Below are 59,876 nucleotides of genomic sequence, written 5' to 3'. Positions count from 1 at the left end.
GTATACTGTATTAACACAGGAATGCTTCCTACATGTGTGCATAAAGGGGTTGTACCACAAACAAAAGTATATTTTAATTTTTAGTTATTATATGGCAGCTCAACACTATTGGTTATATATGTATATGGCTCTCAAGCTAAGCACAGTTTGGAGACCTCTGGCATAGCATTAAAGGGATCCTGTCACCAGGTTTGGCCGATAAGAGATACAGCCATCACCTTTCAGGGCTGATAGACAGCATTCTATAATGCTGTATATCTGCCCCTAACCCAAACTGCAAGAGAAGAAAAATAACTTTTATTATACTCACCTGTGGGGCGGTCCTGTCCAATGAGTGTCGCTCTTCTTTATCTGTTGCCTCCGTCCCTTTGTCTTCCACACAGTCTCCTCAGCACAGTGCTCCTGCGCAGGCATACTTATCTGCCCTGTCGAGGGCAGGGCAAAGTACTGCAGTGCGCATGCACCGGGACTCTTTGACCTTTCCCGTCACCTCCGCACTGCAGTACTTTGCGCTGCCCTCACAGGGCAGAGCAGTACACCTGTGCAGAAGTGTGGTGCCGAGCAGACGTGTCATCCACACGAAGCAAGCAGGAGGGCGGCATTGCAAGAAGATGGGAGGCGCCGGACCAAAAAGAGCAACACCCCTTGGACCGGCCCGGCCCGCAGGTGAGTATAATAAAAGTTATTTTTCTTCTCTTGCAGGTCGGGTTGGGGGCAGATATACATTATAGAATGCTGTATATCAGCCCTGAAAGGTGATGGTCGTAACTCGTATCAGCCAAACCTGGTGATAGGTTCACTTTAAAGAGGTTTGTGACTTAAGTGCAAAAATACTAAATTAGTTTATAAAGGTGGTACATGCATTGATCTTTCATTATCTTACGGGGTTGTTTCACATTTAATTTTCACCCAAAAATGGCAATGAATTATTTTAGGGCTCATTCACATGAAGATACTTTTGGTCAATGTGTGTATGACATCCTGGGCATAGACCTATTATAGGTAATGTGCTAGTGCACACATGCTCTTTTCCACAAGGACCAAAGGTTCATTTTACAGACCAGAGCAGTGCTATAAAAGGCAGCTTCTACACCCATATGCATTTCGCACAAGCACATAGAGCCAATTTTTTGTTATAGACAATGTAGGTGCTACTTTCAGCATTACCCTAGTTAGTGACTTCATTGACTATCGCGTTGTTACAATACTATTCTCTTGTACACAAACGTACATTTTTTCCCTTGGAATAATGCTCTTTGCGCTATTGTAATTTTGCAGCGTTTGGCGTTAACATATAGATCATGAAAATCAATAAGTTGATCTTCGACAGAAGCATATGTCTGATTTAAAAAGTCTGGTTTTAAGTGTGTGCCTGAGGTTTCGGCTTTGCATTCTCATGTAGATCAATGTACGAATGCAGGAATGTATTGACACACCTTGGACGACACTTAAAAAGAATATATTTTTGTCATTTTGCAGTCTGACCCATTCGCAGGATGTGCAATGGAAAACAGAAGCTGGGCAGACAAATTCCTGCTCCTTGGATTGACAAAAGAAAGGGACATGAGCATCATACTCTTTATATTTTTTCTGATGATCTATCTGGTAACCCTTTCAGGAAACGTAATTTTAATTTCGCTCACTAGAATTGACACCAACCTAAGAACACCCATGTATTTTTTCCTAACCAGCTTCTCTTTCCTTGAGATAGGTTACACCACAGTCACTGTACCTAGAATGCTGTTTGATCTTTTATCTGGAAACATGACAATATCCTTTAAGAGTTGTCTCACTCAGATGTATTTCTTTTTTCTCTTTGGCACCACAGAATTCTTTATTCTGGCCCTAATGGGATTTGACCGTTACCTCGCCATTTGCCATCCGCTTCATTATACCAACATCATGAACAAAAGATTATGCTACCAGCTAGTTTTTGGCTCTTGGGTAAGTGGATGTATGGTCCCAACCATACCCACTATTGTACTTTCTGGAAAGCCATTTTGTGGCTCAAAAGTCATTAACCACTTCTTCTGTGATGTTGGGCCTCTGGTGAAGCTCTCATCTCCCGACACACTCTTCTTAGATATTTTTGTCTTTATGATCTCTGCTGTTGTGGTCCTTGGTTCTTTACTACTTGTGACAGTCTCCTATGTCTTCATCATATCTGCTATTTTCCGAATATCTTCAACTTCTGGACGACACAAAGCTTTCTCAACGTGTGCTTCACATTTTTCAGTTGTGACTATTTTCTTTGGCACTGTGATATTTATGTACATCCGACCATCGTCTGGAGAAAATTTTGAGATGGACAAGGCTATATCCATCTTTTACTCTGTTGTTACACCTGCGATGAATCCTCTTATTTACAGCTTAAGAAATAATGAGGTAAAAAAGGCTTTATTAAAAGCTTTAAAAAAAAATAGAACATCAGAAGATTTAGGAGTTGTATATTCCATAAGGTTGAAAAAACATCCTAGACCACAGTAAACACACCTTTAGCCCTAAGGGATGCTTCAGGAGTCGGTGCAAATCGGTGCCAGCACGGACTGGCTGCAGATCTCCCGGCCAGAGCGTGATGGCTTCATATATGTCTACGAGACTGTGGCAATTGGGGCAGGAAAGACACGGCCAGTCCGTGCATTGCGGTCCGTGCTCGAACTGATTTGCATGGAGGCTTCAAGCAGCCTTAATTCTTGTGGTATAGACATGGTGAAATTGTCATAGCAAAAATGATGACAAATCCAACATGGTTGAAATCAATAAAGACATTTAATTGAATATAGGAAGAACTTCAAAATGGTTTAATAAGTTTAATAAGAAATAAATTGTAGTACAAATAAAATTAGAAGTAAGCTGCAATATAAGATGTTTCCAGGGAATCTATCAGTAAGATCAACCCTCCCAAGTTGTATGTTGTATATGGGCATGCAAGTCATAGGAAGCTGAAAGAAATGATGCCTTCCTACCTGTGATCTGATGTCTTATTCCAGAGAAATCCATGTTATTATACGGAAATGAGCTGTTCAGGACTATGGGCCGGACACTGATCCGCCTGAGACTCTGCTGATAGAGATTATTTTAAATGATAGTTGTCTCGCACTGGTAACGCCCCTAACTAGCTCAGAACAGAACTAAACTTTATGTCCTTACAAACATATTTTCTGCAGCTGTCGAAGCTCTGCTGTATTACAATAATCTTGCAACCATGTCTGCCTGTGAGACTGAAGCTGAGATGAACCTGCAGATGTCAGGTATAATCACACAGCTCTGCAGTGAGATCACAAGAGTAGAGAGCGGCCATCACACATCACACTGGTAACTCCACCTTCATGTTAAATAATCCCTGGAGGCAGATTCTCATGTAGATCAGGGTCCGACTCATATTCCTGAACAGCTTGTTTCCATATATGAAAACATGGATATCTCTGGAATATGACTTTGGATTACAGATATTAAGGCATAATGTCAGCTTCCTATGACCTGTGTGCACATATAGATGGCTTAGAAGGGTTGATACTACTGACAAATTCCCTTTAAAGTTAAAGAAACACACCAGTATATATTTCTTTTCAACTATACAATGCAACATTGGCTAACATTGAAGAATAATGTAGAGGTTCTTTTGTATGCCTTATGTACACCCGTGTTAGATAATATGCCATGTCTGGGTTATTGTGGGTTATTTTTCCAATATGCCATAGTCTCATCAAATTGCTCATCCTCCAATCTAATGGTTGCCAGTGATTGATCAATAACATAGAACTACTAAAACCCTTCAATCAGTTGCTCACAATGCTGACAGGATGTAACCAGGGGTACACAATCTTTGTCCCGAAGGGACATGTGGCCTGCAGTGCAGCTCTTTGTGGTTCCTCAACCATCTGGTCATAGGCATACTTGCTTGTGTCAGCCCTTTTGTTCTTTTCCAGCATTGCTCCTGTCCATTTCCGGCGAAAAGTGTCTGCTGGAGTGCGCCGGAGATCACTTTTCAATTAAAAGTCTAAGAAAGCCTCGTTCTGGCTCTCATAGACTTGTACTGAGTACTTGTGACTAGAGAAGGGCGAACCTGAACAGTAAAGTTCGAGTTCCATACAGAACACCTACTGGAAGTCCATTTTACTGTTCACCTCCGGTCACTGGCATCGGCTGATGGGACTACTACTCCCATGAGCCTATGCCTGCTGCCGCTAATAACAGCGAGAGAAGGCGGCGGCTGATTGGAGTATTCATCAGCTGGCGCTTGCACTTAAATAAATAATAGTAATAAAAAAACAGTCTGGGTTCCCTTGTATTTTTATGAGCTCACAGCAGCTCATTCCTCAGTGGTTCCCAGCCTGGGCAGTCGCAACTCGGCACCGACCAGGTTGAAAACTGTTTATCTGAGACATGGATTACGGCGTGGGACAGAATGATAGACAGAGGGATATGGTTGATTTTTCATTTTTACAAATACTGATATTGTGACTGCAGCCTTAATGCGCCACTGCAGCGCTGGGAAAAAAAAAATCATGGAGTGGTGCCTTCAAATGTAGTTTTATGGGAGTAGTGAAACACATTTTAGCAATTCCTATCAATGGGAATCTGTCACCAGGCTTGTCCCATATGAGAAAAGACAGCCCCTTTCATCCCTGATATACAGCATTCTAATATGCTGTATGTATGCCTTGCTCTCAATCCAGGCTGCAAGACAAGAAAAAGACCTTTTAGGCCGGTGTCACACTAGCGAGTTTTACGGACGTATGAGTGCAGAAAATACGTCCAGAAAATACGCATTGCACACGGCCCAATGATTCTCTATGGGGCTGCTCCTATCTGCCATATATTACGCATCCGTAATATACGGTATGTTACGGCCGTAGAAAATCACAGCATGCTGCGTTTATCAGCGTATTGCGCAAAAAATCCGCCAATGAAAGTCTAGGGGGGCGAGAAAAATACGGATTACACACGGACCTTGCGTGTGACTTGCGAGAAATACGCACCGGTGTTATAGAGAAAAGCCGGCAATTGTGGTGTACAGTAAAATCACACTGACAGAATAGAATAGGTAGAATAAATGTCAACACATAGAATAGGTATATATATATATATATATATATATATATATATATATATATATATACTAGACTGTGGCCCGATTCTAATGCATCGGGTATTCTAGAATATGCATGTCCCCGTAGTATATGGACAATGATGATTCCAGAATTCGCGGCAGACTGTGCCCGTCGCTGATTGGTCGAGGCAACCTTTATGACATCATCGTTGCCATGGCAACCATTATGACATCTACGTCGATACTGTGCCCGTCGCTGATTGGTCGAGGCCCAGGCGGCCTCGACCAATCAGAGACACGGGATTTCCAGGACAGACAGACAGACAGAAAAACCCTTAGACAATTATATATAGATATATATATATATATATATATATACGTCAGTGAGACATACTGTATATATATATATATATATATATATATATATATATATATATATATATATATATATATATATATATATTTATATTTAATTCAGCGCTAGATAGCAGAAAAGCCGGTAATTCAATTGCCGGCTTTTCCTATTTCCTTCACAAACCCGACAGGATATGAGACATGGTTTACATACAGTAAACCATCTCATATCCCTTCTTTTTTTGCATATTCCTCTTTACTAGTGTAACAAGTGTCTCTGTGTAAAATTTGGGGTCTCTAGCTATTAAATGAAAGGGTTAAATCCTGGAAAAAATTGGCGTGGGCTCCCGTGCAATTTTCTCCCCCAGAGTGGGAAAGCCAGTGACTGAGGGCAGATATTAATAGCCTAGAGAGGGACCGTGGTTATAGGACCCCGCCTGGCTAAAAACATCTGCCCCCAGCCACCCCAGAAAAGGCGCCTATTCTGGGACTTACCTCTCTCTTCCCACTCCCGTGTAGCAGTGGGATATGGGGTAATGAAGGGTTAATGTCACCTTGCTATTGTAAGGTGACATTAAGCCAGGTTAATAATGGAGAGGCGTCAATTATGACACCTATCCATTATTAATCCAATAGTACGAAATGGTAAATAAAACACACACACATTATTAAAAAGTATTTTAATGAAATAAAGACACATGGTGTTGTAATATTTTATTATACTCTTAATCCACCTGAAGACTCTTGTCACCTGAAATAAAGTAAAAAAACAAAACCAAACAACAATATTCCATACCTTCCGTCGTTCAGTCTTGTCCCATGCTGTAAATCCATCTGAAGGGGTTAAATAATTTTACAAGCAGGAGCTCTGCTAATGCAGCTGTGCTCCTGCCTGTAAAACTTGGTGAATGAATGGAATGCAGGGGAATGTACTGTAGTTACCTCCAGTCGTGGTGATGCGCCCTCTGCTGGATGAATTCATATGAACTCGAGCCTGGGGACTTTTCTGAACTTTTCGGGTTTGTGAAGGAGATAGGAAAAGCCGGCAATTGAATTACTGGCTTTTCTGCTATCTAGCGCTATATTAAACATAAATATATATACAGTGCCTACAAGTAGTATTCAACCCCCTGCAGATTTAGCAGGTTTAATAAGATGCAAATAAGTTAGAGCCTTCAAACTTCAAACAAGAGCAGGATTTATTAACAGATGCATAAATCTTACAAACCAAAAAGTTTTGTTGCTCAGTTAAATTTTTATAAATTTTAAACATAAAAGTGTGGGTCAATTATTATTCAACCCTTAGGTTTAATATTTTGTGGAATAACCTTTGTTTGCAATTACAGCTAATAATCGTCTTTTATAAGACCTGATCAGGCCCTCACAGGTCTCTGGAGTTATCTTGGCCCACTCCTCCATGCAGATCTTCTCCAAGTTATCTAGGTTCTTTGGGTGTCTCATGTGGACTTTAATCTTGAGCTCCTTCCACAAGTTTTCAATTGGGTTAAGGTCAGGAGACTGACTAGGCCACTGCAACACCTTGATTTTTTGCCTCTTAAACCAGGCCTTGGTTTTCTTGGCTGTGTGCTTTGGGTCGTTGTCTTGTTGGAAGATGAAATGACGACCCATCTTAAGATCCTTGATGGAGGAGCGGAGGTTCTTAGCCAAAATCTCCACGTAGGCCGTGCTATCCATCTTCCCATAGATGCGGACCAGATGGCCAGGCCCCTTGGCTAAGAAACAGCCCCACAGCATGATGCTGCCACCACCATGCTTGACTGTAGGGATGGTATTCTTGGGGTCGTATGCAGTGCCATCCAGTCTCCAAACGTCACGTGTGTGGTTGACACCAAAGATCTCGATCTTGGTCTCATCAGACCAGAGAACCTTGAACCAGTCAGTCTCAGAGTCCTCCAAGTGATCATGAGCAAACTGTACACGAGCCTTGACATGACGCTTTGAAAGTAAAGGTACCTTACGGGCTCGTCTGGAACGGAGACCATTGTGGTGGAGTACGTTACTTATGGTATTGACTGAAACCAATGTCCCCACTGCCATGAGATCTTCCCGGAGCTCCTTCCTTGTTGTCCTTGGGTTAGCCTTGACTCTTTGGACAAGCCTGGCCTCGGCACGGGAGGAAACTTTCAAAGGCTGTCCAGGCCGTGGAAGGCTAACAGTAGTTCCATAAGCCTTCCACTTCCGGATGATGCTCCCAACAGTGGAGACAGGTAGGCCCAACTCCTTGGAAAGGGTTTTGTACCCCTTGCCAGCCTTGTGATCCTCCACGATCTTGTCTCTGGTGGCTTTGGAATGCTCCTTTGTCTTTCCCATGTTGACCATGTTTGAGTGCTGTTCACAAGTTTGGGGAGGGTCTTAAATAGTCAGAAAAGGCTGGAAAAAGAGATAATTAATCCAAACATGTGAAGCTCATTGTTCTTTGTGCCTGAACTACTTCTTAATACTTTAGGGGAACCAAACAGAATTCTGGTGGGTTGAGGGGTTGAATAATAAATGACCCTCTGAAAAAACTTTTCCCAATTTAAAAAAAAAATAAACAAAGAAATAACATTCTTTTTTGCTGCAGTGCATTTTACACTTCCAGGCTGATCTACAGTCCAAATGTCACAATGCCAAGTTAATTCCAAATGTGTAAACCTGCTAAATCTGCAGGGGGTTGAATACTACTTGTAGGCACTGTATATATATATATATATATATATATATATATATATATATATATATATATATGTGTCTCACTGATATATATATAGATTGTATATATGTTTTTAAGAATATTTGAGCCGATGGATCCATGATATGTCCATTTTGCAAGCCTGCGCAAAAAAAAATCGCTGTACGGAAGCCATACGGATGACACACGGATAAATTTGTGCGTAAAAATCGCATCCTCGCATTGAATACGGAACAGTGTTTTGGGACAATTACTGCGTATTACGGCCGTAAAAAATGGACCGTATTTTCATGCGCCTAGTGTAACGCCGGCCTAATAATACTAACCTATGGTGCAGTCCGGTCTGATGGGTGTCACTGTCTTGGTGCAGTACCTCCTTTCTTCTTGCAATGCCGTCCTCTTTCTGTGCTTCGTGTGGATGATGCGTCCTATGTCATCCACGCAGTGTCCTCCCGTCATTGTGCTCTTGTGAATGCAGAGCAAAGTACTGCAGTCAAAGCGCCCCATTACTAGTTTAATGATAGGTGGACTTCCATATATATGACATTTTTGTCACTTAATTACAATATTTTATAAATGGCACAGATCGCAGCTTTTGAAATTTGTTCAGTCTGACAATGAGGCTTTTGGGTCAGAAAAAGTGGTGCATCCCTGAAGTAAGAAGAGGTCCTTCAACTGTCTAGTGGCTGCAGCAGAGTACTATCGATCAACTTCTACATCGGGATCTATGTCTATGCCAAGTAGTCTATGATACCACTTTCGTTCTCACTCTTTGCACCTTTCTCCATTACGTAACCTTGTACTTTTTTGCATGCTGTTGAAGAAGCCTTCTCTTACCATTGCTACATAATTTTTTATCATATTTTTCTGAGATATTTATTGCTACTTCTAATCACCGTCAGGCAATTTTGTAAGGTGATTTGCATCTTACAGTTGAAGATTGTCTCCTGCTTAACCACTGGTCCAATCCCATGTGTCTGTAGTATTTTGTTTTATATGTTGCTTTTTTTATTTTTTTTTATTTTACATACGTACAAATAAAACGGGATTGATGTACATAGGTCCTGCCCATGGAGCATTTTTTTGATAAGAATCACTGCAATAAATGAAATCCATAGCAAAAATCCACCAAACTTCTGAAACTGAGAGCAGGTTGTCGATTTGTATTTTCATAGCCATCTGGAATCCACCCCCGATTTTTATGTTTTGTGTAAATGGGAATTGTTTAAAAGCCACTTGCCAATGTCATCCTGTAAATTGTAACAAGTTCCACAATGTCGGAGTCTAGCCTAAGGGTAGGTTAACGCAGGGCTCATGTCTATGTGACCTCACAGTAAAGTCACCAAAAAATGGATATAGCTTTGCTGTAGATTTGCATTACGAAGACCAAAAACTGTAATTAAGCCACCACTTTTCAAAAACATATAATAGATGTATTTATTGTTACCAAATTCGTGATGGCAAAATTGGACATTTGTGAATCTATGCTAAGACTTTAAATGCTAATTATGCGAATTGTCTCTTCAGAGAGGAAGAGAACTAGAACTCTAGTGCCACCTATTGGTAGTAGGAAAGACTTTAAATGGCATCACATTTTATCTGACAAACATGGGTCTATAAAGACAAATTAACATCATAGATGCCCATGCTGCTGTTAAACAGATGAAGAGAAGCTTTATTTGCCTGGAACCTGCAGACATGATATAGCGGCTGCAATAGTGTCATATGAATGAGGGGAAACAAATGCTTAGGCACAGCAGAAAGTACAGCTGAAACCAACGGACTGAAACGTTAGGACAAGGCAAGCACCTGGAAAATGGAGAAATAGGAAATGTGTCAGTGTGCCCATGATGTGAAATAGAAATATTTTTACATACTTCTCTCAAAAACCCAATTTTGTGCCACTCTGCCTTTCAGAAGCAATAACTCGTTTTATGCAGGACAAAGGTTTTTTGTTTTTTTTAACCCCTTCATGACCTTGGGATTTTTCGTTTTTCCGTGTTCGTTTTTCACTCCCCTCCTTCCCAGAGCCATAACTTTTTATTTTTCCGTCAATTTAGCCATGTGAGGGCTTATTTTTTTGCAGGACAAGTTGTACTTTTGAACGACATCATTGGTTTTACCATGTTGTGTACTAGAAAACGGGAAAAAAATTCCAAGTGCAGTGAAATTGCAAAAAAAGTGCAGTCCCACACTGGTTTTTTGTTTGGCTTTTTTGCTAGGTTCATTAAATGCTAAAACTGACCGGCCATTATGATTCTCCAGGTCACTACGAGTTCATAGACACCTAACATGACTAGGTTATTTTTTACCTAAGTGGTGAAAAAAAATTCCAAAATTTGGTAAAAAAAAATAAATAAAAAATTGCGCCATTTTCCGATACTCGTAGCGTCTCCATTTTTCATGATCTGGGGTCGGTTGAGGGCTTATTTTTTGCGTGCCGAGCTGGCGTTTTTAATGATAGCATTTTGGTGCAGATACGTTCTTTTGATCGCCCGTTATTGCATTTTAATGCAATGTCGCGGCGACCAAAAAAAACGTAATTCTGGCGTTTCGAATTTTTTCTCGCTACGCTGTTTGGCGATCAGGTTAATGCTTTCTTTTTATTGATAGATCGGGCGATTCTGAACGCGGCGATACCAAATATGTGTAGGTTTGATTTTTTTTTTTTTTTATTGATTTATTTTGATTGGGGCGAAAGGGGGTGATTTAAATTTTTATATATTTTTTATTTTTTTCACATTTTTTAAACTTTTTTTTACTTTTGCCATGCTTCAATAGCCTCCATGGGAGGCTATAAGCAGGCACAGCACGATCGCCTCTGCTACATAGCAGAAAATCGCCTGCCCAAGGCAGGAGAAAAGAGCACAGGCGCTGGCTCATTTCAAAACAGCGGTGAGGAGGCGGCGCCCGGCGCCAAGAAGACTTGAGTGACGGCTGTGTGGTGTCTGCAGCAGGGGGGAAAGGCCTGCCTCCAGGACTGAAGAAAGGTATTTTCTGACAAACTACAAAACGGATTATTTCTGCAGTTACAGCACCCAGAACTAAAAGAGCCACCTTGTCAGAATGCAGCATTACTGCTGCACAAGGTGGCTCTTTTAATTTCAAACGCCTGCCACCTCGTTTTTTCAGTATGAGATAAAAATACTGTTAAATAGGGCCTGAGCTGTGCATTACAACAGTGTATTTTGTGGACCCCGATTCCCCACCTATGCTGCCAAAATACGTTACCAAAGTAGCCGTTTTCGCCTGTCAATCAGGCTGATCTGGTCAAAAGGGCGTGGTGTCTTCCCCCAGATCTTGCTTAGTTTTCCGTTGGTGGCGTAGTGGTTTGCGCACGCCCAAGGTCCCGAATCCACTGCACAGGGGAGTTAAAAGAGCGCGATGTGCACTATTTCATTGGTGATCGGTGGGGGCGGCCATCTTCCTTTGGCCGCGCGTGCGCAGAAGCGGCGCTCTGCTGGCCGCGGCTTCAGGAAAATGGCCGCGGGATGCCGCGCAATGCGCAGATGGAGATCGCGGCGGCCATTTTCCTGAAGCAGAGATGCGAACTCTTCTTCAGGAAAATGCCCGCCGCGATCTCCATCTGCACACGCGCGGCATCCCGCGGCCATTTTACTGAAGCCGCGGCCAGCAGAGCGCCGCTTCTGCGCACGCGCGGCCAAAGGAAGATGGCCGCCCCCCACCGATCACAAATGAAATAGTGCACATCGCGCTCTTTTAACTCCCCTGTGCAGTGGATTCGGGACCTTGGGCATGCGCAAACCACTACGCCACCAACGGAAAACTAAGCAAGATCTGGGGGAAGACACAACGCCCATCTGACCAGACTGATTGACAGGCGAAAACGGCTACTTTGGTAACGTATTTTGGCAGCATAGGTGGGGAATCGGGGTCCACAAAATACACTGTTGTAATGCACAGCTCAGGCCCTATTTAACAGTATTTTTATCTCATACTGAAAAAACGAGGTGACAGGTGCCCTTTAACAAGAAAGTGTGAAACAACTAAAATTATGTCATATTCCAGGTTCTTTAAAGTAGCCACGTTTTGCTTTGATGACTGCTTTGCACACTCTTGGCAATCTCTTGATGAGCTTCAAGAGGTAGTCACCGGGTTGGGACCGTCAGTTGTGTTGAGCAGAAGTCTGGGGGATATACAGCTGATAGTCCTACTGAATAGACTGTTAGAATTTGTTATATAGCAAGAAAAAAGCAGCCAAGTAAAGAAAAACGAGTGGCCATCATTACTTTAAGAAATGAAGGTCAGTCAGTCCGAAAAATTGGGAAAACTTTGAAAGTGTTCCCAAGTGCAGTTGCAAAAACCATCAAGCGCTACAAAGAAACTGGCTCACATGAGGACAGCCCCAGGAAAGGAAGACCAAGAGTCACCTCTGCTTCTGAGGATAAGTTTATCCGAGCCACCAGCCTCAGAAATCGCAGGTTAACAGCAGCTCAGATTAGCGACCAGGTCAATGCGACACAGAGTTCTAGCAGCAGACACATCTCTACAGCAACTGTTAAGAGGAGACTTTGTGCAGCAGGCCTTCATGGTAAAAATAGCTGCGAGCAAACCACTGCTAAGGACAGGCAACAAGCAGAAGACTTGTTTGGGTTAAGAACACAAGGAATGGACATTAGACCAGTGGAAATCTGTGCTTTGGTCTGATGAGTCCAAATTTGAGATCTTTGGTTCAAAACACGGTGTCATTGTGCGATGCAGAAAAGGTGAACGGATGGACTCTACACCGTGAAGCATGGAGGAGGAGGTGTGATGGTGTGGGGGTGCTTTGCTGGTGATACTATTGGGGATTTATTCAAATATATATATATATATATATATATATATATATATATATATATATATATATATATATATATATATATATATATACCATTTAAGCATATTACCAATTCCAATAAGTGTCTCTGATGGCTGAGATCTTAAAAGTTAATACTGACTCTCAGGCTATGTTCACATGTCCATCCGTTAAGGCAGATACAGCAGAAATAAGTTGGCAAAAAAGTTTTTTTTTTTTTTGCCAGTTGTCAAAAAACTGATTTCAGCTTGATCTGTTTTTTTTTTTTTATTGAAGTTCATGCACAACAGATTTGTTAAATAGCTATCCGTTTTATGCTTTCATGATACGTTTCAAACAGTAGAAAACAGAATGCTAATTAATAGATCCGTTATCCTTAGACTTCAATGTTAAAATACTGATCCAGCCAATTTCTCTCTTCTCTGAAATGTTAGATCATATCAGATGAGAGAGAAATTAATTTTAAAGTGAGTGTGTATGATCGCCATTATTTGGTGAATAGCATCGATTACATGAGGGGACTGTAAAAACCGGCCCTGATCATGTTCTCAAGGGTATCCGGAGATTTTCCGTCGCTGGGGAGCGCTATACCCTTATTTCTCAGCACTGTTTAAAAACAGCGGTGAGGAATAAGTACCCTTAACTGCTGTCGTTAAAAGATGTATCGGTGGTCGTTAGGAGGTTATAGAAGTTGTCCACAAGTCTCGTTTGGCCCCCATAAAATAAAGCTTATACTCATCTCCCATTTTGGCACCATTCATGCGGTGTCGGCACTCGTTCTCTCTGGAGCTCTAGTCCGGTTTTGTGACACAAGAGCCCAGTGCCCAATCAGTCCCCGCCTCCTGTCAGATGAAGAGGAAGTCAGGGATCATCTGCAACCCAGACTTTCTTTTCATGTTCAATTTGTCCAAAGGCTGGGAATGGTGACGCCAACGGTAATTGGGTGCTGGGGTCACATGTCACAACAGCACGGGAGAGCGAGTTCTGACACAGAGGCAGCGACGCCGGCATGGAAGGTGAGTATAGGTTTTTTTATTTTAATGAGGTCCAAGAATCAAAATTTTCAGGATTACCAAGATTCAGGTGGAACTCTTCTCTCTGAAGATGCAATTTTCATATTTAAAATTAAAAGTGGAGCATTGCATGGCCTAGGAGTCACCACTGGTGGACACAGACAGAAGAGGGTCCCTGTGTATATTGGTCCTTTGCAGTCCAATAGCTCATCAAAATGCACAATTCCACCTGGTTTGGATGTAGAAATGTCCCCCTCGCTTTACGTCTGCACAGGTTGCACCAATGATATGGACTGCCTCTGTACGATGCCCTATGCAACTTGCCACTCTCCATCAGGAGAAACTTTACCTGTTAGTAAGGATGAGTGAACCTGAAACTGAAAGTTCGGGGTTCGGTCTGGTTTGACTTTTCACTGTATGTCTGGTTTCCTGTTCGAGTTGGCCAGTTCAATAAAGCCAAGTATTGGCATGGCATAAAGGCCAGATCAAGACTGCCACCACCATTATGTGCTTGTTAATGTAGGGATAGGATGCATCTGGAGTGAGGAACAGATTCTGACTAGTAATGAGCGAGTGTACTCCTTGCTCGAGTTTTCCTGAGCATGCTCGGGTGATCTCCGAGTATTTGTTTGTGCTCGGAGATTTAGTTTTCCTCGCCTCAGCTGCATGATTTATGACTGCTGGACAGCCTGAATACATGTGGGAATTCCCTAACAAACAGGCATTCCTCACATGTAGTCAGCCTGTCTAGCAGCTGTAAATCATGGCAGCTGTGGCAACGAAAACTAAATCTCTGAGCACTAACAAATACTCGGAGACCATCAAAGCGTGCTCGGGAAAGCCAGAGCAACAAATATACTCGCTCATCACTAATTCTGACTCATTTCTGGCGTCCCAGATGCCCTTAATTATGCTATGATTAAGGACATCTGGGATACCAGAAATTCCTTATTTTTTTTTATCTTTGTGTGTCAAGTTTTACAGTTTAAAGAAATAAAATAGCGCTTTTATTTCACCTGTGGGAGTGCAGCTTTCTTCACTTTTCCCACTGTTGATGAGCCACGCTAGGTATAGCTATGGCACCCACCGGTTTTCCTCCCATGAACTGTCAATTCACAAAGCGTGGTAAGCTCTGATATTTTTTTTCTGCATTAAAAGCCATTGTGAGTACTCTGCATCCCCACCTGTGGGAGTACTGTCCTTTAAGCTGCTGTGTGGACTCTGCACCCCAAACCAGTGGGAGTACTGTCCTTTAAGCTGCTGTGTGGACTCTGCACCCCAAACCTGTGGGAGTAGTCCTTTAAGCTGCTGTGTGGACTCAGCACTCCCCTCCACTTGTGAGAGTATAATTCTTGAAGCCACTGCATGTATTCTGCACCCCCACCTGTGTGAGTACTGTCCTTGAACCTGCTGTGTGTACTCTGCATCTCCTCGCCTGTAGGAGTAGCGTCCTTGTGTTTTGTATTAGTCTGAGAAATAATAATTGTCATCAATTGTCTCATTCCTATTAGTAGGTACCAAAAATATTTTTTCAGGCCTGGTGTGTACATTCTACTAGCTTTGCAAATCAATATCTCGTTGGCCTTTGTAGACCACAAAAATACTTTTACAGCCCTCATCTGTTTTCTAGTAGTTTTGCACATCAGTATATCGTATCAGCTGTCTCGTCGCCATTTCTAGGCCCTAAAACTATTATTTCAGGGCTAGTATGTGATTTTTAGGAGTATGGCAAATAAATAATGGGCATCAGCCCTCTACTTGCCATGTTTAGGCCAAAGACATATGTTTTCAGGACCGCTGTATTTTTTCTAGTACCGTTGCAAATAAATCTACTCTTCCATCATCTCTTTGCGAGTAGGGTTTACAAAATCAACTTCCAAAAATAAGGAGAGCATTAAAAAAAAAAAGTATGTGGTGGTGCTGGCATAGCTACTGATGGTGTAGCTGATGCAGGGACAGGATATGTTTGTTAGGTACCTGCTACATGCACAATTCCAAAACCTTCCTCTGGTGCACGTAGTCCCAAATAATGCTGCACGAATGGTGAGGATACAACATACATAAAGTGTTAGATTGGACGGCTGAGTGGCTCCAGTTCTTCCACCCATTCCAGGGCAGAGAGTACACAGTTGGCACCTGAGGACCATGGTCAGCTGGCTTCCACCTGAACCCCTTGCAAATCAGCCAAGCAGTCTGAGCCCTAAGTCATGCAGCAGTACCTTCTGATTTTTGATGACTGTGTTGGGGTTTTGTGGCCCATCCACCTGCCTCTGCTCCAGAAGTGGAAGAGAATGAGTGCACTAATGCCCAAGCACTTGTTAGATTGCATGAGGAGTACATGGGAGGGCTAGTGCACACGGTCAGTGGACCACCGCAGAACATGTCAGATAATGAAACTCAGTTGCCAACTGCAGCATCTTTATGCAATGTGCAGACTGGTGAGGGGGGCAGGGTTAAGGAGTCGGTGGAAGATGGTGCAGGGTATGATGAGGTCCTAGACCCCCACATGGAGCGGAGGCCATCTTAGTAACGTGCACAGTTCGGAGGAAGAGGAGGTGGCCACGCTGCCACAACACAGCAAAGGAGGGAGCAGGGTGCAACGGCACAGTGGGCAGTCTCTAACCAGTACGTCGGCTGCTACTAACTGCTGAAATAAGCACACCAAAGACAGCTCAAAATAGTTAACTGGTGTGGCATTTCTTCAGGGAATGTACTGCCGACAAGCAACAGGTGGTTTGCACTGTGCGAGGAATAGATGTTCTCAATCTGAGCATCACCTGTATGACAAAGCGTCTGAATTCCAAGCACAAGGTGCAGTGGAGTACGCACCTTAAAAGCCATGACAGATCTAAGCCTCCTCTCACTCCCTCATCAACTGCTGTCTCAGCCTCTTCCTCCAGCCCAAGACCAACAGGGTCACATGCCTCCCTGCATTTAGAGGATGTAACAGCACCATCATTGTCACCGACCATCTTCACACCATCCCATAGAAGTGTTCAGCTTTCCATCCCTCGAGAGAAAAAAACGGAGATGCCAACCTAGCCACCCATGAGCTGTGGTCCTGATTGACAGCATTCCTAAATGACTGGCCTTTGAAATGCTGCCATTCTGGCTGGTGGAATCGTACTGTTAAAAAAAAGTTGGTGGCTGTCCCACAGTTTGTCATTCCCAGCCACCACCACTTTTCCTGGTGGGCCTTCCCTGCCTTGCACAAACATGTTGTGGACCAAATAAAGTGTGAACTGCGTAACACCATCAGTGGTGTTTATTCATCCAAACACATAGAACCCATATGTATAATTCAGTTGTGCTCAGATAGTCATATATAAGTATTAAGAGTATCTGAGCACAACTGAATTATACATATTGGGTCTATGTGTTGGGATGAATAAGCTTCCCCCTGCTTTTTCTAATAAATAGCCCTTTTAAAACTCTGCACTACCAGCTCTATGATTATATAAAAAATGTTGTCTATTATAAAAATTTTATTATAGTCCATGGGTAAAGATTTGAGTTTCTATATGTATGATTTAATCTGAAGACCTAGTATATGACCTCTAAAGAAGACTTACCTTCTATGTAACAAAATTCTTTACGGTGTGAATTCATGCCACTTCTGTACTAGAGTGTACCATGTGCTGTCTTATGTACTACCTTACAACTTTTTTTTTTTTTAAAAAGGACATAAGAAAAAAAAAAAATAGTCATTATATGTAAAAGATTTTTGTATTGTCATTTTAAACATAGCTCTCCAATTTTTGATACTTAGAGGATCAAACATCCACTGGGGATTCTCAAAAAAGGTCATCAAAATGAAGTAGGTAGTAGGAAAAAAGAAAAAAAAAATAGTACAGATTAGAGAGGGAACAACAGTGACTTTTTAAAGTCAATTGATGATTAGATTACTACAACAGACTTAGGATTGAAACCAGGGCCAGACTGGCCATCTGGCAAATGCCAGAAGGGCCTGTCTGGTTGTGGGCTGCCTTGTCTGCTACGTTGTTAGAGGAATCAGTGTTCCCAAGGCAACCATACTGTTAAGAGTTGTAACGGAGCACAAAGTCGCACATTCCATCACTTACCCCAGCAGGCCACAGGTATTGTAAGAAATATTGTTCTGGTGCTTGACAACATGGGCCTGTGTGATTTCAAATGCCAGGGCTGAATTTCAGCCCCCACTCCTACAATAGTTTATCCCGCAGAAGCCACTAGTGGAAGCCAGAGTGGAATCCCAGACTACAGAACTCCTCATGTCCAAACTGCCCAATTCTTACACACCTTTGTCAACTCCGAGTCAAAGGATGTGATAACAGTAGCCCTTTAAAACCTTGGTCTGTATGAAAGTTTAATTGGTTACAATGAACAGTATCGGCATCTAACCCCTTTTAAAGCACATCCTGGTACAATGTAAATATGGTTTGTTAGGATTGTATAATTCTTTGTCTAGAGCTGTATAGACATGTATTTTATGTATTATTTTGCTACTGTACATTTACTTCTATGTTTGTTATAGGGAAAGCGTAGTGCTAAGTTTAGCCACTAGATGGGGCCATTTTAGTGTACATAGATAGGATAGGACACAGTCTATTATATAGTTAACTGTAGGAGGGGTTAGCTGGGGAGAAACATTTCCTGGGTCCTCAGAGCCAGAAGGGGCTAGGGAGCCTGAAGTGCTCGGGTGGGCTTAATGCCAGAGCTACTCAGCACCCTGCAACGTTGACAAGAACAAGGCCCAGTCTTCTAGTATTGGTGGCCAGGACAGAATCAGAAGAAGCAGCAGCAACAACCGTGCTATCAGTGCAGCTTTAGTGAGAGCTGCAGTTGCTAGGGAAGACTAAGCAGTACGGGCAGGTCACTCATGTGGCAGCTTATTGCATGGGCTGATGCCCTCAGGACTGGAGCAAAATGGTCGAGGAAGTCCCCAAATGGAGAAAGCCTGCACAGGGAGGACGCTGAAGAACCGAAAGGTACGGTCTGTCCCGGAAGCAAACTTAGTGACACGGAGAGAAGGACAGAGGAAGGCCTTGCATGATGTGAAAACTGATGATGTTGGAAAGAATATGTATGTGCTGTGTACGAAGACCAGTAAAGTTGCCAATTTAAAAGTGGATTTGGACTGTGGCTCATTTTGTGAAACAGGACAGAGGAAGCCTCCAGAAACGTACAGAGGGCCCTGACGGTGCAGGTGATAGAGCCACAGGTATGCAGAGCTTTGGAGTGTGAGTGTGTGAGTGAGTGAGTGAGTGAGTGTGTGTTGGGGGGGGGGGGGGGGGTCAGGGCGTGCTAATGCACGTGCTCAGCCACGATTACCACCCTGTACCTCCATCTCAAAAAGACCAATACTAAATGAAAATAAAACGGATTACTATTAATATATCAAGTATTTAATAAAAGATTTTTTTTTTTTTTACTTTAATATATATGGCTTTCAATAGTAATACAAGTCCTCTTCAGTGTGGAAGGTCATAATGCACAACCTTGTAGTGAGAGCCACACTGTGGGCAGCGATTTACCTGCCCCTCATGGGCCCAGAACCAGATTACTTGAGAATTATCTTCTTCACCTGGAAGAAAGATAGATAAAAGATGTTTCAGTTTTTAGTTTTACGATAAATTCAAACTGAGTATTTAAAATCCACACAGCTGCCAGGCTCCATCATGCTACTGCAATAGCCACCATGTACAAAATAATGACATTTACTCTGAGAATGTTCAACAACGACATACACAACTATCTGAACCTGAACTGACATTTTAAAGTAGGCTGGAATACATAGACTTTGAAAAAAAAAAAAAAAAGTGATTGCGGGGCCATTGTAATTATATTTTATACCAGTTTTCTAGTTTGTCCCTTTGAACATATTTTGTATGTTTATGGTCTTGTGCTTCATTCTAGATTGGTGTGTATGACCATGACCATTTTAAATCTACAAGTGGCGGTACCCCATATGTGGTTGTACACTACTGTTTGAGCACACGGCAGGGATCAGATGGAAAGAAGCGCTACCTGGCTCTTAGAACGTATATTCTGTTTGAATAAATTGTGGGCTCCATTAGCTGAACGCCTGAGGTGCCAGAGCAGCAGAAAACTATCAGCAGAGTCTTAAAAACGGAGTATTCTCCCTCTTAACCACTTAGACGCCGCTGTTGTGAACGACTGCAGTATCTGATGGGTTAATTGGCCCTGATCACTTCCAAAATCAGTCATGCAATAGTGTGTCAGCAGTCAAAGCAGACACTTGTAGGATTTTCCCACACTGGCTGAAAAGACATTGGTGGTTAATCAATTCAGGACTCTGAAAAACCATGTATTCTTTCCTCCTGTAGCGGCAACATTCCAGTGATGTCATGTGCTGACCAGTCAGCAAGCAGCCGCTGCGCAGTAGTGCATTAATATTCTGTCAAAGTGGACGTCCAATCTGACGGACTAGTAATTCCTGCAGATGGCAAGCTGGTTTATATTTTAATTAGGGTCCTGAATGGATTAAGCTGGGGTTATCCAGTAGTTGGCAACTGCTAAAATGTCAAAGAGCTGCATCAGGTTTGATAACTTTAGTGCATCTTGTAACATCTGTAGACATGATAGAACGGAGGGTTAAATTACTTTACATCCATCCACCTACATAAAAATTGCAACTATGTTACAAAATAAGTTGCCCTTTACAAAGTCTGGTTTACAGCTCATTTGCTTAGCTATCCATTCACTTTTGTGAATTGCAAGATGAATTTAAAATAATTACTTTATCAACTATCAAGTGCCAAAGTGACAAGAGCCAATTTTAATAACAGAAAATTGATGAACAGATCCAAAGACCGTCATTTAAAGGGAACCTGTCAGCAGGATTGTGCACAGTAACCTACACAGTGTCAGGTTGGCACCGTTATACTGATTAAAATGATACCTTGGTTGATTAAATCCATCTTTATTTTCAGTTTTCTGTCAATGAAATTCTCGTGCCCTGAAAGCGGGGCTGGTGTATGTCATGCTCTGCTTAGATATTCATAATGCAGACTGCTGACAAGTCACTGCTCCCTCAGTCACCTGCCCCCTACTTTGCATAATGAATCTGTATATACAAAACAAACAAAAAAAAAAGCTTCTGCAGGCAGGTGCCAATACACATTTTTTCCAGGTTATTCAGCTAGATTGGGGGAAAAAAAAATTTGAAAGTGGCGCCACCCAAGCCTGCACAGTAACTGCTGCTGTGATCTGATACTGTGCTTGCGCCGGCAGCTAAATCTTACTGGAGAAGTAGAAAAAAAAATCCCCCTCCAAGATGGCGATGCTGCTCAAGAGATAGCCGAGGGTGAGGAGAGCAAAAAACACCTGCCTCGGCACAAAAAAAAAAATATAGCAAGAAGTCAGGAAAGGCTAAACGATGTGCTATCTGACATCAAACTGCCGAACACCTGGCAGAAGCACCTATGTGGACCCTGCACTTCAAAAAGGCGACTTCTTTGCTGTCAGACATGAGGTCCATAATCAGAGAAGAGGTCCAGGCACATAACTCACAGCCTGAATCCCACAGTGGTTCCCTTAAAAGACTGAGGGAAATAGAAGTGTCCTCTGAAGATGTGGTATTTACTGACCAGCCAGAGAGAGGGAAAATATATTTTTTCCTGCGAGGACACAGACGAACTCCTCCATGCAGTAATGAATACCATGCAGGTGGAGGAAGCCCCAAAACACCTCTCCGTAAAGGAAGAGATGTTTGGAGGGTTATGGTCCCAGAGAAATAGAGTCTTCCCTGTCAGCCACATTCGCTCAATAATCATGGAGGAATGGGAGGATGCGGAAAAGAGATTGGTTATTCCTAGAGACTTCAAACTTCGCCTTCCCTCTGAGCCGGAGTACATAAAAGCCTAGGAAGACATCCCCAGGGACACCATCCTGAAATCCCTTCCCCTCCTGAAGCTAGAGACCAGATTCATGGCTGACGCATCAGCAGAACCTGTATGATTCTCAGTCATTAATGGGTCCTTATCCAATACCGCCCGGAGAGCTATCTGGCTAAAGACGCGGTCAGGGGACACAGTCCCAAAACAAACTATATTTCATTCCCTTCTCAAGCAATAGTGTTTCGGCTTGTTCTAGACGATATTCAAGAAAAGGCAGACAAAAAGAAAGGGTTCCCCAAGGAAAAACCAAAAGAAATCAGCCTTTTCGTAGGTCCCAACCTAGTCAGGCTATAAAAAGGGCAAACAGACAGATGGAGCTCCCCCAAGGGTAGGGGTAAGGACTCAGTTTTTGGTTCAAGCTCAGGTAGAAAGTGAAGCTGTGAGTGGGGGGGACAGCAAGGGTGGTTACTGGGGGGCTGGCAGTAGATTTCAGGAAATTTGTGGATTTTGGGGATAGTTGCCTGTGGTTACAAAATAGAGTTTACCAACTCGCCCCAGCAAGGATCATCATAAACTTCCACCTTAAGTCACCAGTTTCCTCCATGTGAACAGATGTCCAGGATCTCCTAAAGATTGGAGCAGTAGTCCCAATGCCCAAGCAGGAAAAGTGCAGAGGCCATTTCTCTAGTCTCTTCTCTGTTTAAAAAAAAAAAAAAAAAACCCTCAGGAGAGAGGACAATTCTGAATTTACAGCCCCTGAACCGCTGGATAAAATACAAAAAATTCAAGATAGTCCATCAAATCTACAATTCCCTTTATAGACAGGAATGCTGTAATGTGTACCCTAGACTTAAACGCATACTATCATGTTCCTGTGCATGATTCGTTTCAGAGATGCCCACGATTTGCTCTGAGGGTCTAGTCCGTCACTACCTGTTCTGTGGTCTCTTTTGACCTAGCTTCAGCACCCAGAGTGTTCACCAAGCTTGTGGCAGAGATAGTCGCCTATCTAAGGTAACGGGACATTATCATATTCACCTACCTGGACGACTTTCTGGTCATAGCCAGGTCCAAGGAAAAACTCATGGAGTACTGCCAGACCTAGATTTCCACACTTCAGAGGCTAGGATGGGTCATAAATTGGGAAAAAACAGATCTTATTCCAGAATCTAGAAAAAGATCCCTAGGGATTCTTCTAGGCTCCCAACTAGGGCTACGTTCACATTTGCGGTCGGCGCCGCAGCGTCGGGCGCCGCAGCGTCACCGCATGCGTCATGCGCCCCTATATTTAACATGGGGGTGCATGGACATGCGTCGCACTTGCGTTTTGCGCCGCATGCGTCCCTGCGGCGCCCGCGTCCGGGCGCATTGGACGCAGCAAGTTGCATTTTTGCTGTGTCCAAAATCAATCAAAAAAAGGACGCATGCGGCGCAAAGCGCAGCGTTGTGCATGCGTTTTTGTTTGCGTTGTGCGTTGCGGCGCCGACGCTGCGGCGCACAACACAAATGTGAACGTAGCCTAAGAACATCTTTCTTACCAGAAGAGAAGTAGATCACTGAGGTAAAGAATCTACCAGTTTAAAGGAAGCCGCTGCTCCATCAGAGAAGCAATGAAGATCCTGGAACTGATGACCTCTTGTATCCCCTGCGTACGATGGAGTCAATTCCACTCACGAGAACTCCAGGGCGCGATTCTATCTGCCTAGGACAAATGTCAACACTTGCTGGACACCGATGTCCCTATGTCTCTGAGGGATCTCTACGATGGTGGACCACTACAGAAAACCTCCAGGTGAGAGTTCCCTGGATTCTCTCCCCTTGCACAGTGATCACCATTGACGCAAGTCAGCTGGGTTGGGGTGGCAATTCAGAGGAAGATATTTCCAGGGAGAGTAGAGTCCAGAAATGGGAAACAGATCCTCGAACTTCAGGGAACTGTACACAGTATGGAAGGTACTAGTCCAGGTCCAGTCGACTCTCAGGGGCAGGGATATAAAGATTCTGTCTGACAACATGGCGATGGTAGCATTCTTACGCCATCAAGGGGGGCCAAAACAACCTGCCCTGCAACACCTAGCAAGGAAGATCTTCAAACGGGCAGGAAGGACGGTGCTATCTGTCTCTGCAGACATCTGGAAGGATCCAGGAACTGGGTGGCAGACTTCCTGAGCAGGCAGAAGATATCCCCGATGGAGTGGGAACTGAATGGGGATGTGTTCAGCATGCTGCATCAACACGGGGGGTTGTATGGTTCCACGAGTGGCTCTGTTCTCATCCAGAGAAAACGTGAAGGTCAGAATTTTTTCCCTAGACGGCTCAGTAGAGTCTATGCACTGTCCCAACCTTGGGGAGAGAAGCTGTCCTATGCATTTTCCACTCTTCTTCTGGTTCCAAGAGTGCTGAGGAAAGTACAGGAAAAAAGGGCGAAGATCATCATGGTGGTGCCCTTCTGGCCGAAGATTTGGTTCTCTTTGCTGAGAAAGATGGCAGTAGAAGACCCCATCCTCCTTCCAAAGAGAAAAGACCTCTAGCAGGGCCCAGTTTACTGCAATCCAGACAGTCTTCAGCTATCAGCATGGATTCTGAGAGGCTGGTCCTGGAATCAAGAGGATTGTCCGACGAAGTGATATCTACCCTTCAAGCAAGCAGAAGACCTGTGACCTCAGAGAGAGAGAGAGATAATAAGATTTCGAAGCACTTCTGCATTTACTGCGAGGAGTCATCAGTAGATACATCTCACCTGCACATTCCCAAGATTCTTGATTCCCTGCAGACAGGTTTCAACAAGGGTCTTTGACCAAGTACTTTGAGGGTACAAATTTCATCCCTTAGCATATTTTGACTCTCCCCTACCTACCCACCCCTGGATAGCTAGGTTCTCCAGAGCTATACAGAGGCTGAGGCCTTCTGTAAGGCTTCTTTCACACTTCTGTCGTTCTGGGTGCATCATAATGTGATATTTTTTCCCCTGACGTGAAAAATCCTTCCGGGCATGCTTAGAATGAAAAAACGGGATACGTCGCTGGATTCCTGTGTTTGACGGTCAGCGACTGATCCTGCACCCATAGGCTTCCATTATAGCCGACGACGGACAGCGCAGGGCCGGTCACTGAGCTATTTTCCGACGGATCCAGTGCACGACGGATGAAACGGATGGCCATCCATCACAATCCATCGCTAATACAAATCTATGGGGAAAAAAACAGGATCCTGCAGAAAAGTTTGCAGGATCCTGTTTTTCAAAAATCGACGGATTTTGACGGGAGGAAAAAGACGGAAGTGTGAAAGAGGCCTAAGGAAATCTGTCCCATCTTGGGATCTAAACCTGGTGCTAAACGCACTTTGTAAACATCCATATGAACCAGCAAATGATATGGACATTAGTAGGCCCTCATTTAAAACGGTTTTCCTTGTAGCGATTACCAGTGCTGTGGAGTCGGTAAGCCAAACCTCCACCTCCTCAATTTCCATGACACCGACTCCACCACTCCGACTCCACAGTCCTGGTAATTCGACCAATAGAATAGGGGAATTGCAGGCCCCATTTATCAGGGACCCATATTTACAGATAATTGAGGATTGACTGGTCTTGAGACTCGACCCAGCATTCCTCCCTAAAGTAGTATCAACCCCGAACATGAACCAGGAAGTCGTTCTTCCCTCCTTCTGCCAGCACCCTAGAAATCTGAAGGAACAATCCTTTCATTGCCTAGATGTTAGGGAGACAGTTCTCCAATACCTAGAGGCAACTAGGGACCAGAGACAGGACACAAACTTGTTCGTGCAATTTGGGGGATCAAATAGGGGAAAGACAGTGGCAAAATCCACAATAGCTAAGTGGATCAGATCCACAATTGGTCTGGCCTATGAGGCTGAGGGAAGCTCTTCCCCAGAAACTCTTAGGGCCCATTCAACTTGGGCCACAGCTACCTCATGGCCAGAGTGGAGGAGGGCATCAGTGGATCAAATATGTAGGGCCGCAACATGGTCGAATCTGAATACCTTCTTGAGACATTACAAGCTAAACGTAGTCTCATGATAAGTGGCATTTGATAGGAAGGTTCTTCATGCGGCGATCCCACCCTAGATCATCGTACTTTGGTATTGTCCATGGTGCAGTCAGGATTGATGCCCTGGAAAACGGTAATCAGACCTACCTGTAATTGTATTTCCAGGAATCCATCCTGACAGCATGGCTAGTTCCCCACCTTCTGAGAAATTCTATACTAATGTGACGTAACATTTGTATAAAATAATAATGAATAAATTTTATGTTGCATCCACCTAGGTGTGGTACTTAGAAAAAACATTGAGGGGTGTAGATGAGAGGGTCCTTTTAACCTCTTGTTTCTGTTCCCAGTGAGGATAAGAAAGACATCCTCCATGGTGCAGTCAGGATTGATGACCTAGAAAATGATGTTTTGAATTTTATCAGTCAGGCTTCTATAGCTGAATGCACCAGCACAGAAGCTGCTCCGTGTGATCAGCCTGGTGTACATATCTGGTACAGAGCCCAAAGTGACATGTTCTCATGACAGATCTGTACATACAGCTTTAAAGGGAAGGTGCCACCAGTTTTCTTGTAGTTTGTTTTTTTGTGAAATTAAGCTTAAAATAGTAAATAAAATGTATTAATGCAATGTTTGCACTGTTTGCAAACATTTCTATATGAAAAATATTATATATTTTCTTACAAATATATATATTGACCACTAGGGGGAGCATTTTCCGTTTTAGACCTCAAGCAGCTATAGTAAGACTTACCAGCTTTACTGTTAGCTGGAAAATCTGGGCAGTAACTGCTGACATCAGCATTTCCCTCCCCTTTTGGGTGGTCTAATATCCCTGGGGCAGAATGAAGAGCAGCATCACAGGGCAGAGCCATTTTGTGTGTGACTGCCCTGTGATCTGCTATCACCAGCAGTTAGTGCATCAGAAGCACAGTTAGTTTATGTGGTGTTTATGTATGGAGCAGCATTGTCTGTGCAGAGCTGTCTGTGACTCATCCCTCAGTAAGATAAGAAGGAGCTCCAGGTCTGCAGTGAATGGCCAGGCATTGTGGAGGGAGGAGAGATACATTGTATGGCAGAGAGAGGTGTCAGGTGTCACCTCTCTCTGCAGGCTGTGAATGCAGCTTAATGGAGTGAATGGAGCTCCTGTGATAGAGAGTAAGTGGAGCTCGGCAGAGAGCACTGGGCTATAGTAAAATGGCAGCCAGTCACACCTACAGCAGTGAGTTGTGCAGCCCACAGAGGCGTGCCCAGCTCACTGCTAACACCTCTCCAATGTTATAGATAGGGTCAGCGCCGGTCTATTAGCTCCTATGTCCATGGGGTGCTGTAAAATGACACTGTTAGTGCCCTGCTACTGCTGCAAAACCAAGATGTCAGCCCCCAGTTCCTTCTTTAAACACATAACACACGAAATCTGTTTCACATGCATTTAAAACTTGGTTATAGCAGCATGTTATGCTACATTACAGTGATTTATTAATAATCTACAAACGCGGTACCTTACCTTTAAGGAGTTAATCACCCTTTCTACATGTTTATTACACTGAAATGAAGTATGCAGCAAAGAAACTTACATATGCAGCCCACAATTCTCTGCTTGTTGATGGATGGCACGATGTGTGGACTCTCTTTGGTTCCTGCATAGGATTTTGGCTTCTGGACGTTAAAAGGATCCTTAGAAAGAGAAAACATGTCATAAGTAGTCCTTTAACATTTAGCTGTAAAGAATACAGAAAAGTTCATTTAAAGTTGCCGAAAAAATTAAATTTACACTGAAGTTCCTGCAAAGGTCTCGTTATGGACTTTGACCTTTATCCACATTGGTATAAGATCAGCCATTTGCTTCACTTCTCCTGGAAGCAAAGGAATAACTGGAACAAGGCCTGAACCTCATGACAGGCACTGCTGTAGGTACATGATCGATCTACTGAAGTCAGCACAGCATATCCCATAGATAGCTATGTATAGTCTAATCTCAGACCTTCAACATTTACTGTGTGTTGAGGAAGCAAGAGCACAACCTTATAGTAAAGATCTGCAAAGTGGTTGAACTAGGACAAACTTATTAAAATACACCTGCAAGCAGTGATCATTTTAATGAAGGCCAAGTCGGGCAATAGCAGGAGAACCGCTTCCTCCCCACTGTCTAAAATGATGGGTACATGGTAAGCACTCCATTCTGATTTATGACATCCATGTGCACTCAGGACCCGTGGAGAGGGTCTTTAATATAGTGGCATCACCCCTCGAGTTGTTTCCACATGAGTCGTTTACAGTCCTTCATAATGAGAAGCCAGGTAGAACAACTTAGTTATACGATACTACCAAAGTATCATTAAATGGGTTATCCAGGACTATTTTATTTTTAACATTGAGCCTGAAAACTAACAGGCAGGTCGTTGCAAACAAAGGCAACTGTCTGCTTTACCCGGCTGCTCCATGACAGAGCAGCTATTCTGGGCTGCTCAGTTGATGGGGCAAGACTGCAGTTATGCTGGTTTATAACTTGCTCCCCTCAGTAAGGCAGCAGGGAGCCAGCTGTCAGAGCAAAGCTGAAGAGAAGCTGCTGTTCTGTGGACAGGACTTCAGTGGAAGACGCTGACTGGCTGCACAGACAGTTAGCAACTACCTGCTTGCTGGGTCTTAAAGGGAACCTGTCACCACGTTTTTGGAAGATGGGATAAAAATAGCGTTAAATAGGGGCAGAGGTGGGCGTTACATTAGTGTGTGTGTTATGCGTTTATTACCCACCTAAGTTGCCGAAATAACTTTGCAAAGTCTCCGTTTTCGCCTGTCAATCAGGCTGGTCAGGTCACATGGGCGTGGTGTCTTCACCCAGATTTGGCGTAGTTTTCCGTTGGTGGCGTAGTGGTGTGCGCATGCCCAAAGTCCGGAATCCTCTTCCAGGGGATTTAAAATAGCGCGGTGTTCGTTATTGCATTGGTGATCGGTGGGCGCGGCCATCTTCCTTTGGCCGCGCGTGCGCAGAAGCGGCGCTCTGCTGGCCGCGGCTTCAGGAAAATGGCCGCGGGATGCCGCGCGTGCGCAGATGGATATCGCGGCGGCCATTTTCCTGAAGCCGCGGCCAGCAGAGCGCCGCTTCTGCGCACGCGCGGCCAAAGGAAGATGGCCGCGCCCACCGATCACCAATGCAATAACGAACACCGCGCTATTTTAAATCCCCTGGAAGAGGATTCCGGACTTTGGGCATGCGCACACCACTACGCCACCAACGGAAAACTACGCCAAATCTGGGGGAAGACAACGCCCATGCGACCTGACCAGCCTGATTGACAGGCGAAAACGGAGACTTTGCAAAGTTATTTCGGCAACTTAGGTGGGTAATAAACGCATAACACACACACTAATGTAACGCCCACCTCTGCCCCTATTTAACGCTATTTTTATCCCATCTTCCAAAAACGTGGTGACAGGTTCCCTTTAAGTAGTGATGAGCAAATGTGCTCGGACAAGGTGTTATCCGAGCATGTGGGAGTGCTGGAATATCATGTTCAAGTCCCTGTGGTTGCATGATTTACGGCTGTTAGACAGCTTCAACACATGCCAGGATCCCCCAACAGCCCATGCTTTTGATCCCTTGCTAATTTTGTAAGTATGCCCACTGACAAAGACAAGAACAGTCTATAATTTTAAGGGTAGGTTAATTTTAACATTGAGAGATAGAATATAAAAAATAAAATCCAGAAAATCATATTGTATAAATTTATTTGCATTTTGAGAAGAAAGGTATTTGATCCCTCTGGCAAACAAGACGTAATACTTCGAGGCAAAACCCTTGTTAGCAAGCACAGCAGTCAGACGGTTTTTGCAGTTTATGATGTTTGCACACATGTCAGGAGGAATTTTGGTCCACTCCGCTTTGCAGATTATCTCTAAATCATTAAGATTGAGGCTGTCGCTTGGCAACTCGGAGCTTCAACTCTCTCCATAAGCTTCTTTTTGAGCCTCTCCTTTGTAGCCTTGACCATGTTTTGGGTCAGTGTCTTGCTGGAAGACCGAGCCACGACTAATTTTTAATGTCCAGGCAGAGGGAAGGAGGTTGTCACTCAGGATTTTACGGTATATGGCTGCATCCATTCTCCCATTGATGCGGTGAAGTAGTCCTGTACCCTTAGCAGAGAAACACCCCCAAAACATAGTATTTCCACCTCCATGCTTGAAAACACAGTAAGTTGACTCAATACCAAAGACCTTAATTTTTGTCTCATCTGACCACAGCACCTTCTCCCAATCACTCACAGAATCATCCAGGTGTTCACTGGCAAACTTCAGACGTCACCGCTGTGCTCTGCTTTTACTTTACGGCCGGCAGTCAGTCAGTGCGGGAAGCAGACGGCGAGGGACCTGACGGACACCGGAATGTGAGTATGTACTGTTTTTTTTTTTTTTTTACATTTACGATGGTAACCAGGGTAAACATCGGGTTACTAAGCGCGGCCCTGCGCTTAGTAACCTGATGTTTACCCTGGTTACAATCGAACACATCGCTGGATCGGTCCCTGATCGCTGCTGCGTGTCAGACAAAGCGATATCGTATGGATATCGCTGGAACGTCACGGATCGTGCCGTCGTAGCGACAAAAGTGCCACTGTGAGACGGTACCCTAAACTGAAAGAGGAGAAAAAGACGTTAGATTATACTCACCCAGGGGCGGTCCCGTTGCGGTCCGGTCGGATGGGTGTCTCCGGTCCGCTCCGGCACCTCCCATCTTCGTTCCATGACGTCCTCTTCGGGTCTTTACGCCGCGGCTCCGGCGCAGGCGTACTTTGTCTGCCCTGTTGAGGGCAGAGCAAAGTACTGCAGTGCGCAGGCGCCGGGCCTCTCTGACCTTTCCGGCGCACTGCAGTACTTTGCTCTGCCCTCAACAGGGCAGACAAAGTACGCCTGCACCGGAGCCGCGGCGTAAATACCCAAAGAGGACGTCATGGAACGAAGATGGGAGGCGCCGGAGCGGACCGGAGACACCCATCCGACCGGACCACAGCGGGACCGCCCCTGGGTGAGTATAATCTAACGTCTTTCTCCTTTCAGGTAACATCGGCGGCTTATCTACAGCATTACAGAATGCTGTAGATAAGCCCCTGATGCCGGTGAGCTTATCTCACCAGCGATTTTGGGGGTGACAGGTTCCCTTTAATGGAGGTAGGGAGTGGATTAGAAGTGTCTAACTGGTCTGTAGGAGCCAAAACTCTTAATGGTTGGTAGGGGATCAAATACTTATTTCTCACTGCAAAATGCAAATAAATTTATAGAATTTATACAATGCGATTTTCTGGATTTTTTTTGTGATATTCTCTATCTCAGTGTTAAAAATAACCTACCCTTAACCCTCGGAGCTTTTTTCGTTTCTGTTCCCCTTCTTCCCAGAGCCATAACTTTTTATTTTTCCATCAATATGCCCATGTGAGGGCTTGTTTTTTGCAGGACGAGTTGTACTTTTGAACGACATCATTGGTTTTACCATGTCGTGTACTAGAAAACGGGAAAAAAAATTCAAAGTGCAGTGAAATTGCAATAAAAGTGCAATCCCGCACTTGTTTTTTGTTTGGCTTTTTTAGTAGGTTTCATAAATGCTAAAACTGACCTGCCATTATGCTTCTCCAGGTCATTACGAGTTCATAGACACCAAACATGTCTAGGTTTGTTTTTATCTAAGTAGTGAAAAAAAATTCCAAACTTTGTTAAAAAAAGAATTGCGCCACATTCCGATACCTGTAGCGTCTCCATTTTTCACGATCTGGGGTTGGATGAAGGCTTATTTTTGTGTGTGCCGAGCTGACGTTTTCAATTATACCAATTTGGTGCTCTTACGGATCTTTTGATCGCCCATTATTACATCTTAATACAATGTCGCGGCGATAAAAAAAAAAAAAAAGTAAATGTAATATTGGCGTCACGAGTTTTTCTTGCTACGCCGTTTAGCAATCAGGTTAATCTGTTTTTTATTGATAGATCGGGCGTTTCTGAAAGTGGCGATACCAAATATGTGTATGTTTGATTTTATTTTTCTTTTGAATGGAGCGAAAGGGGGGTGATTTGAACTTTTATATTTAATTTTTTTTTTTTTACTTTTGGCATGCTTCTATAGTCTCCATAGGAGACTAGAAGCTGCCATAGCCAGATTGGCTTTGCTACATAGAGGTGATGTTCAGATCGCCTCTATATAGCAGATTTACTCACTTGCCATGAGTGCCGACAACTGGCTGGCACTCACAGCAAGCTGGCACTGACAACCATAGAGGTCTCCAGGAGACCTTAGATTGCCATGCCAATACACCGGTGACCTGCAATCATGTGACTGGGTTCACCGGTGTACGTATTTCCGGCCCAATGGCCAGAAGCACGATTTAAATGCTGCTGTCAGTTTGATAGCAGTATTTATCTGGTTAATAGCCGCGGGTGGATCGCGATTCCACCTGCGGCTACTGCAGGCACATGTCAGCTGTTCAAAACAGCTGACATGTTCCCAGAAAGATGTGGGCTCACCTCCAGAGCCCACATCAAAGGGAAGAAGACAGACATCGGCGTAGATGTACGCCCGATGTCGGTAAGGGGTTAAAATTACAGACTGCTCATTTCATTGTTAGTGGGCAAACTTACAAGATCAACAAGGGATCAAATAATTATTTACCCCACTGTATGTATTGTGTGGTAAAACACCCTAATATCAGGGTATAATATAAGGTAGTACACATCTTAATTATGTAGCAAGGATTGGGGTAGCCCCCCCTCATAGAATATAATGTGGCACCCTCATAACCCTCTCCACCACCTCCATCATTGCCCTCTCCATCTCCTCCATCATTGCCTTCTCCCCCACCACACCCATCGTTGCCCTCTCTACCAACAACACACACCTCTCTGAACGTTCCCCCTCAGACACACACGTGTAAGCCCGGTTTCACATTAGCGTTTGCATGAGCTGCGGACTTCCTCTGTGAAGCCCCGCCCTCGGCCGCACCTCCGCCTCCTTCTGCATGCGGCCTGCGTACCTATCTTTAACATTGAGAAAGGCTTGAGAAAGGATATTACATCCGAAACGTCGCCACGCCGTTCAGGCATTAAAGTCCACTTTTTCTTCAGTTATTTTTTTGTGCGGTTTTCCTTTTTTTGATTCTATCTTTAACATTAGGTACGCAGGTCCTGCCGCTGTATGTGGATGCTTCCGCATGCGTCGTTTTGACGATGCGGCGACCAGCGTAGGACGCAGCTTGTAGCAATTTTTTTTTTTTTGCATCGTCAAAACGACGAATGCGGAAGCATCCGCATACTGCCGCACGACCTGCGTACTTAATGTTAAAGATAGGTATGCTGGCCGCATGCAGAAGTAGGCGGAGCTAGAGACGGAGGTGTGGCTGAGGGCGGGGCTTCACAGAAAGTCTGCAGCCCTCCGCAGCTCATGCAAACGCTAGTGTGAAACTAGCCTAAGACTGGCCCACCGGAGAATCCTCCCCTGGGCCTAGGCACTGACAACTGCTGGGGCAGCTGTCTAGGTCCCCCCGCTGCTCCAGGGGCCCCCAGCCAGTGGCGTGTTGCTAATAGCAGCACCCCATACAGCTGCTATGAGGCCCGTGAGTCAGGGGGGCCCGCCCGATGCCAGCAGAGCAGCAGTGGGAGACAGGAGGCAGAATCCTGTCCCCGCTGCTAAAGAGAAATGAATATTAACTCTTCCCCCACGCCCCCATGGGCGTGGAGAGGGGTGAATATTCATTTCACTGTAATTGCTACTACACAGCAGGTGCAGTAATAGGGACAACAGCAGCGGCTCAGCATTAGGGTATCATCAGGATAGGGAATTTGTGCAGGTTGGGGATAGATTGAGACTGTGCGGGAAATGTGAGAAGTGAAATGTGTCTTTGTTGTAATCTCTGCAGACAAGTCCTGGTAGGAGAAATAACCGTAAGAAAAAAGCGTGTGCACAAACTGCTAGGATGGTGCTAAGGTAGGCTCCCACACCTTAATTAATAGTGAAAAAAGACCTAGCACTCAACTTGATGCTTTAGTGATGTATTTATTGTAGTACCCAACAAACGTTTCGGTCCGTCATATGGACCTTCATCAGTAACTACATGTGAACAAACAATCAAAATGAACCTAACAAAACTAAAAAGAAAAAGAAATAACAGTACAAACAAAGTATATACATAGCTTCAGATAAGGAGAATAACAGCATCTAAATAATGACGGGTTCACTAAGAGAACTGAAAACATGCTGTGAGAGACCGTATGGAATAAGGTGGCACCGTCTAACCCACTAGGTGGAGTACTAGGTATATAGTGAGACACGTACCGTACTATATTGAGAAATGCATCAGGAGACAAAATAGTCCCGGGGTACATGTGGCGCCTGTAGGTAATTTGGAAAACCATAAGAAAACTGCCAATAATGCAGTGACCTGAGTAGGTGTGACAATGGGCATACCTTAGGTGAGCGATAAACCTGTATGGAGACTGGAGGGGAATCAGAGAGGAACGGCAATGAATATAATATAGTATATTATAATAACATAGTATCCGCAGGAGCTAATTAAGTGCCTAGCCGCATAGGAAGATGATTTACCTGTGGAGGATGTCAAGAGAAGCGCCGTCATCAGACGCGGTATCCACCGCTAGTCTGGTGTGAGGGTAAGATGCCCGCCAATAAATATACAAAAGGAGGGGCTGTGGAGATAGTACGGACCAATGTTCATGCTGAAGTCCGGAAACCGGAAGTGTACTCGTTAGAGTTTTAACTGTGCGAGGTGAGCCGGCATGCGGCCGTAGGAGCGGCGCATAAGCAGGAGCCGGCGGAAGTGACGTCAGCGAGTGCAGCCGGCCTCCAGAAATGGTAACAGACATAACAGTTCCCCTTGTGCAAGTGCGATGTTTCCGATCGCTGTGCAGGCGTGGAGGGGCGGTGCTTAACAGAGACGGAGCTTGACAGGGATCCAGTGTAGTGAAGGAATCCTGTGGTGCCCATGATGAACCCGCACAGTGTTCAGCCGTGTGGGTGATGAATCGGAAAGAAGTTGCGTCCAGTGCACTCTGCGTTTATGTCGGTGGATCATAGCAGACAAATTTCTCAATAAAGTCGGCTCTAATGACACAAAGATACATAGTTACATATTATAGGCATATAAGCATGTCCAAATGCAATAAGAACCGTAACATAATTACATATATTGTACAGATTGTGATGGATAAAGGCACAGACGCATGTGGATAGAACACTGGGGAGTGAGCTGTTAATAGAAGATGCAGGTAAACATACTAGGTTTTTATCAGTATAAAAATACACAGTTAAATAATAAAACCATAATATATGCTATGGTGACACTATGATGGGTGCCACAAGGGAAAAACCGTAAGCAAATGTGAAGGAATGGAGGTCCTGGAGATTACTGCGGACTCAATATTAGGGGAGAAGCAGTAAATCTATGTGCTCGGGATGGTCAACTACCAAAGGGAGGTGTCAGAGAAAAGACGCTAGGTCATAGTCCCTATTAAGACCTGATGGATGAAGAGATTCCAACGTGTGAATCCAATACGCCTCCCTTCGTTTCAAGCGGGCCACACGATCACCACCGCGTCTTGAAGGTGGGACGTGTTCGATGACCTGGAAACGCAACTGAGAAACGTTGTGGCTGAGAGTGTGAAAATGTGACGGAATGGGTAATAGGAGGTGTTTACATCGAATAGTCGATTTATGTTTTGAAATCCGATCACGGATGGGTTGAGTGGTTTCCCCTACATATAACAATCCGCAGGGACACTTAATGAGGTAAATGACCCAAGATGAGGCACAGGTGAAATACTCAGGAATGCGGAATAATTTCCCCGAACGAGGATGGTTGAAGGAGGATCCCTTGAGAACATTATGGCATTGTGCACAACTGAGGCATGGAAATGTCCCCGTGCGGGGGTTGTGCAGGAATTGTTGTCGTGGAGATGACTTGCTGGAACCCAGATCGGCCCTGACCAGAGAGTCCTTGAGATTGGGAGGACGTTTGAAACACGGTAGGAATGGATTTTGGAATTCTGGGATATGAGGATGTGCCTTAGCCAGTAGATGCCAATTCTGGCGTATGGACCTGTGGAGAATATATGCGAATGGGTGATAGGAATGGATGAATGGAACACGGTTAGAGGCTCTGTTGGATCTAGGACGAGGGGGCGAGGCCGCTTCATGGAGAATCGCTGGCGGATAGCCGCGTTGAGCAAATTTAGAGCCCATTTCCTGTAGACGGAGAGAACGTAGATTTGTATCGGACACAATATTGGAGACCCTGTGAAATTGAGATTTAGGTACTGACCTCTTGGTTGCGGGTGGATGGAAACTAGTGAAATGGAGTAAGCTATTACGGTCAGTGGATTTGGTATACAGGTCTGTGGAGATAGAGCCATCAGGTTGAAGAATGACCATAGTGTCAAGGAAATTGATCTGAGTAGGATCATGGGACATAGTAAACGAAATCCCCGGCCATGCTGTATTAAGCCAGTCAAAAAAGCACGCGAGGGCTTCCAACGAGCCCCCCCATATGCAGAAGACATCATCTATGTAACGTCTCCACAAGAGTACGTTACTGCGAAACAAGGAGTGTAGATATATCCGACTTTCCTCGAAGTCGGCCATGTAGCAGTTAGCATAAGGGGGCGCTACGTTGGAGCCCATCGCGGTGCCACGGATTTGAAGGTAGAACTCATCCTGGAACATAAAGAAATTACGAGTGAGAATGATAGTCAGTAACTCGACACAGAAATTAATTTGGTCCGGTTGGTAGTTGACCATCCCGAGCACATAGATTTACTGCTTCTCCCCTAATATTGAGTCCGCAGTAATCTCCAGGACCTCCATTCCTTCACATTTGCTTACGGTTTTTCCCTTGTGGCACCCATCATAGTGTCACCATAGCATATATTATGGTTTTATTATTTAACTGTGTATTTTTATACTGATAAAAACCTAGTATGTTTACCTGCATCTTCTATTAACAGCTCACTCCCCAGTGTTCTATCCACATGCGTCTGTGCCTTTATCCATCACAATCTGTACAATATATGTAATTATGTTACGGTTCTTATTGCATTTGGACATGCTTATATGCCTATAATATGTAACTATGTATCTTTGTGTCATTAGAGCCGACTTTATTGAGAAATTTGTCTGCTATGATCCACCGACATAAACGCAGAGTGCACTGGACGCAACTTCTTTCCGATTCATCACCCACACGGCTGAACACTGTGCGGGTTCATCATGGGCACCACAGGATTCCTTCACTACACTGGATCCCTGTCAAGCTCCGTCTCTGTTAAGCACCGCCCCTCCACGCCTGCACAGCGATCGGAAACATCGCACTTGCACAAGGGGAACTGTTATGTCTGTTACCATTTCTGGAGGCCGGCTGCACTCGCTGACGTCACTTCCGCCGGCTCCTGCTTATGCGCCGCTCCTACGGCCGCATGCCGGCTCACCTCGCACAGTTAAAACTCTAACGAGTACACTTCCGGTTTCCGGACTTCAGCATGAACATTGGTCCGTACTATCTCCACAGCCCCTCCTTTTGTATATTTATTGGCGGGCATCTTACCCTCACACCAGACTAGCGGTGGATACCGCGTCTGATGACGGCGCTTCTCTTGACATCCTCCACAGGTAAATCATCTTCCTATGCGGCTAGGCACTTAATTAGCTCCTGCGGATACTATGTTATTATAATATACTATATTATATTCATTGCCGTTCCTCTCTGATTCCCCTCCAGTCTCCATACAGGTTTATCGCTCACCTAAGGTATGCCCATTGTCACACCTACTCAGGTCACTGCATTATTGGCAGTTTTCTTATGGTTTTCCAAATTACCTACAGGCGCCACATGTACCCCGGGACTATTTTGTCTCCTGATGCATTTCTCAATATAGTACGGTACGTGTCTCACTATATACCTAGTACTCCACCTAGTGGGTTAGACGGTGCCACCTTATTCCATACGGTCTCTCACAGCATGTTTTCAGTTCTCTTAGTGAACCCGTCATTATTTAGATGCTGTTATTCTCCTTATCTGAAGCTATGTATATACTTTGTTTGTACTGTTATTTCTTTTTCTTTTTAGTTTTGTTAGGTTCATTTTGATTGTTTGTTCACATGTAGTTACTGATGAAGGTCCATATGACGGACCGAAACGTTTGTTGGGCACTACAATAAATACATCACTAAAGCATCAAGTTGAGTGCTAGGTCTTTTTTCACTGGTAGGAGAAATAGTCATGTCGATCTGGGCCAGATGGAAAAGACAGGAAAAGTGAACGATTCCATCAGAAAGAACGTCCTCTGTAAGGCTACTTTCACACATCAGGTTTTTGCGGTCAGGCACAATCCAGCAAATTTAAAAAAAACGGATCCGGCAAAAGTTGCCGCAGGCTCCGTTTTTTTCTTATAGACTTTTATTAGCGATGGATTGCCTCACGTTTTATCCGTTTTTGTCACATCCATCAAAAATTAGTTTTCTGGTCGCCGGAGAAAACGTACATAGGAATATTTTTTCTGTCAGGCGAAAAAACGCACAGCGACGGTTCCTGCGAGAAACGGATGAAACAGGAGGTGAAATGAACAAATCCAGTTTTTCATGCATTGTTCCACTTAAATCATGCGTTTCCCATCTCTCTCTCTGGAACAGGAAATTCAAATTTTATCCCCGGATTAAAAAAAAAACAAAAAAAAAAAAAACAAAACACAGATCCACAAAATCCATTTTTTGCAAAATTACCCGGATTGTGCCTGATGGCAAAAAACTGAGGTGTGAAAGTAGCCTAAGCCACTATCGGTAACTGAACTGTAATAACTTGTGTGCTTTGTGGGACTGGAATCTACCACAATATGGCGGTATCAGGGGCGTAACTACCGCGGTCGCAGCGGTCGCCATTGCGACCGGGCCCCGCAGGTCAGGGGCCCCGGGCCGGCAGGTCTGAGCAGGGCCAGGCTGGCCATCGGGCACTTCTGGCAAATGCCAGAAGAGCCGATGCCAGTAGTGGGCCGCTGCACTGTTCCTCCCCCGGAACCCCCCCCAGTGCCGCCGCCGCCGCCGCATTTAACTATACCGGCGTCTATGACACCGGTATAGTTCAATGCAATGATGGGAGGAGAGAGCGTCACCTGACGCTTCCTCTCCCATCATTCCCCGCTCTGCCTCTGACAGTACACTGCGGGTGCGCGATGACGTCATATCGCGCACCTGCTGTGTCCTGGGCAGACTTCAGCCGCCAGGAGCAGCGCGGGCAAAAGGAAAGGTGAGGAGAGTTTTTTTTTTTTTTCTTTTTAACCGGACTGTGGGGCCATTATCGGGGGGGGGGGGATGAGATGAGATGTGGGCTGTGCTCTATATATCCCTGTGCGGGCTCTGCTGTATATATCCCTGTGCGGGCTCTGCTCTATATACCACTGTGCGGGCTCTGCTCTATATACCACTGTGCGGGCTCTGCTCTATATACCACTGTGCGGGCTCTGCTCTATATACCACTGTGCGGGCTCTGCTCTATATACCACTGTGCGGGCTCTGCTCTATATACCACTGTGCGGGCTCTGCTCTATATACCACTGTGCGGGCTCTGCTCTATATACCACTGTGCGGGCTGTGCTCTATATACCACTGTGCGGGCTGTGCTCTATATACCACTGTGCGGGCTGTGCTCTATATACCACTGTGCGGGCTGTGCTCTATATACCACTGTGCGGGCTGTGCTCTATATACCACTGTGCGGGCTGTGCTCTATATACCACTGTGCGGGCTGTGCTCTATATACCACTGTGCGGGCTGTGCTCTATATACCACTGTGCGGGCTGTGCTCTATATACCACTGTGCGGGCTGTGCTCTATATACCACTGTGCGGGCTGTGCTGTATATACCACTGTGCGGGCTGTGCTGGATATACCACTGTGCGGGCTGTGCTGGATATACCACTGTGCGGGCTGTGCTGGATATACCACTGTGCGGGCTGTGCTGGATATACCACTGTGCGGGCTGTGCTGGATATACCACTGTGCGGGCTGTGCTGGATATACCACTGTGCGGGCTGTGCTGGATATACCACTGTGCGGGCTGTGCTGGATATACCACTGTGCGGGCTGTGCTGGATATACCACTGTGCGGGCTGTGCTGGATATACCACTGTGCGGGCTGTGCTGGATATACCACTGTGCGGGCTGTGCTGGATATACCACTGTGCGGGCTGTGCTGGATATACCACTGTGCGGGCTGTGCTGGATATACCACTGTGCGGGCTGTGCTGGATATACCACTGTGCGGGCTGTGCTGGATATACCACTGTGCGGGCTGTGCTCTATATACCACTGTGCGGGCTGTGCTCTATATACCACTGTGCGGGCTGTGCTGTATATACCACTGTGCGGGCTGTGCTCTATATACCACTGTGCGGGCTGTGCTGTATATACCACTGTGCGGGCTGTGCTGGATATACCACTGTGCGGGCTGTGCTGGATATACCACTGTGCGGGCTGTGCTGGATATACCACTGTGCGGGCTGTGCTGGATATACCACTGTGCGGGCTGTGCTGGATATACCACTGTGCGGGCTGTGCTGGATATACCACTGTGCGGGCTGTGCTGGATATACCACTGTGCGGGCTGTGCTGGATATACCACTGTGCGGGCTGTGCTGGATATACCACTGTGCGGGCTGTGCTGGATATACCACTGTGCGGGCTGTGCTGGATATACCACTGTGCGGGCTGTGCTGGATATACCACTGTGCGGGCTGTGCTGGATATACCACTGTGCGGGCTGTGCTGGATATACCACTGTGCGGGCTGTGCTGGATATACCACTGTGCGGGCTGTGCTGGATATACCACTGTGCGGGCTGTGCTGGATATACCACTGTGCGGGCTGTGCTGGATATACCACTGTGCGGGCTGTGCTGGATATACCACTGTGCGGGCTGTGCTGGATATACCACTGTGCGGGCTGTGCTCTATATATCCCTGTGCGGGCTCTGCTGTATATACCACTGTGCGGGCTGTGCTCTATATACCACTGTGCAGGCTGTGCTCTATATACCACTGCGGGCTGTGCTCTATATACCACTGTGCGGGCTGTGCTGTATATACCACTGTGCGGGCTCTGCTGTATATACCACTGTGCGGGCTCTGCTGTATATACCACTGTGCGGGCTCTGCTGTATATACCACTGTGCGGGCTCTGCTGGATATACCACTGTGCGGTCTGTGCTGGATATACCACTGTGCGGTCTGTGCTGGATATACCACTGTGCGGTCTGTGCTGGATATACCACTGTGCGGTCTGTGCTGGATATACCACTGTGCGGGCTGTGCTGGATATACCACTGTGTGGGCTGTGCTGGCACCCAACACCATGTTGCAGTGCAGGAGATTCCTGCAACAGTCCGAGGCGTATCTAGGGGAAGCGGGGCGGGGGAAGGTGGGGGGGTTGTGGGGGGGGGTAGGGGGGGGCCCCATTTGGAAGTTCGCACCGGGGCCCATAACTTTGTAGTTACGCCACTGGGCGGTATCATCAGTGTTCTTTGTGGAGATGTTCTTTGATGTAGTTGTAATCAGAGACTAGGGGCCCACTCAGATGTTTTGCTACCCCGAGCTGAACCCCTAGCTAAACCTCTGGCAGCAGATGATTGGCTGCAGCACACAAGTGGCACAAAAATATCTTACAAAGCCAGGGAGACCCAGCACCTCCATCGCTAGAATGGCACCCATACAGGAGGAGAGTGTCTGCTTCTATTCTACATCGACTGAATCCAAGAAAGCGGTTTAAAAAAACAAACAAAAAACTGCCAAGTGTAAGATGTAGGTGTGTGAACACGGCTCATCCTGACCCTGGTCATACCCTACTTTCCCCGGTTGCACATTTCATGCTTCTTCATTAATCATGTCACTCACCTCTCCCTTCTTCAGAGCATTGATGATTTTCCTCTCCAGGCCGGTCGCCTGCTCCTCATCGGTGGGGATACCTAGACGTAGACAAAGGCCAAAAATTAAGACAGATCACAGCAAGAATACAAAGGAAAAACAAAGTACAAGTAGGAGAGGTGACCTGAGAGTGGCTGATAACAGCGGGCACTAGCCAGTATACAGCAGCAGTGATTCCATGGTCAGAGTCCCTGAGACGTGTGTGCAGGAGCCTGACAGACACTGGGCACAAGGTCGGTGCTGGCTGTCACCTGCTGTCAGGCTGAGGACGTGCTGGTGGGCGGCGCACATTACTACACTGCTGCAAAGTCACGTACACGGGCCCGTCCTCTGCCCTTCACAGGGGACACTCCAGCCTCACACTTACACCCGCGTACTCACACACCGCAGGCGGCTAGCACGGTCCACCATGACGGTCATACCCACCACCAGCGCTCATTGCCCGGACGCATGGTCTGCTGAGGCACACTGTCCTGGGAGCCGCAGCGCCCCGGGGGAGAACGTGACGGACGAGCTGGAGAAACCTCCACGAAGCCATGACTTGTGCACCTCACAGCCGACAGCTGCCAATACACCGTCCAGTGGGCGGGGCCGAGGGCGGGCACTATTTATACCCGGAGATCATACCAAGCGCAGAACGGAGGGGTGGACCGTAACCAGCCAGCGACCAGAGAGCCCGTGTTATCTCCGTACACGGCCGTGATGTGGTGACTCCGTGACCGCTGGAAACACCATTTGTTCTATAGTAGTAGCCTCCCAATAAAAGTGACCTCCTGAATGGGAAGAATTGCTGTTTTTTTATTTAATTTAATAAGCAGCTTTGTAATTTACTTGTTATTAAAAAAAACCTCTTCATTCCTAAGGACACGAGGAATTTTACTGTTATTATTTATTGCTCGTTGCCTAGGTTACCGGCCACCGCTGTGCTAGGTGCTTACAAGCTGTTTTATATAGAGCTTGTTCACACTGATCTAAGGCTGCCAGGATTTAGTCCAGTGCTGCAGAGGTAAAGCTGCCTCATGTGTCAGCACCGTTCGGGTTCAGCAATGCTACATTGTCACGTGTCTGAGCTGTCAATCAAACGGAAATCAGGAGGCAGGGGATCGGAGGCTGGGGATCAGGAGGCTGGCAACGGGTGCTGGGGATCGGGGTGCTGGGGATCGGGGTGCTTGGGATCGGGTGCTGGGGATCGGGGTGCTGGGGATCGGGAGGCTGGGCATCGGGTGCTGGGGATCGGGTGCTGGGGATCAGGAGGCTGGGTATCAGGAGGCTGGGGATCGGGAGGCTTGGAATCGGGTGCTGGGGATCAGGAGGCTGGGGAATGGTTGCTGGGGATCGGGAGGCTTGGGATCGGGTGCTGGGGATCAGGAGGCTAGGGATCGGGAGGCTGGGGAACGGGTGCTGGGGATCGGGAGGCTTGGGATCAGGTGCTGGGGATCAGGAGGCTGGGAATTGGGAGGCTGGGGAACGGGAGGCTGGGGATCGGGTGCTGGGGATCAGAAGGCTGGGGATCGGGAGGCTGGGGAATGGGTGCTGGGGATCGGGAGGCTGGGGATCGGGTGCTGGGGATCAGGAGACTGGGGATCGGGAGGCTGAGGAACGGGTGCTGGGGATCGGGAGGCTTGGGATTGGGTGCTGGGGATCAGGAGCCTGGGGATCGGGTGCTGGGGATCAGAAGGCTGGGGATCGGGAGGCTGGGAAACGGGTGCTGGGGATCGGGAGGCTGGGGATTGGGTGCTGGGGATCAGGAGACTGGGGATCGGGAGGCTGGGGAATGGGTGCTGGGGATCGGGAGGATGGGGATCGCGTGCTGGGGATCGGGAGGATGGGGATCGCGTGCTGGGGATCGGGTGCTGGGGATCGAGAGGCTAGGGATCGGGTGCTGGGGATCGGGAGGCTGGGGATCAGGAGGCTGGGGATCAGGAGGCTGGGGAACGGGTGCTGGGGATCGGGAGCCTCGGGATCGGGAGGCTGGGGAATGGGTGCTGGGGATCGGGAGGCTGGGGATCGGGTGCTGGGGATCAGGAGACTAGGGATCGGGAGGCTGGGGAATGGGTGCTGGGGATTGGGAGGATGGGGATCGCGTCCTGGGGATCGGGAGGATGGGGATCGCGTGCTGGGGATCGGGAGGATGGGGATCGCGTGCTGGGGATCGGGTGCTGGGGATCTGGTGCTGGGGATCGGGAGGCTTGGGATCGGGTGCTGGGGATTGGGAGGCTTGGGATCGGGTGCTGGGGATCGGGAGGCTGGGGATCGGGTGCTGGGGATCAGAAGGCTGGGAATTGGGAGGCTGGGGTACGGGAGCTGGGGATCGGGAGGCTGGGGATCAGAAGGCGGGGGAACGGGTGCTGGGGATCGGGAGGCTTGGGATCGGGTGCTGGGGATCAGGAGGCTGGGGATCGGGAGGCTCGGGAACGGGTGCTGGGGAACGGGTGCTGGGGATCGGGAGGCTTGGGATCGGGTGCTGGGGATCAGGAGGCTGGGGATCGGGAGGCTGGGGAACGGGTGCTGGGGAACGGGTGCTGGGGATCGGGAGGATGGGGATCGCGTGCTGGGGATCGGGTGCTGGGGATCAGGAGGCTGGGTATCTGGTGCTGGGGATCGAGAGGCTAGGGATCGGGTGCTGGGGATCGGGAGGATGGGGATCGCGTGCTGGGGATCGCGTCCTGGGGATCGGGAGGATGGGGATCGCGTGCTGGGGATCGGGAGGATGGGGATCGCGTGCTGGGGATCGGGTGCTGGGGATCTGGAGGCTGGGTATCAGGAGGCTGGGGATCGGGAGGCTTGGAATCGGGTGCTGGGGATCAGGAGGCTGGGGAATGGTTGCTGGGGATCGGGAGGCTTGGGATCGGGTGCTGGGGATCAGGAGGCTAGGGATCGGGAGGCTGGGGAACGGGTGCTGGGGATCGGGAGGCTTGGGATCAGGTGCTGGGGATCAGGAGGCTGGGAATTGGGAGGCTGGGGAACGGGAGGCTGGGGATCGGGTGCTGGGGATCAGAAGGCTGGGGATCGGGAGGCTGGGGAATGGGTGCTGGGGATCGGGAGGCTGGGGATCGGGTGCTGGGGATCAGGAGACTGGGGATCGGGAGGCTGAGGAACGGGTGCTGGGGATCGGGAGGCTTGGGATTGGGTGCTGGGGATCAGGAGCCTGGGGATCGGGTGCTGGGGATCAGAAGGCTGGGGATCGGGAGGCTGGGAAACGGGTGCTGGGGATCGGGAGGCTGGGGATTGGGTGCTGGGGATCAGGAGACTGGGGATCGGGAGGCTGGGGATCGGGAGGATGGGGATCGCGTGCTGGGGATCGGGAGGATGGGGATCGCGTGCTGGGGATCGGGTGCTGGGGATCGAGAGGCTAGGGATCGGGTGCTGGGGATCGGGAGGCTGGGGATCAGGAGGCTGGGGATCAGGAGGCTGGGGAACGGGTGCTGGGGATCGGGAGCCTCGGGATCGGGAGGCTGGGGAATGGGTGCTGGGGATCGGGAGGCTGGGGATCGGGTGCTGGGGATCAGGAGACTAGGGATCGGGAGGCTGGGGAATGGGTGCTGGGGATTGGGAGGATGGGGATCGCGTCCTGGGGATCGGGAGGATGGGGATCGCGTGCTGGGGATCGGGAGGATGGGGATCGCGTGCTGGGGATCGGGTGCTGGGGATCGGGAGGCTTGGGATCGGGTGCTGGGGATTGGGAGGCTTGGGATCGGGTGCTGGGGATCGGGAGGCTGGGGATCGGGTGCTGGGGATCAGAAGGCTGGGAATTGGGAGGCTGGGGTACGGGAGCTGGGGATCGGGAGGCTGGGGATCAGAAGGCGGGGGAACGGGTGCTGGGGATCGGGAGGCTTGGGATCGGGTGCTGGGGATCAGGAGGCTGGGGATCGGGAGGCTCGGGAACGGGTGCTGGGGAACGGGTGCTGGGGATCGGGAGGCTTGGGATCGGGTGCTGGGGATCAGGAGGCTGGGGATCGGGAGGCTGGGGAACGGGTGCTGGGGAACGGGTGCTGGGGATCGGGAGGATGGGGATCGCGTGCTGGGGATCGGGTGCTGGGGATCAGGAGGCTGGGGATCTGGTGCTGGGGATCGAGAGGCTAGGGATCGGGTGCTGGGGATCAGGAGGCTGGGGATCAGGAGGCTGGGGAACGGGTGCTGGGGATCGGGAGCCTCGGGATCGGGAGGCTGGGGAATGGGTGCTGGGGATCGGGAGACTGGGGATCGGGTGCTGGGGATCAGGAGACTAGGGATCGGGAGGCTGGGGAATGGGTGCTGGGGATTGGGAGGATGGGGATCGCGTCCTGGGGATCGGGAGGATGGGGATCGCGTGCTGGGGATCGGGAGGATGGGGATCGCGTGCTGGGGATCTGGTGCTGGGGATCGGGAGGCTTGGGATCGGGTGCTGGGGATTGGGAGGCTTGGGATCGGGTGCTGGGGATCGGGAGGCTGGGGATCGGGTGCTGGGGATCAGAAGGCTGGGAATTGGGAGGCTGGGGTACGGGTGCTGGGGATCGGGAGGCTGGGGATCAGAAGGCGGGGGAACGGGTGCTGGGGATCGGGAGGCTTGGGATCGGGTGCTGGGGATCAGGAGGCTGGGGATCGGGAGGCTCGGGAACGGGTGCTGGGGAACGGGTGCTGGGGATCGGGAGGCTGGGGATCAGGAGGCTGGGGATCGGGAGGCTGGGGAACGGGTGCTGGGGAACGGGTGCTGGGGATCGGGAGGCTTGGGATCGGGTGCTGGGGATCGGGAGGCTGGAGATCGGGCGCTGGGGATCGGGAGGCTGGAGATCGGGCGCTGAACATCAACATGGAGATGACCTCTTTATAATCTACCTTGGGCTAAGTTCACACACAATTTTCTACATGGATTTTGTGCCAGATCGGCTCCCAAATCCACGTTACCATCCACAGGTCCAGTGGTGATTCTCTGCCGCTGCTTTTGGTGTTCGTTATTGTGGTTTTCTGCTGCCCCCATCCAACTGAACCGCAGATCCCATTGATAGGCTGCAATGGTGAAACACTTCAGTATTGCCAGAGGGTGAGCAACATTTAGTCAGTTTTAAAGGGAACCTGTTAATGCTGCATTCTGACAAGGTGGCTCTTTTAGTTCTGGGTGCTGTAACTAGAGAAATAATCAGTTTTATAATTTGTCTGAAATACCTGGTGCTCAGTCAAGTAGGCCGGCGTTTCCCCCCTGCTTCAGACGCCACACAGCTGTCACTCACATCTTCTTGGCGCCGGGCGCCGCCTCCTCCTCGCCGCTGTTTTCAAAATAGCCGGCGCCTGCGCTCTTATCCCCTGCCTGGTGCAGGCGCAGTGAATGCTGCCCGTCTTTCCTCATATGCAGCTCAGCTGATTGCGCCTGTGCGGCCGCCCTGCCTGTGAATCCCAGCCCCGCAGTGACTTATGATTTAAGAGCCACCTTGTCAGAATGCAGCATTACTGCTGCACAAGGTGGCTCTTTTAGTTTCATACGCCTGGGGAGTGACAGGTTCCCTTTAATCTTTGCAAGCCTGGGGAATGAAAAAATAATAATTCTTGGGAATACCCAGGAGCTGAGACCACGTCATACGCGGCAGATACCGACTGCGATACACGGCTGACATCTTTCCCTGACAGCATTGGCTGCAGCTAGCTCCGATCGTTGTCGTCAACCATTTAGATGCCTCTTTTCCCATCCAAAAGTTAAGAAAATAACAAAATTGAAATACAAAAAAAAAATGTGGTTGTCTTGTCCAAAAAAAATCCAATTTATCAAAATATTAAATTATTGAAACCATATGAAAAATGACTAAAACAAAATTGCCAGAAATTAATTTTTTTTTTGGTCACTCCAATAGAAAGGGATCAAAATGTCAAATGTACCCCAAAACAGTATCAATAAAAACCAGAGCACAAAAAAACAAGCCCACCCCCAGCTCCATGGACAGAAAAAATACAAATGTGAGGCCGGCGTCACACTAGCAAGTATTACGGACGTATGAGAGGTGCAGAAAATACGGATTGCAATCGGTACAATGATTCTCTATGGCCCAGCTCCTATCTGCCGTATTTTACTGATCCGTATAATATATGGTCTTGTACGGCCGTAGAAAATTGCAGCATGCTGCGTTTGTCACCGTATTGCGCAAAAAAAATCGCCAATGAAAGTCTATGGGGGCGGAAAAATTACGGATTACACACGGACCATGCGTGTGACTTGTGAGAAATACGTAGCGGTGTTCTATAGAAAAGCCGGTAATTCAGTGCAGTGTACAGTAAAATCACACTGACAGGTTAGAATAGAATAGATAGAATAAATGTCTACACATGGAATAGGTATATATATATTTAATTCAGCGCTAGATAGCATAAAAGCCGGTAATTCAATTGCCAGCTTTTGCTATCTCCTTCCCAAACCCGACATGATATGAGACATGGTTTACATAGAGTAAACCATCTCATATCCCTTCCTTTATTACATATTCCTCTTTACTAATGTAAGAAGTGTCTGTGTGTAAAATTTGGGGGCTCTAGCTATTAAATTAAAGGGTTAAATGGCGGAAAAAATTGGCGTGGGCTCCCGCGCAATTTTCTCCGCCAGAGTGGTAAAGAGTGGTAAAGCCAGTGACTGAGGGTAGATATTAATAGCCTAGAGAGGGTCCATGGTTATTGGACCCCCCTGGCTAAAAACATCTGCCCCCAGCCACCCCAGAAAAGGCACATCTGTAAGATGCGCCTATTCTGGCACTTGGCCACTCTCTTCCCACTCCCGTGTAGCGGTGGGATATGGGGTAATGAAGGGTTAATGTCACCTTGCTATTGTAAGGTGACATTAAGCCAGATTAATAATGGGGGAGGTGTCAATTATGACACCTATCCATTATTAATCCAATAGTACGAAATGGTTAATAAAACACACACATTGTTTAAAAGTATTTTAATAAAATAAATACACATGGTGTTTTAATATTTTATTATACTGGTAATCCACCTGAAGACCCTCGTTCTGTAAAAAAGGAAAAATAAAAAATCAACAATATCCCATACCTTCCGTCGTTCTGTCAGTCCCACGATGTAAATCCATCTGCAATCCATCCATAGCATTAAAATGCAATAACGGGCGATCAAAAGAACGTATCTGCACCAGAATGCTATCATTAAAAATGCCAGCTCGGCATGCAAAAAATAAGCCTTCAACCGACCCCAGATCATGAAAAATGGAGACGCTACGAGTATCGGAAAATGGCACAATTTTTTTTATTTATTTTTTTTTTTTTTAGCAAAGTTTGGAATTTTTTTTCACCACTTAGATAAAAAATAACCTAGTCATGTTAGGTGTCTATGAACTCATAGTGACCTGGAGAATCATAATGGCAGGTCAGTTTTAGCATTTAGTGAACCTAGCAAAAAAGCCAACCAAAAAACCAGTGTGGGACTGCACTTTTTTTGCAATTTCACTGCACTTGGAATTTTTTTTCCCGTTTTCTAGTAAACGACGTGCTAAAACCAATGATGTCGTTCAAAAGTACAACTCGTCCCGCAAAAAATAAGCCCTCACATGGCCAAATTGACGGAAAAATAAAAAAGTTATGGCTCTGGGAAGGAGGGGAGTGAAAAACGAACACGGAAAAATGAAAAATCCCAAGGTCATGAAGGGGTTAATATCTGCCCTCAGTCACTGGCTTTACCACTCTGGCAGAGAAAATTGCGCGGGAGCCCAAGCCAATTTTTTCCGCCATTTAATCCTTTATTTTACCAGCTAGAGCGCCCAAATTTTGCACATACACACTACTAACAGTAGTGTGGAATATGCTAAAGAAAGGGATATGAGATGGTTTACTGTATGTAAACCATGTCTCATATCATGTCGGGTTTGTGAAGGAGAAAGAAAAAGCCGGTAATTCAATTACCGGCATTTCACATATCTCGCGCTGAATTAAATATAAATACAGTATATATATACACTCACCGGCCACTTTATTAGGTACACCATGCTAGTAACGGGTTGGATCCCATTTTGCCTTCAGAACTGCCTCAATTCTTCGTGGCATAGATTCAACAAGGTGCTGGAAGCATTCCTCAGAGATTTTGGTCCATATTGACATGATGGCATCACACAGTTGCCGCAGATTTGTCGGCTGCACATCCCAAAGATGCTCCATACAAGGCAGGATGGATCCATGCTTTCATGTTGTTTACGCCAAATTCTGACCCTACCATCCGAATGTCGCAGCAGAAATCGAGACTCATCAGACCAAGCAACGTTTTTCCAATCTTCTACTGTCCAATTTCGATGAGCTTGTACAAATTGTAGCCTCAGTTTCCTGTTCTTAGCTGAAAGGAGTGGTACCCGGTGTGGTCTTCTGCTGCTGTAGCCCATCTGCCTCAAAGTTCGACGCACTGTGCGTTCAGAGATGCTCTTAGGCCTACCTTGGTTGTAACGGGTGGCGATTTGAGTCACTGTTGCCTTTCTATCAGCTCGAACCAGTCTGCCCATTCTCCTCTGACCTCTGGCATCAACAAGGCATTTCCGCCCACAGAACTGCCGCTCACTGGATTTTTTTTCTTTTTCGGGCCATTCTCTGTAAACCCTAGAGATGGTTGTGCGTGAAAATCCCAGTAGATCAGCAGTTTCTGAAATACTCAGACCAGCCCTTCTGGCACCAACAACCATGCCACGTTCAAAGGCACTCAAATCACCTTTCTTCCCCATACTGATGCTCGGTTTGAACTGCAGGAGATTGTCTTGACCATGTCTACATGCCTAAATGCACTGAGTTGCCGCCATGTGATTGGCTGATTAGAAATTAAGTGTTAACAAGAAGTTGGACAGGTGTACCTAATAAAGTGGCCAGTGAGTGTATATGTGTATGTGTCTCAATGACATATATATATATATACTGTATATATGTTTTAATGAACATTTGAGCACATAAATCCATTAGATGTCGGTTTTGCAAGCCTGCGAGAAAATCTCGCAGTACGGATGCCATACGGATTACATACGGAGGATGCCATGCGCAAAATACGCTGACACACCCTGCCTACGGAGGACATACGGACCACTATTTTGGGAACATTTCTGCGTATTACGGCCATAAAAAACGGACCGTATTTTCATACGCTGAGTGTGACGCCGGCCTTACACGTTTCACAAGATTGGGACACAATTTTATTTTTTTTACAAGGTTCAAGGTTCATATCACAATGTCATTTTTACCACACAATAAAGACAAAACCGGCCGGTGAGTATACTGCCATGCAAATCCCAACAAGGACAACATGTGCTAGGAGATTGTATGTTCTCCATGTGTCTGTGTGAGTTTCCTCCGATTTCCTTCCACAATCCACAGATACACGGACAGTGATGATAATGTATGTAAGGCACTGCGGCAGAGGCGTAGCTAGGGTTTTGGTTTGGGGGGGGCGAAGCTTCTTAGTGGGCCCCTAACCAGGTAACCTTGATTACAACTGGGTGACGCACCCTAATAGTGAAGGAGAACCTCAGCAGATGACCGCGCTGTTACTGAAAATAATCTACTATATAATCGTCTAATTCTGTGTGTTTGTCTGTAACGGAAATCCCGCGTCGCTGATTGGTCGCGCCAGCCGCCCGCAACCAATCAGCGACAGGCGCAGTCCGGCCGCGAATTGGCATGGGATTTGAACCACGCCCGGCTGGCCACGACCAATCAGCGATATTGGCACGGGATTTAAACCTCGCTTCTAGAATATCCGATGCGTTAGAATCAGGCCACCATCTAGTCTTCTAGTCTCTATATAAAGACCAACATAGATATTACCGCCATATGGTCAGGGGTAGATACCAGCCCTACAGAACATGTAAGAGATCACAGCACAGCTACAGATAATGTCTTACCGCTGATGTTCTTTCTGATGGAATCGTTCACTTTTCCCATCTTTTCCATCTGGCCCAGACTGACATGACAACTTCTTCCACCCAGGACTCATCTGCAGAGAATACAACAAAGACACATTTCACTTCTCATATTCCAGCCCCATCACCATCTATTCCCAACCTGCACAAACTCCTCATCCTGCTAATACCCCAAATACTGAGCCGCTGCTGCCGTACGTGTCACTATTACTGCACCTGCTGTGTGGTTCTCTGTGCCCTCTAAATTCTAAAGCCACTCTCTACAATATAGAAATGCCAGGTGCAAGTGCCCTAGAAAACAGAGCCCACATTTTGCCCCCTAGAAAGTAATATTGCCCTGTGTGCCCCTTTAATAATTACAGTAACCTGAGTTCCCCTATAACAATAAGTGCCCACTTTGCATTTGATAATGTCCCGAGTCTCCCCCTGTACAGCTCCCGTATACACAGCATGATGCTCTTACACACAGTATAATGCCCCCTCACTGTATAGTACCACCCACACAGTATACTGACCCCTTAGTAGCCTCCAAACTGTTGGATGGCTCCAGCACTGTATGATGGCCCCTTCCCTGTAATCCCCACACTGTACGATGGCCCCCTCACTGTAATCCCCACACTGTACGATGGCCTCCATATACTGTAGTATAATGCACCAGATAGTCCTCAATATAGTATAATGCACTCCCCATAGGCAGACTCTATAGCACAAGGCAGCACCCATAGGCAGACTCTGTAGTATAAGACAGCACCCCCATAGGCAGACCCTGTGGTATAAGACAGCACCCCATATGCAGACCCTGTCGTATAAGGCAGCACCCCATAGGCAGACCCTGTAGTATAAGGCAGCACCCCCATAGGCAGATCCTGGAGTATAAGGCAGACCCCCATAGGCAGATCCTGTAGTATAAGGCAGCACCCCCATAGACAGATCCTGTAGTATAAGGCAGCACCACATAGGCAGACCCTGTAAGTATAAGACTGTACCACTATAGGCAGACCCTGTAGTATAAGACAGTACCCCATAGGCAGACCCTGCAAGTATAAGACAGTACCCCCATAGGCAGACCCTGTAGTATAAGACAGTACCCCCATAGGCAGGCCCTGTATTATAAGACAATACCCCTATAGGCAGACCCTGTAAGTATAAGACAGTACCCCCATAGGCAGACCCTGAAGTATACGACAGTACTCCTATCGACAGACCCTGTAAGTATAAGACAGTACCCCCATAGGCAGACCCTGTAGTATAAGTCAGAACCCCTATAGGCAGATGACCCTGTAAGTATAAGACTGTACCACCATAGGCAGACCCTGTAGTATAAGACAGTACCCCATAGGCAGACCCTGCAAGTATAAGACAGTACCCCCATAGGCAGACCCTGTAGTATAAGACAGTACCCCCATAGGCAGGCCCTGTATTATAGGACAATACCCCTATAGGCAGACCCTGTAAGTATAAGACAATACCCCCATAAGCAGACCCTGTAGTATAAGACAGTACTCCTATAGGCAGACCCTGTAAGTATAAGACAGCACCACATAGGCAGACCCTGTAGTATAAGGCAGCACCCCCATAGGCAGATCCTGTAGTATAAGACAGTACCCCTGTAGGCAGACCCTGTAAGTATAAGACAGCACCACATAGGCACACCCTGTAGTATAAGGCAGCACCCCATAGGCAGATCCTGTAGTATATGGCAGCACCACATAGGCAGACCCTGTAGTATAAGACAGTACTCCTATAGGCAGACCCTGTAAGTATAGGGCAGTACCCTCATAGGCAGACCCTGTACTATAAGACCGTACCCCTATAGGCAAACCCTGTAAGTATAAGACTGTACCCCCATAGGCAGACCCTGTAGTATAAGACAGTACCCCTATAGGCAGACCCTGTAAGTATAAGACAGTGCCCCCATAGGCAGACCCTGTAGTATAAGACAGAACCCCTATAGGCAGACCCTGTAAGTATAAGACAGTACCCCCATAGGCAGACCCTGTAGTATAAGGCAGCACCCCATAGGCAGACTCTGTAGTATAAGTCAGTACCCCATAGGCAGACCCTGTAACATAAGGCAGCACCCATAGGCAGACTGTGTAGTAAAAGGCAACACCCCATAGGCAGATCCTGTAATATAAGGCAGCACCCCATAGGCAGACCCTGTAGTATAAGGCAGCACCCCATAGGCAGATCCTGTAATATAAGGCAGCACCCCATAGGCAGATCCTGTAGTATAAGACAGTACCCCTATAGGCAGACCCTGTAAGTATGAGACAGTACCCCTATAAGCAGACCCTGTAAGTATAAGAGCACCCACATAGGCAGATCCTGCAGTATAAGACAGTACCCCTATAGGTAGACTCTGTAGGTATAAGACTGTACCCCCATAGGCAGACCCTGTAGTATAAGATATTACCCCATAGGCAGACCCTGCAAGTATAAGACAGTACCCCCATAGTCAGACCCTGTAGTTTAAGACAGTACCCCCATAGGCAGGCCCTGTGTTATAAGACAATACCCCTATAGGCAGACCCTCTACGTATAAGACAGTACCCCCATAGGCAGATCCTGTAGTGTAAGACAGTACCCCCATAGGCAAACCCTGCAGTATAAGGCAGCACCCCATTGGCAGACCCTGTAGTATAAGGCAGCACCCCATAGGCAGACGCTAACAGGGGGGTGATGGGAGAAGGAGCGCTGCGCGCTCCTTCCCTCATTAATGCAGTCAGCTGTATCAGCTAAATGCTGATACAGCTGACCTTGCGAGGATGGGCGGGGGCCCACTGCTGGTACCGGGCCACCCTCCGCCTGCTCAGGGGCCCCATAGCGGCCAGGCGGCAGAGCAGGAAGACCGTTTCTTCCTGCTCTGCCACAGAATGTAACTAGCAACCAGGCAACCCCCACATGTACTTATGCTGGCTAATAGATGTAAATAATTCAGCTCCAAAACGAAATCTCCAAGCACTAAAAAATACTCGGAGGACCCTGGAGCATGCTCGAGAAATCTCGAGTAACGAGTATATTTGCTCATCATCACTAAAGGCTTACCTCTGCAGACAATCTGACTGATCCACATGGCTTGGCCTTCTTTTGACTCACTGACCTTCGCTGAACTTGCACTTTCTCAATACTTACTATAATCAGTGATGTAACTTGAAGCTCATGGGCCCCAATGCAAAAGCTCCAGCGGGGCCCACAATTATGGCAAGTCTTTAATAGTATTGGTCTTTTCATACAAATCAAAGGGACTTTTTAGGCCCTCTAGGCTCCAGAGCCCGTGTGCGATTGCAACCACTGCACTTATAATAGTTGCGCCCCTGCCTATAATTACTTACCATTCTCCAATAAGCCCCTCCTGACAGGGCTTGCCTTTGTCAGTAATCACATAGGCCCGATTCATCATTGCTGTTTCTCCACTTTTCTGCAGTAATTTGCTCCTTTTTAGTGGCTTTAGTATTTGTACCTTATTTGCTGTACGTTTTGTGCCACTTTTTTAGTTGTCTTTCTTTTTGAATTTTTAAAAACATTTTCTTGACAACTTTGCTTTTCATGGATTGTGACTTTTGCCAAATATCCCTTTCTTTGGCGCATCTCTGTCCAGTTCCTACCTGGAGTAAGATTTCTGAAGGAACTTTCAATGGCGCATTTCTGACATTTTTTTTAAAGATTTGCAAGTTTTGATGCTGAAAAGATAAAAAAAACAATTAAAAACAACAAAAAAAGCATTTTTACTTTTTCCTAAAATTCATGGACCGCGTGTCGCCATTTTGAAGAATTATTTGCAAGAAATGCCACAAGGCAAAAAAGAAAAGTGATTTCAATATATCACAAATGATGAAAAAAATTAAGGGAACAATTAAATAACAAAATATAACACCAAGTAAATCAAACTTCTGTGAAATCAAACTGTCCGCTTAGGAAGCAACACTGTTTGACAATCAATTTCACACGCTGTTGTGCAAATAGAATAGACAACAGATGGAAATTATTGGCAATTATCAAGACACACTCAATAAAGGAGTGGTTCTGCAGGTGGGGACCACAGACCACATCTCAGTACCAATGCTTTCTGGCTGATGTTTTGGTCACTTTTGAATGTTGGTTGTGCTTTCACACTCGTGGTATCATGAGACGGACTCTACAACCCACACAAGTGGCTCAGGTAGTGCAGCTCATCCAGGATGTCACATCAATGCGAGCTGTGGCAAGAAGGTTTGCTGTGTCTGTCAGCATAGTGTCCAGAGGCTGGAGCTGCTACCAGGAGACAGGCCAGTACACCAGGAGGCGTGGAGGGGGCCGTAGGAGGGCAACAACCCAGCAGCAGGACCGCTACCTCTGCCTTTGTGCAAGGAGGAACAAGAGGAGCACTGCCAGAGCCCTGCAAAATGACCTCCAGCAGACCACAAATGTGCATGTGTCTCCACAAACGGTTAGAAACCGACTCCATGAGGATGGTCTGAGTGTCCGACGTCCACAGATGGGGTTGAGCTCACAGCCCAACGCTTGGCTTTTGCCACAGAACACCAGGATTGGCAAATTCGCTACTGGCGCCTCTGTGCTCTTCACAGATGAAAGCAGGTTCACACTGAGCCCATGTGACAGACGTGACTGAGTCTGGAGACACTGTGGAGAGCGATCCGCTGCCTGCAACATCCTTCAGCATGACCAGTTTGGCAGTGGATCAGTAATGGTGTGGGGTGGCATTTCTTTGGAGGGCCGCACAGCCCTCCATGTGCTCGCCAGAGGTAGCCTGACTGCCATTAGGTACCGAGATGAGATCCTCAAACCCCTTGTGAGACCATATGCTGGTGCGGTTGGCCCTGGGTTCCTCCTAATGCAGGACAATGCCAGACCTCATGTGGCTGGAGTGTGTCAGCAATTCCTGCTTGCTCAGGGATAGGAAACAAAGGGTGGTTATTAATGGAGCACACTCGGACTGGGTCATGGTTAGTAGTGGGGTACCACAGGGGTCAGTATTGGGCCCTCTTCTTTTTAACATATTTATTAATGACCTTGTAGGGGGCATTCAGAGTAGAATTTCAATATTTGCAGATGACACTAAACTCTGCAGGGTAATCAATACAGGGGAGGACAATTTTATATTACAGGCTGATTTATGTAAACTAGAAGCTTGGGCTGATAAATGGCAAATGAGCTTTAATGGGGATAAATGTAAGGTCATGCACTTGGGTAGAAGTAATAAGATGTATAACTATGTGCTTAATTCTAAAACTCTGGGCAAAACTGTCAATGAAAAAGACCTGGGTGTATGGGTGGATGACAAACTCATATTCGGTGGCCAGTGTCAGGCAGCTGCTACAAAGGCAAATAAAATAATGGGATGCATTAAAAGAGGCATAGATGCTCATGAGGAGAACATAATTTTACCTCTATACAAGTCACTAGTTCGTCCACACTTAGAATACTGTGCACAGTTCTGGTCTCCGGTGTATAAGAAAGACATAGCTGAACTGGAGCGGGTGCAGAGAAGAGCGACCAAGGTTATTAGAGGACTGGGGGGTCTGCCATACCAAGATAGGTTACACTTGGGGCTATTTAGTTTGGAAAAACGAAGACTAAGGGGTGATGTTATGTTAATGTATAAATATATGAGGGGACAGTACAAAGACATTTCTGCTGATCTTTTTAATCCTAGACCGGTGACAGGGACAAGGGGGCATCCTCTACGTCTGGAGGAAAGAAGGTTTAAGCATAATAACAGACGCGGATTCTTTACTGTAAGAGCAGTGAGACTATGGAACTCTCTGCCGTATGATGTTGTAATGAGTGACTCATTGCTTCAATTTAAGAGGGGACTGGATACCTTTCTGGAAAAGTATAATATTACAGGGTATATATATTAGATTCCTTGATAAGGCGTTGATCCAGGGAACTAGTCTGATTGCCGTATGTGGGGTCGGGAAGGAATTTTTTTCCCCATGATGGAGCTTACTCTTACCACATGGTTTTTTTTTGCCTTCCCCTGGATCAACATGTTAGGGCATGCTAGGCTATGGGTTGAACTAGATGGACTTAAAGTCTTCCTTCAACCTTAAAGGGAACCTGTCACCTGAATTTGGCGGGACCAGTTTTGGGTCATATGGGCGGGGTTTTCGGGTGTTTGATTCACCCTTTCCTTACCCACTGGCTGCATGCTGGCCGCAATATTGTATTGAAGTTCATTCTCTGTCCTCCGGAGTACACGCCTGCGCAAGGGAATATTGCCTTGTGCTGGCGTGTACTCCGGAGGACAGAGAATGAACTTCAATCCAATATTGCGGCCAGCATGCAGCCAGCTTGTAAGGAAAGGGTGAATCAAACACCCGAAAACCCCGCCCATATGACCCAAAACTGGTCCCGCCAAATTCAGGTGACAGGTTCCCTTTAATAACTAAGATGAAGGCATTGAAGCTATGGACTGGCCCGCCCGTTCCCCAGACCTGAATCTGATTGAGCACATGTGTAACATCATGTCTCGCTCCATCCACCAACGTCAAGTTGCACCACAGACTGTCCAGGAGTTGGAGGATGCTTTAGTCCAGGTTTAGGAGGAAATCCATCAGGAGACCATCCGCTGCCTCATCAGGAGCATTCCCAGGTGTTGTACAGTATGGTGGTCATACAGGCACGTGGAGGCCACACACAATAATGAGCATCTTTTCTTTGTCATGAGGCATTTCCACTGAAGTTGGATCAGCCTGTAATTTGATTTTCCACTTTGATTTAGAGTATCATTCCAAATCCAGACCTCCATGCGATATTCATTTTGATTTACATTGATAATTGTTATGTTTTATTGTTCTGAACACATTCCACTATGTAATGAATAAAAATTTGCAACTGGAATATTCAGAGATATCTAGGATGCGGTATTTTAGTGTTCTCTTTATTTTTTTGAGCAGTGTATTTAATGACTCTCCAGACTCTGCTATAACAAAAGGGAAACTTCCATCAGCTCAGTATTAGCCCAAGTTACTGCAGATGCCCAAAAAAGACTCAGGAGCTCATGGAGGCACAATGTCCGGCCAATAAACCTCAGCCTAAGGCCCAGAAATAAAACACATTCCAACATGGAAACTGCCAGTCTTGGGGAATCGGGTGAAATCTGTCCTTGTAGGTTCCACATGTAAGAAATGTGCTGATGCAGTGAGGAGGTCATGTGACTGCAGTGAGTGGCAGTTACTGGTCACTTCCTGTTATCATTTGAATCTCAGGTGACAGTTGGGAGAGAGCGACGGAAGCGACTTATCTACAAGGAGCATCGGGAGAGATTTGAGCCTCAGAACTACCATATTTTGCCATTTTTACCTTTCCTTTTCCCATTTGTACCCTCCCCCATTTCCCCTTTTCCATTTTTTGCTGGATTTATTGGATTCCATCATCTTTACTGGTCATCTTGCGGCAAGTATCATTCTTTGTTCGCCGTATACAGTTCACAGAGCACAATACATTCACATTACAGTGTACACAGCGCTAGGAGCAGAACTGCGCACATTATGTGATCGGGAAGGAGCTGTATAACAGATTTATAGTTTTATCGTCTTAAAAGAAACTTCTCTGCAAAATAATCATCTGCAGATAAATGCTGCTTTATACAATGTGGGGCATCTAATTGGAAGTGGGGAAACATGAGGTTGTGTTCTCCCTGCAGCCGCTCGCTTCCTGTTCTTGGGGCAGCTCCAGGCAGTGAACAGTCAGCGATCACTACACTGTGAGCTGTAATCTCTCCCCTTCTCGATCACTGACATCCTGCTCTATGGATGTCGGAGCGGTGGGTGTGATTACAGAGCGCTCAGTGTGTACAAATCACTGACCGTTCACTGCCCGAGTGCTGATGACTGGAGCGAGCGGCTGCAGGGAAAGGGTAACATTGTTTTCTCCCTGCAGCCTCTCTCCCAATTAGATGGCTGCACATGAATAATATAGTATTTGTCTATAATGACTCCGCTCCTGCAGGGTAATGCCGTCTGTCTGCAGACAGGCTCCTTCTACGGCAGGTATACCCCTCATGTTTGATGTTTCTCTGGGACCAGTAAGACAATGTTCACATCATATATGGATATTTATTAATGTAGACACTAGTTATGTTTTATGTGTTTATGCTGAAAGAATTTGTCTGACTGGTATATAATAATTCTATTAAAGTCATCAAATATTCCTGCTCTCTCCCCTCCCTAATTTTTTTTTAAATGTATTTTTTAATGGGTTTTTGCTTTCTTTCTTCACCTTTTCCTGGGTGGTGGGTGGGAAAAAGGATACATAGATGTTGTAAAGT

At 46.6% G+C, this 59,876-nt stretch overlaps 2 protein-coding genes across 2 annotated transcripts; one reads left to right on the top strand and one right to left on the bottom strand.

The window, feature by feature from the left end:
- The first annotated feature begins 1,503 nt into the window (after positions 1–1,503).
- LOC143767583 (olfactory receptor 6C4-like) lies at positions 1,504–2,590 on the top strand. The gene has a single exon (XM_077255993.1). It carries the CDS (start codon positions 1,504–1,506, stop codon positions 2,485–2,487), a length of 984 nt encoding a protein of 327 aa, XP_077112108.1. The 3' UTR covers positions 2,488–2,590.
- Positions 2,591–19,293: 16,703 nt separating this feature from the next.
- Positions 19,294–42,336, bottom strand: LOC143769925 (cytochrome c oxidase subunit 5B, mitochondrial-like). Its single transcript, XM_077258981.1, has 4 exons — positions 42,166–42,336; positions 41,710–41,780; positions 27,357–27,456; positions 19,294–19,494 (listed from the first exon to the last, which is right to left on the bottom strand). Exons 1-4 carry the CDS (start codon positions 42,275–42,277, stop codon positions 19,382–19,384), a joined length of 396 nt encoding a protein of 131 aa, XP_077115096.1. The 5' UTR covers positions 42,278–42,336; the 3' UTR covers positions 19,294–19,381.
- Positions 42,337–59,876: the final 17,540 nt, after the last annotated feature.

The sequence above is a fragment of the Ranitomeya variabilis genome, chromosome 4 (genome assembly GCF_051348905.1).
Source record: "Ranitomeya variabilis isolate aRanVar5 chromosome 4, aRanVar5.hap1, whole genome shotgun sequence".
Lineage (NCBI taxonomy): Eukaryota > Metazoa > Chordata > Amphibia > Anura > Dendrobatidae > Ranitomeya > Ranitomeya variabilis.
The sequence above is the reverse complement of the archived record's forward strand: the minus strand, read 5'-3'. Positions and strand labels throughout refer to the sequence as shown.

Coding starts and splice junctions, on each gene's coding strand:
- LOC143767583 (XM_077255993.1), top strand. CDS start 1,504: ATGGAAAACAGAAGCTGGGCAGACAAATTCCTGCTCCTTGGATTGACA.
- LOC143769925 (XM_077258981.1), bottom strand. CDS start 42,277: ATGGCTTCGTGGAGGTTTCTCCAGCTCGTCCGTCACGTTCTCCCCCGG. Junction 27,457..41,709: donor ATGCTCTGAAGAAGGGAGAG/GTGAGTGACATG, acceptor TCTCTTTCTAAG/GATCCTTTTAACGTCCAGAA. Junction 19,495..27,356: donor GAGAATTGTGGGCTGCATAT/GTAAGTTTCTTT, acceptor TCTTTCTTCCAG/GTGAAGAAGATAATTCTCAA.